Raw genomic sequence first — 72,089 nt, forward strand, 5'->3', positions numbered from 1 at the left:
ATTAGAAGATTCTGCTCGAATTCAGTCTCCTTGGGTCGATTGGCTGGGTCGATTGTCCCAGTTGACCCAGTCTGTCAGCAAAGCTTGAATCAGGGAATTGAGGGCCTATCTCTTATCGGAATCAAATGAGCTTTTAAACACACAAACTATAACTTACTTAGCATGGAGAAATGCCTTCAAATCATGTCTAACCAAGCTCTAAGGTCATCAACCAATCTTCTCTTCATCAAGATGCAGTCTCTTTTCCAAATCCAACAAAGTCTTCAAGTATGGGGCATCATCGTCAATCTACATGGGTTCGAAGTCGAACACCATGTCTTCTACTGATATGGCCCATAGTTGACTTTCACTTCTACTTCAAGTCTTCGGACCTACAAACAATAGAGTATCCGAGTTAAGGCTAGGGCCGGGTTTCACATCGGTCCTTCATTATTTTGGACATCCAAACGTCGACCACCATCAACTTCTTCTTCTTCTCACTCCTCGATCTCTCGGGGTGGCAGATCTTCACCTCGGGGAGGTAGATAAATGGGATTCCAATTTTTAACCTACGCATTCTAGTTTCTCATGAGTGATGATCTGGTATCCCCATGACTTCTTGAATTGTTTCCCACAGACAACGCCAAAATGATGCGTCTGAAAATTGTCCAACCACCGAAAGCCTACAAAACAAGTGTCGGTGTGGGCCAAGTTGCTAGTCGGGAAACCGCCTCCTATGGCTAATCAATGAATGCACGACTAAAGAGCTCTGATTAGTCGCAGAGCTTAATTGAAAACTAGAATGGAGGGAAACAATTCAGTTACCTCCTCTCTACATCGTTAACTTATATAAGGTTTACCTTCAATTATTGGCTATCGGATTAATCAATAAGCCTTATCTATGACCATACGACCATAGGGTTTAACCCCCATAATTTTTTATTATGTCACATTCCTTCCTGGGCATAATCGCTTATCCCGAATCTAGCGGGACCACATGACTTACCATAACAGTTAGATTCCTTTGTGCTTAAGAAATCTTTGGGTTAACATTTCATCCCGGTCCCGACTGAAATAGTCCAACCTATCATGGTCCAAACTTGTAACAACCCCCGTATTTCTAACCCGGAATCCGTATTGTAGGTCCGATAACCCGAAGGTCTAGCCGGGTTAAGTTGTGGAATATCCGGATAGAAGTCCATGATCCATATCCAGAACCCATGGATTTTGATTCTCTTGATGAAGAACCTGCCTTACTTGGAAGTTGGACCTCTGGTAGAAGGCAAGTGGTGTCTGGAGATGTTCGGAATCAAGGTAAGACCTCCCCCATGAAGGTAAGACCTCCCCCATGTCCAGAATTCCTGAAACTATAATCCCACATAACCAATGTAATATTTGTTGAGAATTGTTTGGCTGTGTGTAATTCCGCTGATATCCGCTTTCAAGTCTCAGACAATTCATGATATGGTCGTAGCTTTTTTTGATGCCTATGCTGCTATGGATTAAATAATAAGCAGAGTTGGTTGAGATTAAAACTTCTTGATGAAGTAGTTTGAGAGGACCATATCAGCTAGCTTTGTCGTATTGCAGCATGTGGTTCAATATAATGGAGCAGGCTATCATTTATGTTATCATGATTGTATAACACAAACTGCTGCTTTTGTGTCTTAAAGTTCTAGTTTCAAACTATAAACAATTTTCCTTAAGCTAGTGCTTGTTTCAGTATATTTTTAGCCTCCATTTGGATTTTGTCTATGCTTCTAATTTGATTGATTCTGTTATTCAGTGTATTGAAGTCTATTTGTATGGTCTATGCATCAGTGCTGTTAATTTCATGAATCATCCACTCGGTCATCTCGCATATAGATTTTGTGTTCAGGATGAGGCATTTAAAAACTAGTGAAATGTTGTAAGTCATCACATATAACCTTTCATTGCATTCAGATACCAAGTTCCTCAGAAAAATTGAGTCATCTGGAGTTCTTTATTGAAATTGAGCCATTTTTAGGTTCTATACGATTCTTTCACTGCTTTCTATCTTAGACAATAAGACCAATCCTTCTGCAATTTTCTTTCCCCAAATGGGTGCTAGCTTCAGGTTTTATGGGTCTGAATAGAAGTAGATGAATCCAAACATAGTCCTTAACATGGTAAAGTTTCAAAATAGAACACCTGTTTTACAAGGCTCAATTGGGAAGCTCCAAGTTCCTCAAAGTGAAGTAGAATTGGGGTGAACAGAGGAGTAGAAGGTAGAGAGAAAGAGAGAGTTCCCTTTTAGAAATCTGACTGTTTTTGGTGTTCTCCATTAGAAGCTCTATATATCTGAACAGTGAAGCACCAAGGCATTGTACAGCTGAGTTAACATTTGACTAACCAAACATCATCTATTCCATGGCAAAACCTTTGTCCTGCCAGATTACCATGGTTACACTACACTTTTTCCTCTTTTGTTTTCTATCTATTTCTTGGCAAAGAAATGCACCTAAAGCTCTCAACTGGTCTTGGTTAGGAGATGGTTCCTTGCTCTGCAATTGGACCTGGTTAATATGTGCTCATGATAGGGTTGATTATTCAGTTGATGCTTAACAAGCCAGAGAACACCAACAAAGTTAATTAAACAGTTTCAATGCAGTTTCTAGGTTTATGAAACGAAACTCACTTTCTCAACAAAAACAGAATTGGGGGAAAAAAACGTTTTCTTAATTTTTTTTCTTCTCAGAAGGCTATTTCGATTGGCATAAAAATGATAAAGGCTGGAAGAGAGCAGAGCAAGTTCTACATGGCAGTACCAATTTAAATTCAAAAGTAGTTCCTGAAATGGAAAAAGGAGGCCTCTTCACTAAGGACACGTTTGCTAACTGATATGGAGAGTTTATGATCAGACTGGGTTCATACCTGGTCCGACCCTCGACCCCGGTCGAGACGGAGAAAACCGAATCGCTCTCGAGCGAACAGGATGCGGAAGATGGCTTGCTGAATAAGAAAGCTTATTCGGCTGCAAGCGTGCCCTAATCTTACTTATGGATTAGGGTAATCACCCTAATGATGGCAAGACTCAACTGACGGCTGCGGATAATCATTATCGAAGGGATAACCATCGCATAACCTAAAGGTTATCTCAGGAGTCCTCTACTAGCCCAAACTAGTAGAAGTCTATCGCTCAACGGATCTAACTGATAGGATCCAACGAATACCCGAAGAAGGCTCAAGTGCATCCAACGAAGGAGATTCGAAGATACACTCTATATAAACCTTACTACCATACAAGGTGAGGGACGGATCAATCGATCGAAAAGAATACTATCTGAGACTCAGGTTCAGATACATACTAATAGACCTAAACTATCAGCGATCTGCTATCTAGATCACCTTTCCCAGTTCTTCATTCCTTAGCTCTGTGCTTCTAGCAGAGCCGTTTGTGATTAAGTTCATTAACTGACTTAGCCTTCGGAGGTGGACTCCCGACCCCAGCGGTCGGGCCACATCTGACACTTTCGTTTTGCAGGTCATCACGAGGAGATCTAAGGGCTGAGCAGACTTGGGACGCATCATTTGGCGACGTCTGTGGGAAACGACTTGAAAAGCCATGGTGACTAGATCAGCAGCCGCAGCAGCCGCTGCACAACGCAATTCCGGTGTTCAGATACCTGGAGTGAATAATCCGGATATTCCCCAAGAAAGCCAAAATCCTACCGAGGTGGATGGTGGCCAGGGAGGACGTAATCCTCCTCCTGATACAATCCAAGATCAATTGGATCAAGTAAAGATTCAACTCTTGGAGGTGAGCCAAGCACTCCGCATGCTCACCAGACGAGTGGTTTTACCACAAGAACCTGATCAACGCGATTCAGGGAGACGTGCATTGCCACGTGACCGGAGTGGGCCTGAAGACCGGAATGTTGATCGGAATTTCCGTGAAGGAGACCGAGGACTTTGGAGGATCGATGATCAACCGAGGCGAGACGATCGGTTCGACAGACCGCAAGAGAGTACAACTGATTCAAACACAAGGTTGGATACAGGGGTAAGAACTCACTCACCCACTGTCAGAAGAACCGTTCGTGATGATCGAGCAGTTCGTGACAAGAGGAATGCTCGGGAAGGACGGGCTGTTCGTGATGATCGAGTAGCATGGGATGATCGTGTTAATCGAGGTTGTGATCATATTGCTGAAGATCACCCGACCCAGTTGGTCAAGAATTGGCCAACATCAATGAGAAATTAGGGCAGTTGGCTAAGGGAAGAATAAGCGAGGATATTTACTCGGTCATTCGGAAGACTCCTTTTGCTGAGCCAATTGCGGGATATCGGTTTCCCCATAACTTCCGTTTGCCTACCTTCTCAACATTCGATGGCTCCGGAGATCCAACAGCTCACATCGGCTATTACCAACAGACCATGGCGGTTTCGAGGTAATTCGATGAAATTTTATGCGGGGTTTTTGGTTCATCTTTAACTGGGAGCAGCACAAAAGTGGTTTTCGAACCTCCCCTCGGAAGGATCTGTAAACTTTGACGAATTGGCACGCAAATTCATAGGGCGATTCCAGTGGGATACGAGTCAAGAAAACGGAAGAAACCTTGTTTATTGTCAAACAAGGAAAGAGCGAATCGATCAGGGAGTTTCTGAAAAGATTCAACAATGTGACGATGGAGATAGAGAACTTGGATGAACAAGTAGCCAGAATTGCTCTATTCACGGGACTCACTAATCGGAAACTCCTGGAGTTATTACTACGGATATGCCTGCGACTTATGCTTTGAGTTGGTACGAGAGATGCCGGAAGCGAGGCTGAAGTCATGGAGATTCTAGATGCGCGCCAAGGAGATAATAAAGTCTCCAATAAGGAACAAAAGGCTTCTGAGCAGAAGCAGAAGCCAAAGAAAAATGTTCGCGATCGGGTTGGAAATCCCAGCCTTGGCGCCAAAGGTCCCTCGGTAAAAGTGAGTACACTCCATTGAATGCTCTTCGGGCTGATATTTTGAATATCCTCAAAAGAAAAAATATTTTAAAGTGGCCGCCTAAAATTCTTTTGAAAACGGAGAGAGCAGCGAGATCGGGAAAAGTATTGCCGATTCCACAAGGACTATGGTCATTATACTAATGACTGTCGTCATCGAAGGCGAGATATTGAGAGATTGATATCTCGGGGACATCTGTCCAGTTTTGTTAGCAGCAGAAGGGAGGAGCCACGTGGGCCACGTGCGGCTGCTCCAAAGAGGGATCGTAAGGTTAGTTCAGAACGATCGAGGGAGGCCCCGAAGTCTAAAAAAGGCAAGTAGGTGATTGAAGCTGCTACTCGGTCACCGATCCTTACCATCTTCGGGGGACCAGAGCCCGAATCATTCCGGAGTCCGAAAACAAAATCCAAATTTGTTGGAGCCGGAGAGGCGCGAGAGCGGAAGAAGCTGAATGGTGAAGATTCTATCACCTTTAGCGAGGAAGAAGAAAGAGACGTTTGTTTACCTCATGATGATGCTATAGTCATCAAGGTAGAGATTGCACGGCGGGGAAGTGCATAGAGTTTTGATTGATACGTGGTCTGCAGCTGACCTAATTTCCTACGAAGTGTATCAAAAATTGAAGGTGGATCGGGACTTGATGAAACCTTCATCTACACACCTATATGGCTTTGCGGGGGTCATCTGCGAGAGCGGAAGGATCGGTTCAGTTGGATTTATCCATTGGAAGTTTTCCTAAGGAAACAACTGTCCGAATCAATTTTTTGGTGGTTCGAGAACTACCAGCCTATAATATGATTCTCGGGCGACCATCTTTATCCAAGATAGGTGCTATTGTTTCAACAAAACACTTGAAGATAAAATTCCCGACTGATATGGGAATTGGTCAAGTCTCCTCCGACCCGGAAGATCTCTCGCGCAGTGTTATGTTGCCTATTTAAAAGACAAGCGAGGGTCCGAGGAAGGTTACTTGCCCTCCCCATAGAAGTTCGAGATGATCGGGAAGAGACAGAGATGCAAAGGCCCGAACCAGTGGAGAAAGCGGAGCAAATCCAGTTGTGTACCGAAGATGAGAAAAAGATTACTTATATCGGGTCCGAACAGTGGAAGAGTTCAAAGATGAGTTGAAGTTTTTTCTTCAACGGAATAAGGATGTATTCGCATGGTCGCGGCGAGGACATGCACGGAATCGATCGGGCCATTGCGGAGCTCAAACTCTCGGATAGATGCGATGCGGGATATGAAACTTTAAGTTTCATGGATGCCTACTCGGGGTATAATCGGATCCTTATGAATAAGGAGGATGAGAAGTATACGGCTTTCATGACTGATCGTGAGAGCTATTATTACAAGGTCATGCCTTTTGGCCCGAAGAATGCGGGAGCAACATATCGGAGGGCCGTTAACAAGATTTTCAAAGAGCTGATAGGAAAGAATGTTGAAGCTTATGTTGACGACATGCTAGTGAAAAGCTTTACAAAAGCAAATCATATTGCGAGATTTGATCGAGGTTTTCTCGATCTGTGGAAACATCAAATGAAGTTAAACCCAGGAAAAATATGCCTTTGGAGTCTCCTCGGGCAAATTTTTGGGCTTCATGGTATCACAGAGGGGAATTGAGGCTAATCCTGCCAAAATACAAGCTCGATTGATATGGAGGCTCCCAAAACCGTTCGGGATGTACAATGTTTGACGGGGGAGAGTTGCTGCTTTAAATCGATTTATCTCCAAGTCCGGAGAAAAATGTTTGCCTTTCTTCAAGGCACTTAAAGACCTGAAGGGCGGTAAGGAAGCAAAGTGGACTGAAGAGTGCGAGAAAGCTTTCGAGGAATTAAAAGAAGCACTTGGACAACCACCGATCCTGTCCGGTGTCGGAGAAGGGGGAAATATTACAGCTATATCTAGCGACGTCCCTTTCGGCGGTCAGTGCAATACTTGTTCGGGAGAAAGATAAAAAACAGTGGCCGATTTACTATGTAAGCCACGTGTTGCTAGATGCGGAGACGAGATATTCGCAGATTGAGAAGCGGTGCTCGGCTCTCAAGATGGCCGCCCGGAAGCTAAGGCCATATTTTCAGGCTCATCCAATTGAGGTATTTACAACTTTTCCTCTTAGTAAAGTTCTTAACAAACCCGATTTGTCCGGAAGGATGGTATCCTAGTCGGTTGAGCTCAGCGAGTTCCAAGTGAGCTTTAAGCCCACAACTGCAATCAAGGCTCAGGCATTATCCGACTTTGTAGTAGAAACTACTGCACCAGTGGAGCCCACCATTGAGGATCCCATTATACCAACCACTTGGGAGGTATATGTGGATGGTTCGAGTAATAAAGATGGAGCAAGCGTTGGAATTCTATTAAAAAGTCCAGCAGGATTTATTATTCGATATGCTTTGAGATTCGCATTTGATGCAAGTAATAACGAAGCGGAATATGAGGCCACGATAGCGGGACTTCGGTTGTCAAAAGCGGTAGCTATTGCAGATGTTACTATTTATAGTGACTCTCGGCTTATAGTCAACCAAGTCCAGGGGGAGTATGGCATTAAAGAACCACGCTTGCAAAAATATCTGGAGATAGTGTAGGCATTTCAAAACCAATTTCGGAATTTGAAGATATCTCAGATTTCGAGGAATGAAAATTCAGTGGCAGATGAATCCCGACTAGCCAATGCCAAGGAAAAGAATCTAGACCCTTCGGTCTACATTGAAGAGATAACTTTTCCAAGTTATCATGAGAAAGAAATTTCTTATATTGAAGCGAACGTTCTTTGGATGGATCCAATAATCGAGTATCTAAGGGATGACAAATTACCCGAGGATCCAAAGTAGAGGCAAGGTTGATCAAGATTCGATCAGCTAGATTTGTCATTCAAAATGGGAGACTATACAAAAGATCTTATGCTGGACCCCTTATGAGATGTATAGGCCCCGAAGGAGCAAAATCAGCTTTGGCTGAAGTTCATGAAGGAATTTGTGGAGCTCACATGGGTGGCCGAGCCCTGGCCCACAAAATTCTAAGACTTGGGTTATATTGGCCTAAGATCCAAGAGGCTACTATGGACTACGTTCGTCGATGTGGTAACTGTCAAATTCATGCTACGATGTCGAATCGCCGGCGGAAACTATGACTTCAATTCTAAATCCCATTCCCTTTGCAATGTGGGGAATTGATATCTTGGGCAAATTCACCAAGGCATCAAAGCGGACGGGAATATCGATAGTAGCAATTGATTACTTCACAAAATGGGTAGAAGCCGATTGCACCGGCGACAATTACCGAGAAAAAAGTGGAGAAATTTGTGCTTGAATCAATCATATATCGCTTTGGAATTCCAAAGATTATTGTCACCGACCATGGTACTCGGTTCGATTGTCCACAATTTGAGCAATTCCGTGGAATATATATGATCGAGCATCGTATGTCCTCGGTGGCATACCCCCAAAGCAATGGCCAGGTAGAGGTTACTAACCGAACGCTACTGGAAGGAATAAAGAAAAGACTCGAAGCTGACAAAGCTTCTTTGGTCGAAGAACTACATAATGTACCGTGGGCTTATAGAACTACGGTTCAAACACCCACAGGAGAAACTCCATTCAGGTTGGCATATGGATCCGAAGCATTGGCACCAGTAGAGATAATGGCGGGGACGTTACGGGATCGTGAATTATAGGAAAAAGCAAATGAACAAGGACTGCTTGATAGTCTTGATTTGTTGGACGAAGTTCGGGCAAAGGCAGTAGCACGAACTCAACATTATCAAAGAAGGATAGTGTCTCATTATAATACTCGAGTGAAGAATCGTCGGTACTTAGCCGGAGATCTGGTGTTGAGAAACACCCTAGCTTCCGACCCGCGTCACCAAAGAAAGTTGGACCCTCCCCGGGAAGGACCTTATATGGTTGTGAAACCGGTCGGTTCAGGAGCTTACAGGCTGAAGAACATCAATTCCCAGAAAGAGTTGGATTGTTCGTGGAATGCTAGGCATCTCAAAAAGTTTTATCCTTGAGGATGATTTCAATTTTGTTCACGATGTAATCATTTTCAACTCAATCAATGCAATTTGGCTTTCAACAAACTATCTTTTGATTGGGGGGCATCATACACCACATTCTAGAACAAGATCCAACTATAAGGCATCGGATGAAAATTCGTATGGGTCCTTCAACACTTATGGAAATTTTTCGAACTTTCTTAAGTCGGGGCATCGGATGAAAATCCGAGTGAGTTCCTTTTGCAAGGCGTCGGTTTGAAACCCGAGTGAGTTCCTTCGAGACTTATTGAATTTTTGAATTATCCTTAAGTAAAGGCATCGGTTTAAAACCCGAGTGAGTTCCTTCTCAGACTTATTGTATTTCTCCGGAAATCCTTAAGTAAAGGCATCGGTTTAAAACCCGAGTGAGTTCCTTCTCAGTATTATTGTATTTCTCCGGAAATCCTTAAGTAAAGGCATCAGTTTAAAACCCGAGTGAGTTCCTTCTCAGACTTATTGTATTTCTCCGGAAATCCTTAAGTAAAGGCATCGGTTTAAAACTCGAGTGAGTTCCTTCTCAGACTTATTGTATTTCTCCGGAAATCCTTAAGTAAAGGCATCGGTTTAAAACCCGAGTGAGTTCCTTTTCAGACTTATTGTATTTCTCCGGAAATCCTTAAGTAAAGGCATTGTTTCAGACAATTAAGACCTAATACAACGGCGATTCAAGTGGCTAGCAAAGTTCAAGATAAAGTAATTTCTTATTTCTTCAAAAGATCCAAAGAGGCCAGTATCAAAACAATTACAAGAGCTGGATACAATCTTCGATCAAAGAAGAAAGTCATTATAGGTGACTGTTAACAAGTTATACAAGATCGACGCAACTTTGCTAGAACAAACATATGAGTCAACCATTGGTGGGGATTCAAGGAAAAGAAGAGAAGAAATGAGGATTACAAAAATATTTCGGTATGCATAAAATCCTCCACAATTTCATACTCTTTGTCCAGCTTGTCCAGGAGAAGAATGGTCCTCGACCAAACTCGCATTCAGTACAAGCTCGTCATAATTGACTTCTTCTAGCGGAGAATAAACGGGAGAATCTTCCGGATATTGCATAATATCCGGATCGGAAGGTGGAGGATCAATCTTATCCTTGGTCCAGTCGGGAGGAGGAATACCCAGGTCGGTAAATACTTCAGGATGGCAAACAACACTGTAGGGAGTCGTATCAAAATGAGGATCCTTCCTTAATATTGATTCATACTTCGTTCTCACCATCTAGGTACGCCTGCAAGTTATAAGCATTCAGCATATCAACAAAAGGCTTACTGTGTAAATACTTGAAGACGCGAGGCTCTGCGAACATCGGTTGGAAGGGATTCGGGCAAAGGAACGACAGCTTGCCTTTCGGGTAACGTTTCAGATCCTTTGGCTCCGACTTTCCAACTGTTCGCTCCGATCGCCGGATCTTCTCCCTGGCATCATCCAAATCCGATCGAAGACGACCAATCATCGAATTTTTTTCTCCTGCCACCTCCCAAGCTAGTTTCGAAGGCGAGCAATCTCAGCATCTTTAGCTTCAGAGATCTCCCGAAGCCTAGAAACTTCATTGCTCAACCTACTGAGCCTAGAAATTGCTTCCACTTGGTTGTGGAAGTTACCAGCAAGACTCCTGCAAACAACTTTCGAGTTAGCAAGGAGCAGAAAAGAAATTTTTCATAATCAGAGGATAATGAAGAAAGACTTACATTACCGGTGACTTCGTAAAGACTTCATCTGGAAGTTTGGAAAGAATTGCGCTCTCGGAAGTCATTTGAGCAAGCAGTACACCATTCCAACGCTCTGTCAAACTCGTTTGACACTAATTCAGGCGAAGGATGAGAAGGATGAGCTACACCAAGAGAAGGATGAGCTTCATCACTTGTCACCCGACGACGCTTCCTAGTGGCAAAATCCTCCAACTCAGAAGGAGAGGAGGAGGATGCCAAACAAGCACTAGAGTTAGAAATAGGAGCAGCACTGCGCCGGGACCACACCTTCATCGGGACGCCAACATAGTTGCCTCGGATGCCCGAAGAGTCTCCTTCGGGGGTGCACCTCAACAGGCTCACCAGCAGCACCATCGGCAACGGAGTGATCAAGATCTTCCTGGGAAAGACAAGCGATCACTTCGGGCAAAGGAGGCGCAGGGACGGCATCAATAGAAACTGCGGGAATCTCACTTGAAGATTCACCGCCGGCGATCGCCTTACGCTTGGAGGATTCACTAAGCTGAAACCACCGCACTGGCCCCAACCACCACCGACGGAACGCTTTTCTTGCAAGATTTTGCTCTGATAAAGTTTGGGTTGATCTTGGGAGCCACTATGCAAAAAAAAAAAAAAAAAAAAAAAAAAACCAGCCGTATCGGTACGAAATAAACAACGACAACGGCGGGAAACCCTAGTTTTCTAAAACTTCTGACAAACCAACAAACTAAACCCCAAGTATAACTACTGTGTAGTTTACTCAGGGGGGAAGTGGGGAAAGAGATGAGTAATCAAAAAACACACTTGTTCAGAAGTTGATAGAGCTTTTGTTGGAGTACGAGGAATACGGAAGTAGGCCGAAGGACGAAAGGTCGCTTTGGCTCTTTAGCAAATCTAACTTGCAGAAGTCAGGATAGATGGAGAGTACCCACGAAGGCTTTAAATAGCCTCAGGTATAAGACGACGGTTGAAGGCTAAGGACAACCGACGACCTAGATCGAAATGACGCTTAGAAATCCGCAAAAAGCAAGATCAACGGTCGAAGGGATGCCACATGGAAACATGTGGAAGCGAGCACCTGATGCAGAGATACCTTCAATCGTCGCACCGCCATTAAAATAACGGATGTATTTCCGATTCATTGGAAACGATGAATGGTATACAAAAGCGGAAAACGTTTGAACTTCGCAGAAGGGAAACGTGCGGACTTTGCAATAAATGAAGTAGTGGGGAAGATTAATGCATCTTCCCGAAACGCATCTTCACAATATTTCTACAAGATTATTATTCGGCGAGGAATGAAAAGTTAAGTGATAAGTTTTATCATTAATACTTTGATATTCAAGGCAAGATTCCGGCAGGAGACGGGGAAATATAGAGGCCAACATGAAAAAGGAAATGTCTATTCATTAAATTGAGGGTAAATCTTTACAAAAAGACAACTCCCTAAGCCTTTTCTTCATTGTTGCCCGAGGGACCCTGGTGGGGAGAACTTTTCTCCGGATCATGAGAAGAGCCTTCCTCAAGAGCGGCATCGGCTGAATCCTCTACAACAACAACTTGAGACTCGGCTTGTGATTTCTCCTCTAGAAGTGCCGGCTCGTCATCCAGGTATGCCTCATATTGAGGGTCAGCTGGAAAAGGATCATTATCTTCCTGGGCCCAGTCTGGGAGATCCATACCAACTTTCCCGAAGACCTCTTGGTGGCATACCTCACGAAAAGGAGCAGTGTCGAAGTCTGGGATCGATCCAAGGATTCGCTCCCAAACGTCGTTCTGCCCCATGCGATAAGCTTGAATGTTGTAGAGACCTAGCAACTCGGAGAAAGGTACGCTGTTCAGGTATTTTCGAATGCACTCCTTCCGAAGCTCTGGCTTTATATGCTCAGGCTTGCTAGGGATCGCCAACTTCAGATGTTCTTCGAGCTCCCTACTTTTGATTTCAAGGCTGTCACCAAACAACGTGGCAGGTGCCTTTTGCTTCCTGGCCTCGCGCTCGGCAGCAACGACACGAATTTTCGAAGCTTCGAGGGCTTCCTTGAGGGAGATCACTTCTTCCTCATGCTTTTTCTGCAGCTCCACGGTAGCTGCGGTCAGCTGGTCTATTTCGGAATTGGCCTTGGCCAATTTCTCTTCACAAGTTTGCAGTAAGGAGCTGGTGCGACCAACCCGGCTCAATGCTTCCATGTGTTGATAAAAGCTCAACACAGCATTCCTGGGAAGGCGGAAGATATCAGAAGAAGTCATAAGAAATTATGAAAACATAAGTAAGCAAGAAGACCGGTACCTTGTAGATTGACTAACAAGGGAGGTGTCATCCAGGGCTTCAAACTCCTGGCGATCGAAGGAGCAAGAGCGAGGGAGCTCCATTCTTGCGGCTTTCTCGGGATCCCGAGTAACCCTGTCGGTCATCTTCAGGGTCCACTGGGGGGTGAAGACCTCCTCACCATCCGTCAAAGCTTTGGATTTTTTATTGGAGGGAGCATCAATTGTGTCATGCCTCCTCTTGGTTCGGGCGGAGGAAGAGACATTAGACCTCTCCACCATTGGTTTCTTCCCTTTACCCGAAGCATCGGCTACGGGCCCGATATTCCCGATACCCCTATAAGAGGGGTCGGGAGAGGGAAGAGAAGCCTCTTGATCTACGGTCAAGACCACAGGCGATCGTTGCTCGGCTGTCACAACGGCCCTAGCGGCCTTCACCCGCGAGGCTTTCGGGGTTCATTCGGGAGGCACTTGCAACGAAGAAGGACAAGAGTTAGAATTCAAAACATATCACTTGAGTCAAATCAAAGGATGATGGTTAGAAGCTCACAATGAGCCAAGCCCCGATCGAAGGATGGAGTTATACTCCACTTCATATCCATGTATCTCTTGATACCACGGAATGGATTTGATCTTCCTGATGGCCGCCTCGTCTTCTCTGGATAAGGGAAGGCCCCGGTTACTCTCGGACGAAGAAGTAAACCTCCTCCAGGTGGTTGGGAAGTTAAGATCCGATGGAGGCGCTCGACGAGAAAAAGTATCGTTCGCGCCATCTTTTGTGGTTAGAAGGGCAAGTTCCTTTGACAAGGATGCTGCCCCTCCAATCAAGTTCAGCCTTATTGCGTTTGGAAAGAAAAACCCATCCGGGAGGATGGGAGATAGAAAGAACATGAAAATGTACAAAAAGAGAAAGAGAATGCGTAATGCCAAGCTCAAAACACAAACCCAAGAAGCCGACGATGAGACGCCAGCTATTGGGGAGGAGCATTCCGGGACAAATGTTCCAGTGATTCAAAACTGCGGAGAACAAAGGCTTAAAAAAGGGAAAGCGAACCCCGCTTTCCAGGTGCATCTATATACGAGAGAAAATTCACCCGAAAGGGATGAATCAACCCTCTCATCGGGGTGGGGAGCCCTAACCTGATATGAGGAAGGAAGATCAAAATCTTGGACAGCTGAAAGAAGGGTTTCCTCATTGTAAATGGAGGGAAGCAGAGCCGAGGTCCACCATTGGACCCGGAGGTTTGAGGCTGCCTAGAAGACTCGACAATCTTGGAAGATCCGGACTCGAGAAGGATAGGAGAAGTTTCGGTTTTTCTTTCAAAACCTTTTTGAGAAACTTCAGCGAACTCTGCCGCGGAAGGACGGTTAGGGTTTTGTTATCACTATCCGATTGTTCGGGGAGCGGGGAGAAGCAAAAGCATCATTGCTATTACCAACATGGGGTACTAAAGAAGCCCTATCGTCCGCCATTACTCGTTTCGATAAACTACAAAAAGAAAAAGACTAGTAAACTTACTGATTCGGTGAGACGGAAGCTTGAGAGCGGGAAGGCGCGAAAGCGAACAACAAAGGTTCAAATTCTAGACGGGAAGAATGAAACCTACGAAGACAATGAACCGCTTTTAAAACTCCCGCACGAGTGTTCGGGAATCTGAATTATCGAGATTGATTCAAAATCAACGATCAAGATTGAAAGACGTTTTGAAAGTTTGAACTCACGAATCCAAAATAGGCGTTCGGAAACCGTCGCTTGGATGACGTGAGCCACGACGAGATCAAGCGCAACGAGATATGTGGCCTTACACTCACAACGCTCGAGGAAAAGTGACCACCGCATTAAATGTGATATGACATTTAATGAAGCACGCAGAGATCATCACCTGACGACGAACCCGAGTTAAAAACCAAGCCCTCGGGATCGACCGAACGCTTGGTGCCGGGGGCTCGTGATATGGAGAGTTTATGATCGGACCGGGTTCATACCTGGTTCGACCCTCGACCCGGTCGAGACGGAGAAAACCGAATCGCTCTCGAGAGAACCGGATCCGGAAGATGGCTTGCTGAAGAAGAAAGCTTATTCGGCTGCAAGCGTGCCCTAATCTTACTTATGGATTAGGGTAATCACCCTAATGATGGCGAGACTCAAGCGACGGCTGCGGATAATCATTATCGAAGGGATAACCATCGCATAACCTAAAGGTTATCTCGGGAGTCCTCTACTAGCCCAAACTAGTAGAAGTCTATCGCTCAACGGATCTAACTGATAGGATCCAACGAATACCCGAAGAAGGCTCAAGTGCATCCAACGAAGGAGATTCGAAGGTACACTCTATATAAACCTCACAACCATACAAGGTGAGGGACGGATCAATCGATCGAAAAGAATACTATCTGAGACTTAGGTTCAGATACATACTGATAGACCTAAACATCGCCGATTTCCTATCTAAACCCCCCCCCCCCCCCCCTCCCCCCCCCCCCCCCTCCCTTCGCGCCCGCCCGTGTTTTTGTGCTCCACCCCACCTCCCCCCTCGCCGGCGCCCCCCCCCCCCCCCCCCCGCCCCCCCCCCCCCCTCTCTTTTCGTGTTTTTTCTGGGGGGGGAGGAGGGGGGGAGCCCCCCCCCCCCCCCCCTCCACCCCCGATTTGGGACGCATCACTAACTGACCAAGTGTTTATGCTTTGAGGAACACCATAAACAGGGTTCTTACATTCGGGATGCTAAGTTCCATGAATACTTTTTTTAAGAAGTATTTCACTTAAAATCAGTGCACCAAATTTTGTTTTCAAGAAAATTTGTTCTCGTGCCAGAAGAGTTTCTCCAAGCAGAAGTTTTAAAAAATTTCAATTTTTGTTGTAAAAATCACTAGAAACAAAATAATTTTATCAAATGGCTTTCCATCCAATTCTTTTGTTTCTAACATCAGAAATTGTTTTACGGTAAATTATCAAACGGACCCTAAATATTTGATAGAAGGTCAAAAGAATATTGTTTGATTGCATGAAGCCTGTGCCTAGATATCTAATGCATTAACGTCTCACCTCATCCTCAAGAAACATAAGTTTTCACCCATAAATATAATCTCTATAAAATAAAAAAAGAATTTCATCTATGAAACTCCGCGTTAGTGCAAGGACCACACAATTAGACAACAATATTTCTTGCACTTAAAATAGAAAGGGAAAACCAAATAAATGTTAATTTGTGAAAATTCCCTTCACATCCGCTTCTATTCCGCCCACTTGTTTTGGTCTACCTATCAAAAAACTGTGGTCCCATTAATTTTTTTAAGCTAGTAAAATCAATATAGATTTGCTTCCCACATGAGCTTAGGTGGGGACAGATTTTTGGACCAACCATAGAGCATGGGCTCTAAACTCGAGAGGGATAGAGATATATCCAAGTCTAGACTCTCTCTAGCCGGGCAAGACGTATTCTCATCCTCCCACAATTACATGGGGTCTGCCTATGGTACACGAACAGGTCCTATGTCAGGTCTTATGTGAATTTGGAAGGATGGGTGGACGTTAGCTTCATACGCCAAACCAAGTAAAGGTGGAGGTTTGTTTACATCTATATACATGTGGATTGATCTGGACTCGGCAAAATCATTTTCCCTATTTCTCTAAAAAAGTATAATAATTGAGCATCGTTATCGCCAACCAAAGCCTTGTATACCTTAAAATAGGTTGTATCAAATGCACAAAGCTCATGTTTACTAGGGTTTAGGTGAGGTTAGGTGCACAAGGATTATCATATTTTACTTGCTCGTGTTTTTCTTTATCACTTTTTAAAGGGATGCATAACCCTAGCTAAATAAATTATAATACTCTTCTTTTCATCCATCATATACCAACAAATCTCTCTCTCTCACACGTAGGCATCAAGAGATGTATTGCCATCGCAACATGAGACTAGCGTATAGTTGGTTTTATGTTTGTTATTTCTTGGTGTTTCATTTACAATATCCAAATTGGACAATCAACGTTAATTGATTAAAAAAAAAAAAAAATTCTGATGAAAGAAGAAAACAGTTACACATATATTTGTTCCTGAGTTTGTGCACTTAGGTCATATGGGACCTCTAGAGCTAAACTAGTGAACCAATTCAAGAGTGGGGGACTTAACACTCATGTGTTGCCTTTGTTGCTAATGCAACTTTAATCAAAATAGGTACTAAGTTAAGAGGGGCATGCATTGTTCTTCAGCTTAGGCAAGAAGTTTTGACAGTTATGGGTTGTCGAACCAAATTTCTTTGAGCTCCAATTCTCCCATCCTAGCTTTTTTAATCCGTGCGTGCATTATAAAAAGAAGTGCCTCCATCTCATCTTCCTTTTTAGTTCTATCATAGCTGACAACTTGGATATGTCTACCCCAGCATAGACCCACACTCCATCTTGTGCATCTCAACCGTTCATTAGGTGTCCCTGCACATAATAAGATGGGATGGTTAGTGTTTAAAAAGCTACACAGATCACATGGATTTGAGTGGGTGGGGATGCCATATTGCTCACTTCTTGTAGCCTATTTTTTCCACATTTGTTCTTTATTGCAGATTTAGTTCTGTTATCCATTTTTGAATGTCGCTTAACACCTCATAGGGGTTGGGGCCTTTCTTATTGTAAAGGCAATAGTTTTTTTCCTTCCAAATAAAATACGTAATTATAAAAATAGAGGGGACCAAGTTTTAGTTTGTTTATCCAATTACTGGTCATGAACCTAAAAGTTGCAAAGGTGTTGAATGGATTTTTGGTTCCATTGTTTTGTTCTTAGCCCCAAGGGTCCAGCCACATGGATTCTTTTGGTCCATTTATATGAGATGAAATTGTGCCACGCCGTCTTCGACCATTTCCGCAAAGAATACAATCCACAAGAGCTTCCATCCACTAGGAAATGATAGTTTTGAGCATGATCCCTGCATTGAAGAGACACCAAAAGAAAGCCTTAAATTTTTCGGTGGTTGGGTAGCTTCCAAAAGAATTTCCACCACTTCAAGAAATTGTTGTGGACAGTGGGGAAATTTTCTTTTAGAATTGCTTGCCCAGCTAGTTTGGCAAAGAACTCACCATTAGGTGATATTAGAGAATTCCAGGAATCAAATTCATTAGTTAAAATGGTGGGTGGAAGAATTGAGCAGGGATGAGATCGCGGTGGGTGCAGGTTTGAGAGTAACTCCCAGTTTAATTGTCATAATCCTTGTGTGACTTTTGCAACAGTAGCCTTCCTTGTCCAGAGGGAGAAGTCTTGGTATTCAATCACATAGTTCTGGTTGGATGGGACCCACGGGTCAAACCGAAAGAAAGTGTTCATTCCATCTCCTACTTTTCTTATGACCATTGTCTTGAGCCTTGGTAGGATACTCATGATGCTATTCCATATCCAAGTCAAACCGAAAGAAAGTGTTCATTCCATCTCCTACTTTTCTTATGACCATTGTCTTGAGCCTTGGTAGGATACTCATGATGCTATTCCATATCCAAGAACCCTTTGTTGCCAAAGCTTTGGGGTCAAAAGGAGTTGTTCCTTGTAATATTTGACCGTCAATACTTGTACCCATAGTGCATTGGGGTTGGTTAGGAGTCTCCACCCTTGTTTTAAAAGTAGTGTTGCATTGAAGTCCTCCATCCTCTTGAAACCTAGGCCCCCTAATTCCTTTGGTGTGCAACATTTGTCCCAGGATATGATAATCATTGACTTGCTTTTACTGGAGTTGCCCTTCAAGAATTTCTAGCACAGGGAGTTATTTTCTTGCAAATACCTTTATGGATTTTGAAGCCTTGCTATTGCATAAGTACTCCCCTCCCTGCAAATGATAGATTGGTGGCTTTCCAAGTTGCTAGCTCTCTTGTCATTCTATCTACAATGCTCATCATGCTTGTTGTCACATCCACCCAGCCGGTACCCTATCTGGCATACCCGAGTGTGTGATCCACAGTCCACAAGATCCAGTAGTTAGTGAAATCATCCTCCCACATTCACAACAATATAATCAAGAACAAGACTAAATCAATGTTAACAGTATTATTCAAATGAATCATAGTTAAGTAACGAGATAATCATCAGAGTGCGGAAAAGATACCAATAGATATATAAATCAAAAGTAGAGTGAGGCGGAATCTCACTCCTCGAGTACAGCGGAATGTAGTTCGAAAATCAAATGAGATTACAACCGATTCTAAAGACAAGAAAGAAAGATATAATCTAACTAAACTAGAGTCTTTTCTACTTTGTAAAGGATGTCCTCATAAACATAAACTTCATCGATTACGCTCAGACGCTCCCACTCCACAGTAGGGCTAATCCTGGTAACAAGAGAGACCACTCGAGGGATCCTCACAGTAATCTTTGTAATCGCCAATACTTTGCGTATGGTACGCTTCTTCATCTTGCGCTTCCTCATATTGCGCTTCATAGCCATCAAAACCTGTAGAATAGTCTAACAAAAGATATTGTACAAAAGGAGTGAGTTTCAAAAGAAACTCAGCAAGGCAAGTTAATCCATAATAGCATAAATAACATAGTATCACAACAAAGCATATAGTGATATGATATGAGACAACAATGCATGTATGAGTCTAACTCTATGTATGTTGGTCTCTATAGGCAGACATGCTTTAAGTCATAGCACCATACTTCTTTGGGTAGATCTCATCACACAACGCCGCTTGGTAGTGGGTCTTTCATCCATCTCGGACAATCCATGGTTAGGGGTTAAGTCACCTCTCTCTCACATCACCGTTTGGTCTAAGTATTGGCGCATGTCAAGGTAAAGCCTAGTCCAATGCAAGTCTTCTACTTAGTTACATCAACTCAGATCCAGATACGTCCATTCCTCCCCTCTCGGGATCCTTTCCGGTATCCTTCACACTAGAGTCAGCGTATCCGACTCTCTCAAATACGGACTCATCAACCCTGTAAGTCATCCACATATAGTAAACGGGAAGCTCTCATGTGCAACTCTACCCATAAATGGCCCCCACAATGTGATTCATGTCCCCTCATGGATATAACTCACCAGTCTTGAGCACCCATGAATCCCCATTGCTACCACGGGTCGTTCAGTCTCAATACCCTTCCGAATCGGGTTTGATATAACAGGGGTATAACCTAGCCAAACATTGCTAGACAAGTCTTAGGTATGAAAACCAATAATCTGGGAAGGTGTCAAAGGGCAACATTGGAAATAACCCATACTACTCCCAATGAGGTCCAAGGACAGAAATGTCAAAAGGACATTCCCCAATCCCAAATCATACCTAAACAATCACAATCATAATTCAGTCATATCATCCACGACAGATATCTCATCATATGAAAGAGTATAATAAGACAAGATTAAATAAATAAGAAAACATACATGAGTAAGTATTAATACATAATCAAGTACATAAAGTAAATAAGGAAATAAGATTCTAATGTACTTGCAGCATTCATATCATAATAGGAACTAACATAACGGTAGCAAATCTAAGTAGTTCCCAAATTAGAAACTAAATCTATGCAAACCTATGTTAATATGGTAACAACTTTCCTTACCTTAAATAGATTCGAATGTATTCCGGATGGACAAGAGGATGAATCCAAAGTTAGCAAATAAACCCTAGAATAGCATCACAAAATCATTAGGAAGTAGTCCTAAAAGAATAAGCATGAATCGAATCGAATTGGACGAAGAAAACAGATTCTGTTCTTGCGGGTTGATTGGCTGGGTTGAGTGCTCCAGTCGACCCAGGCAATCTGCCCAAGAGCAAATCCGAAGATAAAAAGAGAATCTTGATCCGAAACCTATGCTACACAAACCGGAATGCGACGAAACTTGGAGGGATTGTCTAACACAGTAGTCTAAGACTAAAAAGCATAATTTAGACACCAAACCATCATTAAAACATTACTTACTAATTTAGAATCATAGTTTCTATTTTGGTAAAAATCATAGTTTTCAATGGAAACATGCTATGAATGAAAGAGATGAACTAGAGATGATTAGATCTCATTCTAGTACAAGAACACAGTAGATCAGAGGTATGAATAATCATAGAGAAGCATCTATAATGCTAGAACAAATCAAAATAGGAATATAATCATAGTTTAAGAAGAAATCATAAGAATCATGTCAAGAATGAATGAGATGATCATAGCACAAGGGAATGAAAAGAGATTGTAAAGATATGACAACAAGGTTGCAGCATCTTCATCATAATCTCAATTCAGAGATGAGAGTGATCATAGAAAGAATAAATCATTAACATAAAAGATAGATTACTAACCTTTAATTGAAGAACAAGAGAGAGAGTTTGCAAGATTGCAAGATTAGGTCTTCTTCTTCACTCTTGGAGATGGTTTCCCTTCGTTCTCTAAGTGTTATGGAGGCTAGGGATACTAAAATCACGAAGTCATGGGGTATATATAGCAAGATACTCAAAACAGAAGATTCTATTCGAGTTCAGCATCTCTGGGTCGATTGGCTGGGTAGCATGGCCCAGTCGACCCAAGCACTCGACCCAGGCTCACAGCAAAGCCAAAGATAGGGATTTGAGGGTCTTCCACTACTCGGAATCAAACGAAACTTTAAACACATATTCTATAACATACCTAGCATGGAAAAATGGCTTTAAATTATATCCCACCAAGCTCTAAGGTCATCAACTAATCTTCTCTTCATTAAGGTGCAGTCTCTTCTCTATATCCAACACTGTCTCAAGTATGGGGCATCATCTTCAATCTCTATAGGTTCGGAGTCGAACACTATATCTTCTACCAATATGGCCCATAGTTGACTTTCACTTCTACTTCGGGTCTTCGGACCTACAATCAAAGAGTATCCGGGTTAAGGTTAGGGCCGGGTTTCACACTTGTTGTCTTAACTTTCCCTTGAAATAGGTTTATGATCAGGTATGCTGCATCTTTTTTCTTCTTTGATACCCCAAGAATTGAGATGATTTGGCTCCTGACTCCCCTCCGGACATTACGGTTAAAGTAGGCCCCACTTTTTTCAAAGTAGTTCCAACACTGCTTTAATGGCAAGGACATCTTCTTTTCATCTCAGTAGAAAAGGAATGTGTCATTTGCAAAAAATGAGTGAGAAATTTCCGGTGCCTTCTTCCCATCCTAATACCATGAAAAAAGTTTAGGGTCTTATATTCATTTAAGAGTCTAGATAGGACTACCATAATCAAGAGAAAAAAATTAAGGGCTCAAATGACATCCCTATCTCAGGCCTCATCATCCCGAGAACCACAAGTATGGAGAACCATTCAACTTAATTGAGGATGAAGCCATTGATAGGATCTCCATGATCTTGCATCAATAGTTATCAAACCGTAGAATTTGGAAAAGTTTGATAACAAGACCCCACTCCACCCTATCATATGCTTTGACATGTCCAACTTTAAAACCACATAGCATGTTTTCCTTTTGTCTTGCTTATGAAATGTATCATTTTGTGAGCTACCATAATTTTATCCTGGATTTGCCTATTTGCAACAAAGGCCCCTTCGTACGAGACATAAGAGATTTTAACCTATGAGGCAAAAGTTTAGCAATGATTTTATAGCTAACATTGCAAAGGCTTATAGGTATATCGTCTGAAATAAGTGTTGCATTGTCCTTCTTTTGGGATGAAGCATAACGATGTATGGTTGATCCCAAAGGGAAGTTGAGCATCTCTGAAGAAAGTAGAGACAAAGTTTAGGACATCCTTCTCAATCATATCCCAATGCTTTTGGTAAAAAAAAAAAAGGCATTAAAAGCCATCAAAATCCTAGAGCTTTGCACAAACCAAATGAGAACAGAATTTGCTTGATCTCAGCAGGTGTGGGTAGATCAGAGATCCCCATAAGAGGGGTGGGTTACCAAGAGAAGGGAGCCTACATTGTCACACTCCACCCAGCCGGATCCGGTCATTACCTGAATACCCGTGGGGATGATACACTGCAAGACCTAGGTTCAGTGACAAATCCATACAACACATGATATATCATAATTAAATGGACAAGAATAAATCAAGTTCAAGTTAATAAATTATCAAGAATGAAAAATAAAGGATTACAATATCCACTTCCAATCAAAACTAAACACCGTAGTTCTAAGAAAAGAAAGAATGTTTAAAGTTGCAGCGGAAAATCATTTAAGAAAACTCTAAGGAAAAGAAACTCTATAAGAGTAGTCTTGGCATGAACATGAAGCGTCATGTGCTTCCACTTCTTCTCCAACTACGCCCTCTTGGTAGCCATTCATCAAAGTATCCTCAACGTAGGAGGGGTCCTCATAACTTGTAGAGCAGTTTAAAGAACAAACAAAAATAAAGGAATGAGTTTATAGAACTCAGTGAGGTAACTAACATTCACATCATATATTCATCCAATTTCCATGTTATAATTCCTAAGACAATTATGTAATTAATAATATAAACAAACATATGCACAATGATGATATAAGGTTCCTAACTGTATAATGTAGTCTCTAAGTAGGCACACATTAAGTCATACACCAATCTTCTTTGGACGATCTCATCACTCTTTCCTCACAGCACTAAAGCACGTCTGTTGGGTTCTCCACGGTTGTTGGGTCAAGTCACATCAATCCATGGATGGGTATAAGTCACCACTCTCTCACATCACCTTTTGGCATTAGAACTAGCACGTGTCAAGGATTACTCTAAGCCCAATGCAAAGTCATACGGTCTTGTACTACATATCGTCCGGATACTTCCCCTGTGGCACCAACCAACTTGGTTCAGTATCTTTCCCTGCCTAGTAGTTTCCCCCTTGTTTGGCACCCTTTTGAACCACCAAATTCGGTTCTATATTCTAAAAACTCTGATTTTGAAGGCCACTGTCTCTGTTGGTCGACTCATTGGTCGACTGAGGCAGTAGACCAAGGCAATCGACCAATGAGTACAGCAACCTCATATTTGGTCTGTTTTGAATGTTTTGATATCTTTCCTTCTAGGTATCTTTCCTAATATGATATATATACTTGTTTAGGACCTTCTTACCAAGTTTGGGAAGATTCTCCTTGATCCTTGGAGATTCTCTTCAAGTTATATAAGGTAAGGATGGTTACTTCCTTAACTACATAAATTGTATATCTTAGTTTCTATATTTGAATCTTGTTAGTTTATTTCTTTAATTAGATTCTTACAATGTTATACTACTGTTGTACTGTCTTGATATTAGTAGCATTACTTGTTTATATTAAATTGACTCATGTATGATTTACTTACCAGTTCTATACAAGTTGGATGTTATTATTGATTTCTTTCCATATATGAAGTTACCATATATGTGATGTTATGGATTGACGCTTGTGTATGCTTAAGTATGGTTTGGAAAGGATAGGTGTCCTTTTGACGCTTCTGTCCTTGGACTACTACTGAAATATTATGGGATGTTTCCGGAGATGCCCTTTGGACACCTTCCTAAACTGTTGGGTGACATATTTAGGACTGTCTAGTAGTGTTTGGCTAGGATGTCCCGTTATGTCAGACCCTAATCGGAGGGGTATTGAGACCGAACGACCCATGGTAGCAATGGGGATTCATGGGCGCTCAAGACCGGTAACCAACCCGTGAGAGGACAAGAATCACATTGTGGGGGTCATTTATTGGTAGGGTTGCATATGGATAGACTTGGGCTCACAGGTGCTCAAGACTGGTAACCAACCCGTGAGGGGACGTGAGAGCTTCCCGTTTACCATATGTGGATGACCTATAGGGTTGATGAGTTCGTAGTCAGGGACTATGAGGAATCTAGTGTGAAGGATACCAGAAAGGATCGCCAGGGGCGAGGAATGGACGTATCTGGAACTGACTTGATATAACTAAGTAGAAGACTTGCATTTGGCTAGGCTTTGACCCTGACATGCGCCAGTACTTAGACCAATGGTGATGTGAGAGAGCGGTGACCTATACCCCCAGCCATGGAATGTCTCTAGGGATGCCGGACCCACTACCAAAATGCGTTGTGTGACGAGACCTTCCTAAAGAAGTACGGTGTTATGACTTAAAGCATGTCTACCAATAGAGACCAACATACATAGAGTTAGATTCATACATTCATTGTTTGTCTCATACCATATTGCATTTATGTTTGTTTTGAAATCCTGCCATTTATGTTATTATGGATTTAACTGCCTTACTGAGTTTCTTTCGAAACTCACTCCTTTTGTACCATATCTGTTGTTAGACTTCTCTACAGGTTCGGAATACTTTGACGGTACGTAAGAGGAAGCACAGGGTGAAGAAGATGAAGACTGAAGATGAAGAAGAGCTGACTGAAGATGTGGATTAGATTTCTCTTGTTTCTTCTAGACTTATCTTTTACTTTACTTGTATTAGCTTAGAGCTTTACTTAGATTTCGATTTACCTTCCACACATGTTTGTGGAGTATATTTCCGCTATACTCTACAGTTGCCTTTTTATTTGGTATCATGTTTTCCGCACTCTGATATTCTTAGTGATCCTTCTGAGATCTTTTCTTGAATTTTATTATTAACTTATTAGAATACAATGATTTGTTCTTGCTTTTGATTATGTTATTGTGCTAAATGGATATGATCGTTCCTAAACTTGATCTTTTGGGCTGTGGATCACTTCCCCGAGTAATCCAGATAGGGTACCGGCTAGGGGGATGTGACACCTAGTCCATCAGGGTTTCTATTGGATCTCTTTTGGGTTCCCAAAATGGTAGGTTCTTCATTGGTAGAATCCATATGCATGGGTTCAGGGTATGGATCATGGGCTTCAATCTGGATAGTCCACAGCTTATTCTGGTTGGACCTTCAGGTACTCGAACCTGTAATATCGATCCCGAGTTATAATTACAGGGGTTTTGCAGAAACAACTTTCTACCACAAAGTGGTGGCACGGGGTTGCAATATGATATGATTATGGTCGGAGCTAATGGCTACAAGATTGAATACAGAGGAGTTGGGGTAGAGGCTTACCCATGAGGGAGAGGCAAGGATGTGATCCAATTTTTCTTTAATGAGGTTTGGTGGTTTTTGCCTGTTAGACCATGTAAAATAGGGCTCAGGAGTTGAGAGTTTATGGAACTCGAAATCATGGATAATGGATTGGAGTGAGATAGCGAGGGTGAAGTGATTCTTTTAATTACATTTTTTTCCTGTGAAGTAATTCTTTTAATTAAAGGGATAGAATAGACAATATATGTTATTGGAAGGGGGGGGGTGCTTCTATCATTTTAAGGAAATAATTTGTTGATAGAAGGTGTACCTAATATTTTGATACTTACTATTTCCTCCCAGTGCTATATCTTAATTACCACTTTATTCCCTATACTTTTTGCAATTACTAATCCAACCTTCAACTTTGTCTGTAATAACTGACGTCCCCAATTGTTAAGCTTCGTAGTATAGTGATGTGTGATGGCATAGCATTTTTAATTTATTCAAAAATCCTAAGATAACCTTGAAATTTTATATTACATATTAACACTTTTTATTAAATTACATTAAAACCCTTAATAATTAGGGGAAAATTAACCTTAAACCTAAATTAAGTATTAAACTGTCTTTTCTTCTCAAAATTTCAAAAAATAAATAAAATAAAATAAATCGTCTTCTATTCTTACCATGCCAGGGGAAAAAAGAAAAGAAAAGAAAAACAACATTTTTCTTCTTCCTCTCAACTACTCTGGTTCCTTTCTTTCCCTAAAGAAACTTAAAATTTAGATTTAAAATGGAGTTTTTTATTGGTTGCTTCCTTAAGTGGGGCCGAAATTGAAGGCACCTCCTTTAAGTGCAAATGTTACTGGTGTTTCACATTTTAGTATTGGTTATGAGTAAAATTGTGTAAAGTAATTCAAAATGACCAAAATACCCTTATGTAGTATGACAAAACTACCCTCCTGTACCTAACCCTTAGGTGGGTGAAGGAGTTTCCCTTTCACCCATCTTCTTGCTATACCTTATCTTACCGGAACTGCATGCCACAGCTAGAAACCACCACACCCCCTCCCTTTTTGGCCACCACTGCCCCCACCACCGGTGGCTGAAAAAAAATCATGTCAATCAACTTTACCCCGACTCAACCAAAAGAAAGAAAATTATGAGGACCAACTTAAACATCTGTGCTGGGATACTGCTGAACTCTTGTGTAAGAGTGTTAAACCAAACAAACACCAAGCACCAATGTGAGGGGGGAAGAAAAAAAAAAAAAGCACCTCCAGCACCATAATAGACCTAATAATTTAAAAAAATATAATAATTTAAACACATTTTAAAAATTACTCGATTGGAAGAAATTTTTTTTTCCTTCAAAATTTCATATAGAAAAAGATGAATTATAAAATTTCACCAAAACAATTCTGCTGAGATTAAATCTTTACCAGTGACATTAATTTAGCCACAAATTTGATCATATTCCATGAATGCTAAGAGAGATGGATTCCAATCATCAAATGTCGTGAGAGAAAATTTTGATCTGGGGCTGATAATCCTTATAAAATGGAGTTCATATCCTTTTCACTCAGTCTGCTTCTTATCCATTCACCCACACATACATGAACGTGAAATGCACACTATCTTGTCTTGATATGGGCAGATCTTGTGACTGTAAGTCACACACTCAGGTGAGTGTCCATGAATAAGTAGATGGCCAGGCTGGGTTGAGAGGATATAGCCCTCATAAAATACACAGTATCTTGTCTTATTTTCGTGTCTCACTACGATACCACTTCTTTGAAGATAATATCTGTGTACTATCCGCTATAGCTAATTACCACTGTCCTAGAAAAACGACGGGAAGCAGCAATCTAACCTGTACGGTACGTCGGTACCACAGGCACAACCTTGCATGCGAAGCACGTTTAAAAGTTGTTTGTCAAAGAGTTCTGTCTCCCTCACCGTAAGCCGGCCACAACCGCACCACCACAAGTTTTTTTTTTTCAATTCAACTAATGGGGAAATCATTGAGACAGTGTCACTTCAGAAATATATACGACCAACCATGCTGTTAAGGCATTCTAAGCAATATTTTTCAGTCACTTTAACTCCAGCCCTTAAGCTCCACTTGAAACGAAAGAAAGAAGTGGAAGGAGTAAGGAAGAGAGAGACGGATCCAAACACACCAAAAATGTGGAAATATATATAGTAAAACACACCAGAGAGACTCTGAAATGAAAGAGACCTGAAAGGCAGAAAGGCTATGATCTACTGTAGTGTTCGTATGCGAACCCATGCATAAAACATGTTATGAACCAGTTTGTGGATTATGTTAACCACGAAACTTAGAAGAATATGCCAATTTACTCACTATATGTAAGGCTACCCTGCCCCCTCCTTTCATCCCTTAATCACCACCCAAACACCACCTTCAAGGTTTAGCATCTTCTTGACAGTCATGGAATACATCACCTCCAATATCTCCCCATGGAGTGTTATTCCAGACTGGGTGACCACCATGCTAAGTGGAACCCTAAGGAGCTTCACTCACCCAACTACTGCACTTTTCATCTTTGTTTCCTTTCTCCTCATTGCCCAACTTTGGGCTGAGGTTCATAAGAAGTCTAGACCAGCTCCACTCCCGCCAGGTCCGGTTCCATGGCCTATAGTTGGTAGCATTCCAGAACTGTTCCGTAAGGAGCCTGTATTCCGATGGATTCTTGGTTTCATGAAGGAGAAGAATATTGAAATTGCATGTTTTCGATTTGGTGAGGTACATGTAATTCCGGTTACTTGCCCTGAAATCGCTAGAGAGTTCTTGAAAAAACATGACTCTATGTTTGCTTCAAGACCCATTACAATGGCAACTGAGTATGCAAGCCGTGGGTTTTTGTCCACTGTTGTTACACCATGGGGTGATCAATGGAAGAAGATGAGAAAGGTGGTGGCTTCTCAAGTTATACATCCCATGAGAATCATATGGCTTCTAGAGATAAGAACTGAAGAAGCTGATAATCTTGTCCGTTACGTATACAACAAATGCATTAGTGGTTCTGTTGTGGACATAAGAGTTGCAGCCAGGCATTACTGTGGAAACGTCATTAGGAAGATGATGTTCAACAAGAGATACTTCGGGAAAGGAAGGAAGGATGGAGGACCTGGTGAAGAAGAAGAAGAACATGTTGATGCACTCTTCACGGTGCTTTCTCAATTTTACATATTTTGTGTATCCGACTACATGCCTTGTCTGCGGGGGTTCGATCTGAATGGACATGAAAAAATCGTACGGGATGGTATCAGGATTGTTGACAAGTACCATAACCCCATAATCGATGAAAGGATCCAAGAATGGAGAGATGGGAAAAAGAAGGAAGCTCAAGATCTTCTTGATATCTTCATTTCCATAAAAGATTCAAATGGGAACCCCTTGCTATCATCAGAAGAGACTAATGCTCAAATTGCCTTATGATTCTTTCTATGTACATCATTCATTCTTTATTTCTTTAATGATGCAGAAGTTGAATTTGCTATGTGTGAAATCATTTTTGCAGGAATTAATGTATGCATCGGTGGACAACCCATCAAATGCAATTGAATGGGCATTGGCAGAGATGATTAACAAGCCCGAGATGCTTCAGAAAGCTACTGAAGAAATTGACCGCGTTGTCGGAAAGGAAAGGTTAGTTGAAGAATCGGACATAAGGCAACTGAATTACATCAAGGCATGTGCTAGGGAAGCCTTTCGACTACACCCGGTTGGCCCTTTTAATGTTCCACATGTCTCCAATGCTGATACAGTGGTTGCTGGTTATTTCATGCCTAAGGGGAGTCATGTCCTAATAAGTAGAGTTGGGCTAGGTCGGAACCCTAGAGTTTGGGATGACCCACTTGAGTTCAAGCCCGAGCGACATTTGACGGATCCCTTTGTGGTGATTGATTTGGTTGAACCAGAGTTACGGTTCATCTCATTTAGCACCGGGAGGCGTGGGTGCTTAGGGGTCGACCTCGGCTCGGCTATGACTGTTATGCTGCTGGCGAGACTTCTCCAAGGGTTCGACTGGGGACCAACCCCAGGAGAGTCAAAAATTGAGCTCAATGAGTCAAAAACTGATCTTTACTTGGCCAAACCATTGCTCGCAAAGGCTAAACCTCGATTGCCCTTTTATTCTTACCCAATAGACAAAAAATAATTCTTCCAGCCAAAGTTGATCTGGAATGTTTAAGTACACACTAGCAGTAGGCAGGTGTGTCATCTGAAATCATTTGGCTTTTGGTAGAAACCAGTAAAACCATAATGCTAAAGAGTAATAATGAATAAACAATGTGTACTAGGTCTCTAGGTCTCTTCGTGTACGATCAACAGCAAAATCCCTTCAATTAGAGAGGCGGGCCTTATGATTGAAGACATTCAGCATGTAATTTCTTCTAAGGGGGATTTTGTAGTTAATTATGTCTCTAGGGTTTTTAATTATGTATCTTATTCCTTAGCTAGGATGATCTTGTTAGTGGCAAACAAGTCACTGTACCCTTGTTCCTCTTGTTGGCTTTTGATTTTTGTAATCAGGATGTTGCAGCCTCGGTTTGCCTACTTTTGGAATGAATATCTTCTTACCAAAAACCAAAACAAAAATAAAAATAAAATAAGGGAGAGAGCCGTCAAAAGGTAAAACCATGTATAGGCAAGTAACTTATAGTCAAGTCCAAGTTTCTTGTCTATAACAAGGTTTCCCTATGGCATCATTAGACATCTCATGGACAAATATAAACAGCAACATGCTGCCGGAATTGTAATTTGCGACCATTGATGCAAGGAAATCCTCTATGCACTAGATTTGCTTCTCCATGGCATTCCAAGTGATAGGCTTCAAGAACTCCTGCACTAGCCTCAATCTTTGTTTCTATAAACCAATAAACCATGCATGCCCTAGGGTGTTGTTACCAAGAAAACTAGCGACGCCAGATCACTCTATATTTGTGTGGAATGAGTGGTTATTGGTAATTTCTCATGATCTCGTGCCTAAGCGATTTAATAATATTTCCTTCCAAATAATAATGACAATGATAATGAAAATGTTCGAAAGTTTGAATTTAAACAATCCGTGTAGTTTAATGACTTTACGTTGTGGTTTTTTACATGTACCAATATTCAAGAATGTGGATTTAAACAATCCACGTGGTCTTGCTGGGAGGATAGCCAATGGAGGGTTAGGAGAATGGTTGAGAACCTCACTTCTTAGAGGAAAGGTTGTAGGTTCACCCTTACCGACGGCATATGTTATATCCCCATCCTCAATTTCCCTATATATAAGAAATGATGGGAGGATAGAAAACATAAGGCTTCAGGATATAGATTATTTAAATCTGAAAAAAAAAAGAAATTAGTGCTTTCTATATAATAAGAGATGTATCAATGTTTTTTGGGACTAGTAACTTTGTTGGGGACTATTACATATATCACTAGGGAGAGTCAAATCCGTGACCTCTTATTAGGAGTATAACCGGCAATATACCCCAAACCATAGCCACCACTTTTTCTCAGGCTTATACAGTTAGGGTTACATCTCAGAAGGCCAATGTGGTTCAAACTCTTCCTCATACACTCCTGAACGACTCCAAAGAAGATATTCATAAGGATTGAACCTACATGGCATTAGAGCACCATGACTCCAAAGAACACTTTTTCATAAGGACTCCTGATAGTCTAACGTTTCTTTGTCTTTCTTCACCACGGCCATTGAATCTAACATGGCATTAGAGCACCAAGCTTTTTTGTCTCCCCTACTTTGTTTCCTCCTTGAATGATCTCTTTCCATCAAGCTCACAGAGAACAACTATCTGTTATGGAAGTCTCAATTTGTTCCTCTCTTGAAGACGTATAAATTATTTGATGTTGTGGATGGGTCCTCTACATGCTCACCTACTCCTATCATTGTCACTAAAGACTCTGTCCCTATTTGCAAACCGAATCTTGAACATAGAAAGTGGATTCGTCAAGATCAACTCATGTTGGCTCATTGCCTCTTTATCTGAATCGGTTCATGCCCAAGTCGTTGGATGCACCACTGCCAATGGAGTTTGGCAACAACTTGAGAAGACCTATGCAACTCCCTTCACTGCAAAATTAATGCAACTCCGTCTTCAACTCTAGCAGATGAAATGAGGTAACAATAGCTTTCCTGATCACCTTCTTCGCATCAAGAACACCACTGATCAACTTGCCAGTGCTGGAAAACTTGTCTTTGATGATGATCTTTGCCTACATGTTTTGAATGGCTTTGGTCCTAATTACTCTACTTTTGTTACTTCCACCACTACTTGTTGTTTTCTTGTTACTTTTGCTGAATTATGAATCATGTTACTAATGTAAGAGCTTCTTCTTGGGGATTAGTTTGCTTCTGAATCTCCTCCCCTTATTGCAAACTTGAATTAGACAAATTACAATGGTGCATCTCGTTTTTTGCATCCTCCCTTTAGAGGTTGCCCCAATAATAGAGGATGTGGGAGGCCCACTAGCACTCACCCTTCTCTACTACCTACACTACCGACTCCTCATGACAGCTTCAAATAGAATCGTAGCCTCCTATTGTGTGTCAAATTTGTGATCGTCCAGACACAAAGCCAAAGATTGTTATTAGCGTTACAATCATGCCCTTCAAGGTACGACCAGTGCTTCCCTGTTTGTAAATTTCTTTGAAGTTTCTGGTGTTTCTCTTCTAGATGAAAACTAGTATACTGACTTTGGGGCTACCAATCACATCACTCATGCTCTTGGCAAGACTTGGCTCAACCATATACTGAATCTAATCAAGTTCAAGTTGATAACTGCATAGGCTTGCCAATCACTCATACTGATAATATTTATCTTTCCACACCCTCTTCTATAGTTCATCTTCATAAAGTGCGTCATGTGCCAAATATTACAAATAATTTATTATCGTTTCTCAATTCACACGTGATAATAATGCCTTTTTGAGTTTTATCGTGGACATGGTTCCTGTGAAAGATCTAGCAACAAGGAATTGCCTTCTTGAGGGACCCGTTAGATATGGACTCTATCAATTGCAGTTGGGTAATTTTTCTCCATAGGGTTTGATTGGTGAATGGACTTTAGTTTCCAAATGGCATTCCAGAATGGGACATCCAACGTTTAAATTAGTTTGCAGTATTGTTTCTAAATTTGGTTTACCTATTAATTCAGAAAAAGACAATTTTATTTGTGATGTATGTTAGAAAGGGAAAAGCCACAAGCTTCCCTTCTCCACTTCCCACTATGTATTTATCCTATGAATGTGAAATCTGAAGTTGTGGGAATTTTTCGATAAGTTTCTTATTGAAAATCTAGTTTCTCGTTGAATTAAAAGATTTTTGTGATTGGGTGGTGAATATCAGACTGTTTCTACCTTTCTAACCAATTCGTGGCATTGACCATCAGCTTCCCTAGCCCCACGTGCATGAGCAAAATGGGCTTATTGAACACCGTCATAGACATATTGTTGAGAGAGGACTCTCCCTTATGGCTTTCTTCTCCTATCCCGAACCCTACTAGAACTATGCTTTTGAGACCACAACGATTATTAACTGACTTCCTAGTCCTGTGTTGGGTAATGTTTCACCCCTTTACAAACTCTTTAAGGTGGACCTCGATTACAATGCATTACGGGTTTTTGGTTGTGCTTGTTATCCATGCCTTTGATTATATAATAAAAATAAGTTAGGATTTCAATCTAGCAAGCATGTGTTTCTTGGGTATAGTCCTTGTCACCGTGGTAACCACTATTTTGACCCTCAAGCTGGGAAGGTATTGCTTTCTCGCCATGATTTTTTTTAGGAACAACAATTCCCTTTCCAAACTCAATAACCTAGGGATATCCCCTCTCCATGTCAACCATCCCCTCTCCTTGGGCCTCCCCTTGTCATCCCTAACCCTAGGCTACCATCACCAAATTCGGCTCCATCCCCACCTTCCCCTCCTTTGGCTGAATCCTCATCTTTTGGCCTCATCAAGTCCTTGTCCCCACAACCATGAGTCTCCTTCGCCTATCTTACCTCCTACTCTAAAACTTGTAGTTGACCTATTCTACGATCCCCAACCTCTATCTCAACTGTTCCCTACCACTACTCAAAACTTGATTCCTCCTTGAGTACACATCCCATGATTACTCGCTCAAAAGCAAACCCACCTCCTAGAGTCCTTCTCTCATCCACCATCTCTCTTAATCAGACCGACTTGGAGCCAACCTCTTTCACCACTACAAATAAATTTCCTCAGTGGCACTAGGCTATGGGAGAAGAGTTTAATGCTCTTTCGAAAAAATGACTTGGACTCTAGTTCCCCCTCCTTCTAGGACAAATATTATTGGATGAAAGTGGATCTTCCGAATAAAGAGGAAAGCTAATGGTTCAATAGATAGATACAAAGCTTGATTGGTAGCCAAGGGTTTTAATCAATAGGAAGGATTGGATTACAATGAGACTTTTAGCCTGTTGTAAAGCCTACCACTACCAGGTTAGTTCTGTCTCTTGCAATATCTCGATCTTGGCCCATCCAACAGCTAGATATACATAATGCATTTCTACATGAATTTGCAATATCTCAATCTTGGGCTTAGAAATCATCTTTGCAAGCCATCTCAGGATGTCCCAATCTTTGATTTGTATCGATATTTCAAATCATTGAGCATTCAGGGATGTGTAGTCTACTCGATCGGGAGATCTGTGCCTCCAATTGATTTGCTCCTGTTTCCATGATCAGTACATGGCGCTCCAGAACCTTGCCCTTTCTTAGGATTACTTTTCTGCTTGCTTATCGCTTTCGCTTTTGCCCGTCGGGCTTCTATGATTTCTAACACCGCCCCCTATTTCTGACACTTTCTATAGGAGTTTGATATAGGTTGCTGATTTGTCTTGTAACAAGACCTCGAGCAACCAATGGTGTGTGATTCTTGTGTACAAAGCTGTCTTTATGACTCGTTCATCCAAATTCTCAATCTCCATGGATGCCTTATTGAAACACTACAAAAAATCCCGATTGGTGTATGAAAATTTTCTTCATTAGATCGTCGTGAAGTCGTGGAATGCGTTTGGACTCATCTCTTGAACCTCATTAAAGTACCCCTGCAACTGCTCCCCAATTAGGCAAGCACTTCGTCTTCCCCCGACAAGGGAGTTCTCCCATCCTTCTCAACCCCAAGTGCATATCACCAACTTTCTTTCTTTCATCTTGTTCTGTGTTTCTCATAGGTGGCTATCGAAAGTTCTGTCCCTCGATTGGGTTCCTTTCTCCTCCCGGCAAACGCCTTCTTCTGAAAATTGTCCAACCACCGAAAGCCCGGTAAAACAAGTGTCGGTGTGGGCCACTTGCTAGTCGGGAAACCGCCTCCTATGGCTAATCAATGAATGCACGACTAAAGAGCTCTGATTAGTCGCAGAGCTTAATTGAAAACTAGAATGGAGGGAAACAATTCAGTTACCTCCTCTCCGCATCGTTAACTTATATAAGGTTTACCTTCCATTATTGGCTATCGGATTAATCAATAAGCCTTATCTATGACCATACGACCATAGGGTTTAACCCCCATAATTTGAATTATGTCACATTCCTTCCTGGGCATAATCGCTTAACACGAATCTAGTGGGACCACATGACTTACCATAACAGTTAGATTCCTTTGTGCTTAAGAAATCTTTAGGTTAACTTTTCAACCCGGTCCCGACCGAAATAGTCCAACCTATCATGGTCCAAACTTGTAACAACCCCCGTATTTCTAACCCGGAATCCGTATTGCAGGTCCGATAACCCGAAGGTCTAGCCGGGTTAAGTTGTGGAATATCCGGATAGAAGTCCATGATCCATATCCAGAACCCATGGATTTGGATTCTCTTGATGAAGAACCTGCCTTCCAGAATTCCTAAAACTATAATCCCACATAACCAGTGTAATTTTTGTTGAGAATTGTTTGGCTGTGTGTAATTTGACCAACTGGCCACTCCCGCTGATATCCGCTTTCAAGTCTCAGACAATTCATGATATGGTTGTAGCTTTTTATGATGCCTATGCTGCTATGGATTGAATAATGAAGCAGAGTTGGTTGAGATTAAAAACTTCTTGATGAAGTAGTTTGAGAGGACCATATCAGCTAGCTTTGTAGTATTGCAGCATGTGGTTCAATATAATTGAGCAGGCTAGAATTTATGTTATCATGATTGTATAACACAAACTGCTGCTTTTGTGTCTTAATGTTCTAGTTTCAAACTATGAACAGTGAAGCACCAAGGCATTGTACAGCTGAGTTAACATTTGACTAACCAAACATCATCTATTCCATGGCAAAACCTTTGTCCTGCCAGCTTACCGTGGTTACACTACACTTTTTCCTCTTTTGTTTTCTATCTGTTTCTTGGCAAACAAATGCACCGAAAGCTCTCAACTGGTCTTGGTTAGGAGATGGTTCCTTGCTCTGCAACTGGACCTGGTTAGTATGTGCTCATGATAGGGTTGATTATTCAATTGATGCTTAACAAGCCAGAGAACACCAACAAAGTTAATTAAACAGTTTCAATGCAGTTTCTAGGTTTATGAAACGAAACTCACTTTCTCAACAAAAACAGAATTGGGGGGAAAAAAACGTTTTCTTAATTTTTTCTTCTTCTTAGAAGGCTATTTAGATTGGCATAAAAATGATAAAGGGTGGAAGAGAGCAGAGCAAGTTCTACATAGCAGTACCAATTTAAATTCAAAAGTAGTTCCTTAAATGGAAAATGGAGGCCTCTTCACTAAGGACTCATTTGCTAACTGACCAAGTGTTTATGCTTTGAGGAACACCATAAACAGGTTTCTTACATTCGGGATGCTAAGTTCCATGAATACTTTTTTTTTAAAGTATTTCACTTAAAATCAGTGCACCTAACTTTGTTTTCAAGAAAATTTGCTCTCGTGCCAGAAGAGTTTCTCCAAGCAGAAGTTTTAAAAAAATTCAATTTATGTTGTAAAAATCACTAGAAACAAAACAATTTTATCAAATGGCTTTCAATCCAATTCTTTTGTTTCTAACATCAGAAATTGTTTTACGGTAAATTATCAAACGGACCCTAAATATTTGATAGAAGGTCAAAAGAATATTGTTTGATTGCATGAAGCCTGTGCCTAGATATCTAATGCATTAACGTCTCACCTCATTCTCAAGAAACATAAGTTTTCATCCATAATATAATCTCTATAAAATAAAAAAAGAATTTCATCTATGAAACTCCGCGTTAGTGCAAGGACCACACAATTAGACAACAATATATCTTGCACTTAAAATAGAAAAGAAAAACCAAATAAATGTTAATTTGTGAAAATTCCCTTCACATCAGCTTCTATTTCGCCCACTTGTTTTGGTCTACCTATCAAAAAAATGCGGTCCCATTAATTTTTTTAAGCTAGTAAAAATCAATATAGATTTGCTTCCCACATGAGCTTAGGTGGGGGACAGATTTTTGGACCAACCATAGAGCATGGGTTCTAAACTCGAGAGGTATAGAGATATATCCAAAGTCTAGACTCTCTAGCCGGGCAAGACGTACTCTCATCCTCCCACAATTACATGAGGTGCAAATCATTTTCCCTATTTCTCTCAAGAAGTATAATAATTGAGCATCGTTATCGCCAACCAAAGACTTTTATACCTTAAAATAGGTTGTATCAAATGCACAAAGCTCGTGTTTACTAGGGTTTAGGTGAGGTTAGGTGCGCAAGGATTATCATATTTTACTTGCTCGTGTTTTTCTTTCACTTTTTAAAGCGATGCATAACCCTAGCTAAATAAATTATAATACTCTCATTATCATACATCATAGACCATCAAATCTCTTTATCTCACACGTAGCCATCAAGAGATGTATTGCCATCGCAACATTAGACTAGCGTATAGTTAGTTTTATGTTCGGATGTAATCGTGGCTAGTGGAAAGTCTATTATCTGAACTTCGTAGAGCGAGCTTGGCTATAAGTCTCAGTTCTGATAATTAGATGGAGCCCTGTAGGCTTTGTGTTTTGCGCCAAACGAAATTTACCATACAATACCAGTAATGACCACGAGAAAACCACCTTCGATATCTTTGCATTCATATAGTATAACTTTGCATCAGGCCAAGATAAGTAAGTCTTAACTACGAAGGTAGTACTAAGTAGGATATACAACTTTATTGATCACTCACTGTATCCAGTTTCAATATTCACTGTTCACTATTCACAAGTACTATTCATTTTACTATTCACTTGCTACTAGTAAGTTTACTTTTCGGAACTCTAGTTAATTTTCCTTACTGTCTTTATAAACTTTATATAATGAAGGAAGTAGTAGATAAATTTACTGTTTATATTCATCTTTTGTATAATTGTAATAATTTTTTCACAAATAAAAGAAGTATTTTGCAGTTTACTTGAATATTACAAAACAATTGTGAATATTATAGAACTTCCACAACCATATGTTGAACAAGGATTAACTCTTCCAATAGAAATCCGCGAACTTATCTTTGATAAATTAGCATCTTCTATTAAACCAACCAATACTGTAGTACAAAAAGAACAATTAAGAAATAAGTTTAAAAATCAAAGACAAAAATATGTGATATATTTGGCAGTAAAACATTTTGACAAAAAAGAAACAGAATTACCTTGGTATGATCTTATAAAAGGAATAAAATATAAAAGTCCCACATCAATGGGATATGATCCTTATACATATGAATTACTTATATCTGAAACTCTAGAAATAAAAAAACATGAACTTAAAATAGAAATTTTACACCAAAGGAATATTGGTGATGAACTTGTTTATATACGATAAAAAATTCAACAAAATTATAACAGAATCCATAACCTTATGAATAAAGATCAAGTAGTAATAAGTAAAAAGGATAGAAAACATATGAATAAAATTGAAAGAAATAATCATAAATTATTTGAACAAATTAAGAATTTAGTAAAAATTTATGGAAATGATTAAACAATATATGGAGCTTAAACAAAATGAATTAAATACCGCAATTTACATTGAAGATAGTGATAATTACGAAATAGAATAATTATGCAAAAACTAATAGAAAAACTCTAATATTTAATAACATTAATTGGAACATGAGTTCACAAGATAGGCTAAGACAGTTAAGAGGAATAAAAAACTTAAGAGATAAAATAAAAGAAACAGAAAATGAAGTTAATTATTTTAGAAGAAAAATGGCAAAAATAGATCATAATGAATCCTTTGATACTATCCCAGACAATTTACGTTGGAGAATAGATAATCAACCACCAATACTCGTAAGAAGATACCAAATAGATAGATTAAAGGCTATCTTAGACAAAAATAGATAGATTTACGTTGGAGAATAGATAATCAACCACTAATACTCGTAAGAAGATACCAAATAGATAGATTAAAGGCTATCTTAGAATATAAACAAAAAGAATTAGCACAATTCGCATCATGAGTCATCTTGAAGTATAAACATATTATTTGAATAATTATGCAAAAATTAGTAGAAACATATACAGTATATATAGCTGCTTTACAAAATAACAATACAAATAATGGAATGAAAATAGCTTTTTGTAACTTATTAGAATATTTTAAACATGCAGTAAATATTATTGAACTCCCTGAAGAAACTATTAGTCAAGGAATAACTTTACCCATTGAAATACGAGAACTTATATTTGATAAATTAGCATCATCCATAGAATCCACAAATTCAAAATTATTATCACAATTTACACAATTAAAAGAAGACACAAGATCAATAAGACAAAAATATTGTATACATAGGATTTCGAGTTATTTCGATCAACCTGACGAAGACCTCCCTTGGTATAAAAATATAGAAAATATGAAAATGAAATTAGCTATATCTTACGGATATGAACCATTTGATAGAAGTTTAATTTTAATCGAAACAATAAATATAAAAACTCAAGAAATGAAAATAGAAATCCAAAAACAAAAAGATATAAGTGATGAGGTAGTAATATTAAAACAACAAATCAAAAATAATTATGATAGTATACATCGATTGACTGCTCCAAGATATTTATGACCACACGGCCCTACCCTGAAAGAAAGAAAACTTCTAAAAGAATTTAGACAACAAAATTATGAATTATTTGAAAATATTGGAATATTATTAAAACAATTTGAACAAATAATTAGAGTAAATGAAGAAAATGACAACTTATTTGAAGATTATCATAATTCAGGAGAATATTACTAAATGGATCAAGAAAATAAAAATTATAAAAATGAACTAATAGTACTTAGACAAAATCAAGATTACATAAAAAGTGAATTAGAACAAATTATGTCTGTAACAAACCAATTAAAATTACAACAATTACCAACAAGTGAAGATATACATAAACTAATCTTTTTCTTTGAACAAGAGCAAAATAGACATATAAAGTATAAAGAAATATTTAATTTATTAAACGAAAGATGTGATAAAGTAAATATTAGATGTGATCAAATAATGTAAAAATTAGAATATTTAGAAAAGATAATTAAACAAATAGGATATTAGGCTATATGGAAGACAACCTTATATATCAACAAATTTTACAACAAGCCAAAGAATATCACCCGAAAACAGAAGGCTTATCAAAATATGATCCAGGACAACCTACTGATAAAATTCTCCTCATACAAAATAATGTAATTATACTATTACATTTAAAACTCCTAAATAACTTAGAACAATTACACAAAGATTTATTTTTATTACAAGATTTAATACCAAAGAAAACTACAGTAAATGATATATTATCTCAAATGGAAAATCTAAATATTAATAAGACAACAGGAATAGATAGACTCAAACAACCAAAACCCCTAGCAAAATTTTACGTACAAAAATCATGAGTAAAATGATAAGAAAATTTTCTAATAGACAGCTAGTAAGACAGTCCTCCAAAACTTCTGAAAGCCCACAAGAAAATAAAATAACAGAAATTGTAGATATAAATGAAAATATAGAAATATTTAGGAATAATGCTTTAAATTTATTAAACCCTAAAACCTTATATAATACAACAAACTTCCCAAGAGATACCGTATTTATAAGACATAAAAACGAAGAAATTGTAAGTTGTTTAGAAGGACAAACCATCAGATTACCGATGGTGGACAAAGAATTAAAAATATTATTAAAACCAAAGCATATTAAATTAATACACACTGGAATATTTGTAGTTGGAATAAAATCCCTTACTCGAAAACACTTAGGCACTAAAGCCCTGGTAACAATATATGATTCTAGATGGAAAAACACAAATTCAATAATACAATTAATGGAAATAGGTATGAACAATAATGTAGGATTAGTATTCTTCACCCCTGATATGTTAATTGATAAAGAAGCTTTTATAAATAATATACAGATAGGAATACAAACTAAAGGATATGAAGGCTTTACAGGAAACAATCTTATAATTTGTATTGGATTTTTAGGAGCCGGAATACAAAATTCAACCACTAATTATAAAATAAATATAAAAGATATAGTAGAAAGTATGGCTAGTAAAGGAGTAAAAACCATAACACCCCCTAAACTAGACTCTTTTGAATATGCAGGATTACCATGGAACATTTCTCAAATAGTGCAAAACGATACACAAATGACAATAACTCCATCTGATCACTCTATGTATCAAACAGCTAAAGGAGAGACATTAATAAAATTCACAAATTATACAACCTTAACCCAACCTAAGACGGACACTGATACAGAATCAATTAGTGACTAAACAAAACAAAATGGATATCAAAAATACCTTAAAAGAAATGCACCAATCAATAGATAAATTAATAAATAATATAGCAATAATTACCAAATTAGTAGAAGAACATGGTAAAAAGGATAAGTTAGAACAAGAAAATAAATTAAAGGCTCTAGAAAACCAGAAAGAACTTATTATAACACCCGATACAAATACTACCTATGAATCTGACATAGAATTCGAATCAGAAATATCAAATATTATTAATACCGAATATGTTATAGATCCAGAACGTGAGTATATACAAGAAATTATAGATAATATAAATACTGAATATATGGAACCACAAGAATCTAGAGCTAGTGCTTCAAATCAACCTCACAATACTCACATACGAGATACAACAATGAGTACTGAAGATGGATCATCTGGAATGAATCTACCTAGACCATCTGCACAACATAAAAATATATTTTGGTTACCGGGAAATACAAACAATTTTAATCATAATACACAATGGAAATCTAGAGGACAAAGATACCCTACAGATGAACCGATAATATTTCAGAATCATGAACAAGGAGCTATATTAAATATAACACATCATGATCCACAAAAATGGAATACTGTTATATCTATTTGGAAACAATGAGTTACTAACGATATTTATAAAAATTTTAATGTAGAAAATTTAACAACAGAAGAATTATTTGCTAGATTAGAAACATATTTAGGTGACTCTGTTAAAGTGATATGGGAAAATTTTAAACAAGAATATCAACCCACATACCAATATTTAATAAATCTAGGAAATAATCCATTCAATTTCTTAAATTATGTAGGACAATTTGTCATTGGAAAAGACCCAAATTTAGGAAACACCACGAACCAGGCTGATGCCCTAAAAACATTAGAACAAATGTCTTTAACAGATTATCGATATATTAAACAATTTTGTAATGATTACAGGTATTATGGAATAAAATCTGGATTATATTTTAATAAAGAAATAAGTGATAAACTATTCTTAAAATTACCTGGAATATTAGAACAACAAATACTCGAAGCTTGGAATAATTTTTTAAAAGACAAAGCTGAGCATATAACTAAAGCAGATATGCACGGTCTCGGTATAAAAGTACAATTTATAATGGAAACACTCAAAGCTAAATGTGCAGACCAATTAGCACAAAAACAATTAAAGGTAGATAATAGCTATTACGATATAATGTATGTCCCACAACAATACAATAGAAATATACCCTTCTATAGAAAACTAGCTAAACAAAATAGAAATTACCAGAATTCTAAATACAATATAAATTCCACTAAAAGCCAAAATAGCTATACTAGTAAACCTCAAAAAACAAATTCAAATTACTCTTTCCGAAAATCTACAGCTAGAAAACCATTTTTATCTCAAGATAAACATGTTAGACGATATGACCCTAGAAGGACATATAAAAAACAATTAAAGTGTTATACCTGCGGCAATACAGGACATTTTAGTAATAATTGCCCAAATTTACAAAATACATATACTCAGAATGCTTATTTAGTACAAAATACAAATCAAACGTTATTAGAAATTGACAAAGATGTTTCCGATACGGAAAGCATTTATAGTATAATTACTATCCATGATAGGGAAGATATAGAACAAGATGATCTTGAACAAAAACCAATAGAAGAATTATTCCACAACATCAATTTAAACCATATTTATTAAATGACAAGTTGTTCTCATAATTGGATAAACAACAAAGGCAACCTACAAATAGGATGTCTCTACTGTGGCTTTTGGCCATCTTTACAAAACCGGTATCAATGTAACAAATGTTATAAAGAAGCTCGTAACTCTTGCCTTCATCGGCAAAACCTCTCCATTTTTACGCACACCCGAATATTCAAATATAACTCTTCTCTCACCTACCTCAACCCAAAACACACCGATTATCTGAGACTCCCACAAGACCTTCTCGATCTTCGATTAACACAAATTGAATCAAATAATGCACAACTTCAAACTCGCGTTTCAGCCCTCGAATCTGATATAGTCTCTATTAAATCTGATATTCAAACCATGCACACAACCCTACATACCTTAACATCCCAGGTCGAATATATTACTGAATTATTACAATTAAAACAACATTCTCAATCACCGCCTATCGAGCTATATAACACTGAATATTCCACAAACTCTGACCCCGCTTCTTTTCCAACTTTCCAATGTTCACCTCAACCAACTTTACATACTCTTTTGGTCAAAGTCAAACTAACAATTCTTTCCACTAACAAAGAGATATTTCTTATCGCCCATGTTGACCACGGATGTACAAAAAACCTCCTTTCTTCCCATTTTATCTCTGAACATGATACTCAGCCCATATCTGACCCACAAACCACGATCAGTTATGGTATTGATAATATTCCCCACATATATACTCATCAACTCAAACCTTCCACAATTGCTTTTCGCAACCATTGTAAACAATATTCTCTTTCCTACCCCCTTAACACCGTTTATATCAAAACTGACATGCCCCCTTTTATCGATATGCTTTTAGGCTTAAATTTCCTTTTAAATCACAATGCGGGTCTTCTAATCACCAAAGAGGCCCTTCTTCTCTTTGATGGTTCTACCCTTACACCCACGGTTTCTACCAATGAATATCGCGCGTCACGCTGTCGCATCACCCAATCAGAGTCGGCAACTTCGCGTGGTGGAATCATTAAGCTGACTTCCAAAACTCAAAAATCAAAACCCATTAACATCTCTTCAAACACATGCGTCTGTACACGAAATCAATGTGGATTACTTCCACTTCAATTACAATATAATGAACATATTGCAGAAACTTCAGAAAAAGGAACAATGAATGACTTCTGCATAATAGAACCTGAACATTTTGAACATCTAATCACAGGAAAATCTCTATACTATAGTCTTGACTCAAACAATGAAATCCAACAGATAATTAGAAATTTAGAAAAACTAGAAATCATAGCAAATGATAATCCACTTAAACATTGGAATGTTACAAAACCAATTTGTAAATTAGAAATAATTAATCCTGAAATGCGAATAGATACAGGACAGGCGAAATATACACCTAAAGATAATGAAGAATTTCTATTACACATGAAAGAATTATTAGAATATAAATTAATACAAAAATCAAATTCTAGACATTCTAGTGCAGCCTTCATTGTAAATAATCATGCTGAACAAATTAGAGGAAAAACTAAAATGGTAATAAATTATAAAAGATTAAATGATAATACACATGAAGATTCTTACAAAATACTTGAACGAGATTATTTGCTAAGTTATATACAAGATTGTACAATATTTAGCAAATTTGATTGTAAATCAGGTTTCCACCAAATAAAAATGCATAAAGACTCGATAGAATGGACAACCTTTTCTACAACCTTAGGACATTTCGAATGGTTAGTAATGCCCTTTGGATTAAAAAACGCTCCATCTGTCTTTCAAAGACGAATGGATGATATATTTTTAAAACATAAGAAATTTGCTATAGTCTATATAGGTGATATTTTAGTCTATAGTAAAACACATCAAGAACATATTAGTCATTTGAAAATAATATTTGCAGAATTTATGAATAATGGTATAATTATTTCGAAAAAGAAAATGGAAATTGGTAAACAATACATTAAATTCTTATGAATGGAATTAGGCAATGGTACTATTAAGTTACAACCCCATATTGCCACAAAAATACAAGACTTTCCTGATAAATTAACATCGATAACACAAATTCGATCATTTTTAGGCTTAGCTAATCAAGCTAGACCTTTTATACAAAACTTAGGAAAATATTTAGGACCGTTACACCATAAAACTTCATCGAATGGAGAACACAGATGGAATAATCAAGATATTCTTCTTGTACAAAACATTAAAAATCTTTTCTTAAATATTCCCTCATTAAGATTACCTACAGATAAGGGTTATCGAATAATAGAAACTGATGGTTGTGAAGCTGGCTGGGGAGCCATTTTAAAAATTAAACCATCAGAACAACACCCTAAATCAACTGAAGAAATCAGTAGGTATAACTCAGGAAAGTTTAGTATAAAAACATTGACATCTGTTGAATACGAAACTGAAGCCTTATTAAAAGGACTTGATTGTATGGAAATATTCTTAACAAATCGACCATTTACAATTTGAACAGACTGTGAAGCCATAGTCAAGGCATATAATAATTTAAATGAAAGGAAAATACAACATAGGAGATGGGTTCTTTTAAGAAACCATTTTTATAATAGAGGGTATAAAATTACAATAGAACATATAAAAGGTGTAGATAACAAAACTGCTGATTTACTATCCAAGATACACCAAACTTTACAGGACCCTGGTTAACCTCCTCTGTTTTATGATTACACAGGAAGATGATATGATCCGAGATCTCATACAAAGGAGTAATACAACTCCAGAACAAAGCTATACAGCTTCTCCTCTGATAACCCCCTCACAATTATTGAATAATACATTCTCACCACAAACACGGCGTTTACCTGCCAGCATAATGGGAACAGTCGGTAATTCAAATACCAGTGCAGCTCGCACATTCCCTTCTTTCTCACCACACAAAATTCCCTCTCCCCCAGAAACTATAAACTTTGGAAAACATATTCTGTTCAAAAACTCTCACATGAAGTTTGAAAATAGCAATGGCTATATGATCAGTGATGAAGAGCAAATATGTTTGGACAACATATGGTACAATGCAAACAAGGGCATCACTCAACATAAAGCTATCTCAGGATTAGCCAATGCCATACATGCTGCTGCTTTCCTATACGGACAATTGCGAACAAAGAAAGGCAAGGCGAAGTTCTACGTCGTCTACCAAGGACACAATACTGGCATTTTTCTTGATTGGGAAGATGTTGCAGAAGCTACAAAGGGTTATCCCACTCCTTTCTTCAAGGGATATGAGACCCTAGAACAAGCACAGATTTTTGCCAAGTCGATGATTGGCCCAACATATTACGTAGATCCAAAACTACATAATGCTCCTCCTCAACAACCTTCTTTCTCCAACATGGCTCAGAGGAACACAACTTGTATACAATGCGAGCCAATCAAGAACAAAAACAGGGAACTCTTGGATCAAGTAGCCAATTGTTCTATGAGGATAAGCAAATAGAAAATGCTACAAAAGAAATACTAATTCAGCGATTAGAAGCTTCGAACAAAAGCCTCTTAGCTGATCTACAACTTTACAAAGCACAAGATACTCCATCAGCAAACGAAGCTCAACAAGTTGAACAAGTATCACCAGGCTCTAGCTCACAATCACCAATGGAGGCCTTCAAAACAGAAATACTTGGAGAAATAGAAGCTCTCTTCCAACAAAAATTTACACAATACGGCAGAAGCTATCGTGGGCCCATAAACCCACAGGACGAACAAGAGAGAACATTGACCCCACAAGAAGACACTGAATATGAAATAGTACGACGACTACACAACAAAGGAAAGTCTCCGTCAGCGTCACAAAATCTACTGGAAATGTAGATTGAACAAAGGGGTGATTCCCTAACCATCCGTCTCACACCCAAATGACGTTAAACTTAGGGATGGTTTTTGTGGACCTTAACAAAACCACAAGGATTTTGGCCCAATCCATAAAGGATCACATGGTTCATAGGACAACCATGTAAAACTACATAATTGTCCTTAACCTTTGATCCGGGTTACAACAGGATCCATGCTAGTACCAAGCATGAAAAACATTGGGTAAACTAGGCCAGGTTAGTATAAAACCGGCTAACCCTGAACACGGGTTACAAAACGTAGTGTTCATCACACTTTAGCATGCTAAGGATAAAAGTATGCCAGGCAAGAACCCTGTCTGTAAAATATGGGTTACCCACCTGAACCAAACCAATGTGGAAAACAGTAGTTTTATACTACATGGAATGCCACGGGGCGGTTCTTGAAGAAATACCAAATCTACGGTCCCCAGCAGAGTACAAAGCTGCATGCGTAGAGGGTGTTGCATGGAATCATTCCTTTAATTATTAAAGAGACACCTCAGTGGACAAGGTTGTAAATACCAAAAAGGGCTAAGGGTATTCTAGTACCCTGAAAAATGTACCTTAGTCCTTTTACTTCCATCTTTGTAGTAACTTGACAAGTGTAATAGTACATTACAACTTAGCTTAAAATGGTGACATGTGTACTTAGGAATAGGACTCTCCCTTTGCCTATAAATAGAAGTAACTAGTGTGGGATAAGGAGGAGGAAGAATAGCAAAAGATGAAGGTGAAGGTGTGAAGTCTCTCTCTCTCTTGTAACAAGCTCTCTCTTGTAACATGCTCTTGAGGAAATAAAGACAAGTTTTTCATAATGGTATGTTTGGATCCTTTCTTCTCTACTTAGTATTTAGTTAACACTTCGGGTATCCCGAAAGGGAACCCTAAGTGGTTAAGATGTAGCTTATCTTGTGCCTCTGTTTTTATTTTTTTCTATTAATTTCTTAGAGGAAGGATTTGAGGATGAAAGCCTACAGTCGTGCTTCTATCATCTCTCTTAGGCCCCTCTAAACTTTGACATCATGCATCATCATGCACTTTATATGTATATTTACTTCTTTCATTTCTTTCTTTAATTTCTTCGAGGAAGGATTTGGGATGAATAGCCTACAGTCGTGCTTCCTTCATCTCCTAGGCCCCTCGATAATTTTTCATACATCTCATTAGATCACATAACCAGAAATGGTCGGCTCTGCCGCTATATTTGGTGAAAGGTGGTATGCATTTCATCTGTAAATTCCTACTCTTGTAAATTTTTGATATTCATTTTTTTTTAATCTTTTAAACAAAGTTTTAATTACTGTTACAAGGATGAATCTGGCATAAATTCCTCCTGTAAGACCAGTTTAATTTTAGAAAACTATTAAGATCTGATGTGCTAGTCCAAAATTCCAACATAAGTCCCGCTTGCTGTGTGCGTCAGGGCAATTGGTTGTGGCTGGACATTAGTTCTGATAGACTTCTGAAAGCTAGGCATGGATGATGCACCGAAGGATTCGGAGTAACTGCCATTTAAAATTGTTGAAAAAGATTAAATTTTTATGCATTTTACTCTATGTCTTCACTTACCTAATAAGGATTGAGATCGTTAGGAATTGTGTATCTTATAAGTCTGTTCTAGACCTCTTCTTCTTCTACCAGTCTCTTGAACTTCTTCAAGCCAGACTCATGTTAAGGATCGATAGGAACGAAACCCGGTTTCATAATTTCTAATAGGTCCCGCCAAGGGGAAACCTTTGGACAAAGCATAAATACACCAGCTAGCATATGCTATGTGGAGTGTAACATCAGTAAGTGGTCCTTCCAGAAGAGTTTCGACTATTCAGCTTACAAAGTCTGTGACTTGGTTGTATTCTTGGTGACGGGACAGGAAGGTTGGTAATTTGGACAGCCGGATCACAAAAGCCCTGACCTTCAAAGTATCTTGAGGTTAAAAAAAAAAATAAAAAAATCACGTGATCAACGGTGAGGAGATTAAACGATTTGTTCGCTCCCGCCCGTGTGTGGCTCTCGCATACGCGCTATGTCACCCACGCACTCTTGATGGTATCAATATATATATATATATATATATATATTGCTTACAAGTTACAACTACAATTATTTTGCCCTTCTAGTGAAGTGATTTTTATTTTGATGAAAGAAGAAAGCAATTGATATATTTGTTCCTAAGTTTGTACACTTAGGTCACATGGGACCTCTAGAGCTAAACTAGTGAACCAATTCAAGAGTGGGGGGCTTAACACTGATGTGTTGCCTTTGTTGCTAATGCAACTTTAATCAAAATAGGTACTAAGTTAAGAGGGGCATGCATTGTTCTTCAGCTTAGGCAAGAAGTTTTGACAGTTATTGTCACACCCCACCCGTCGGTCTCGGTTACCCGCCCGACAACCCGTGGGTGCGATCCGTCACAAGATCCAAGGTTTTAGTCTATCAACAATATTTAAGACAAATAAAGATAATCAAGAGCAAAGAATATTCAATAACTGAATTAAATGAATTACAGGAGTCCAAAATACTCCAATATCAAAGGAAAGAAATAAAGAATAAGGATAAAACAAAAATGAGGGTAGTGGAATAATTCAAAGTGTTTATATCAGTTTCTTTCCAGTTTGCTTTTCTAAGTCAATGAACTTAGACTCAAGTTTAATAAGGTGAGGGGTCCTCCAATTCTTCTCCAGTCTCTATGCAAACTGCCTGGCCACCTTTCGCCTCTGACCATCAACCGGTGCGATAAGTGCACTCCATGCACCCGCAGGAACTCCCGCACATGCTATTTCCATCTTCCACAGGCGGTGCCACATCCTCTTCATATGGGATGGTTCCTTCATAGGAAACCAGCCCATCTTCAGATATAACTCCTTCTGTGCAGGCTATAGACATACAAAGAATAAAGGAATGAGTTCTAAAGAACTCAGTAAGAAACAATCATAAATCTCATCCATCATCCAATAATGCCATGATACAAAAGTAATATGAATGAATGCAAAATATGAATGATGCTATGATTTCTAACTATGCAAGTCTCTAATAGTTGACATGCTTTAAGATAAACACCAGCCCTCCTCTGGGTAAGTCTCATCACTCTGATCCGGCAAGGACTGGTTACCTCTGTAGGGATCTAGGGAAAAAGGGAAAGTCCACACCTGGCTCACAAACCATGGTTAGGGGTTAAGTCAACACTCTCTCACCACGACCATTGGTAATGAGTACTGGCGCATGTCGAGGTTTCTAATCCAATGCAAGGTCATAATGGTTACATGTCTACATGAAGTCTAGATACATCCCCTATGGCACCAACCAACTCGGTTCAGTATCCTTTGCAACCTAGGAGTAAGAATCCTCACGGACTGGATACCTCTGTTGGACTCCACTCCTTAACCCTATGGTCATCCACATATTATCGGGGTGGATGCTCTCATGATTCCTCACGACACCCGGTCCAGTCCTTGGACATCCATTAGCCCAACCCTAACATATGCAACCCTACCATTTATATGACTAACAATGGACCACCAAGTCACATCACTGTCATCACGGGTCACTCGGTTTCAATCCCCCTACAGAAAGGGTAGTAGCATGTGGGGTACCTAGCCATGCAATCTAGACTCATTCTAATAATGTCATCAATTAATCATGATAGTGCTAAAGGTATCAGCAGGCATGTGTCCCATTCCACAGCCTTCTGATATCACCAGCCAAGATATCCCAAAAGGAACACCCCAACTATCATAACCATATACCAATTACCATAATCATATAACATTCACAATTCACCAGGTAATTATGAAATCAAGGCAAACAGCAGTAGTATATCAGAATTAAATACAACTACAGCAGCATATAATAATAGAAATTAAGACTAACAACTATCAGATTAACATGTTCAAGTATATGTAGATAGATAAGATAGATTGTCCTTACTTGCATATAATTGGAATTTCCGTAAAATGGAATCCAGTAACTATTAGAAGACTTTTCTTTCAAACAGTAAACACCTAAACACAGGGTTATTAGAATATATAAGTCACATGAATCAATTTGAATCAGAACCAAACACCATTTGGTCTCTGTTTACCAGCCGGTCGCTTAGGTTGAGCGACCGCCACTAGTGACCGCCCCAAAAACAGTGAGTTTCAATCCGAAACTCAGGCTTCTGATTACTCAATTTCAATCCGGATTTCGAGTAATCTTGACCTAAGTCTCGAATCAAACACTCCCTAAGCCAAAAGGGTGAGGGAAAACTAACCATTACCATCAATAGATTACCCATAACCCTCCCCTTGACTGGATTAACCATCTCATAGAAACAGGGTTTCGTTTACGGTTATTCCATCTCAAGTAGATTAAAAAGAGAGTTAAAATATCCAAGGGGGTAATCACAAAGACGGGGGAAAAAGGGTAATACTAATTTAACGGACAAAGAGAGTAAAGAACGAAGGGTTAATTCAATACCTCATGCCAGAGAGTCTGAAAAGGAAAGAACTGATCTTCCAAGTCACTGTCAGTACTCCAGAGACTCTTTCGGATCTTCCCCACAGCCGTCTAACCTCCCAAATAAGCAACCATGAATAAAGTATTCGTTAATTAGACGGAGGTTGCCTTTTATAGAAGTCAGGGGGCAAAATAGGGCAAAATCCCTGAAAACAGACCGGGCGGTCGCTTGGGCCGGTTGCTTAGGTTGAGCGACCGCCACTAGTAACCGCCCCCATGTAATTTGCCATACAAGGGTGCTTTTACTAGGGGGTTGATACCCAAGGCCAACCTAGCCCTAAATAAGAGATGGGGGAGATCTTACCTTCATTCCGGACATCTCTGAACAACACCTGACTTCCAGAATTCCAAATTCCAGCCAAGGCAGGCTCTTTAGATAATGGATCCAGATCCATGGGTCCAGGGTATGGATAATGGGCTTCAATCTGGATACTCCACAAGTTCATCACCCGACGAGACCCTCGGGTTCTCGGACCTGGAATACGGATCTCGGGTTAGAAATATAGGGGGTGTTACATTCCCCCTCCTTAAAAGAAATTTCGTCTCCAAAATTACAACGTACCTGAAGGTCTAAAAAGGTGAGGATACTTGGACCGCATCTCATCTTCTTTCTCCCAAGATGCTTCCTCAAAAGAGTGATTCTTCCATCTGATCTTCACCAAAGGTATAGTCCGATTTCTTAACTGCTTGTCCTTCCGATCCAAAATCTCAGCCGATTCTTCATCATACCTCAAATCCGCACTCAAACCTTCCGGTTCATGCTGAAGCAACTGCTCTGCACTTGTCAAGCATTGCCTTAGCATAGATATATGGAATACATCATGCACACCAGCAAGAGACGGGGGCAGAGCCAACCGATAAGCTACTGGTCCAACCTTTTCAATAATATCAAAGGGACCAATATACCTAGGGCTGAGCTTTCCTTTAACATTGAAACGCATGACTCCTTTCATCGGCGAAACTTTCAAAAACGCACGCTCACCAACTTGAAACTCAAGGTCAGACCTTCTTTTATCCGAATAGGACTTTTGTCGAGACTGAGCAGTTTTGATCCTTTCTCTAATCATATCCACCATGGTGCCGGTGGTTTCGATTAGATCAGGGCCAAGAACACGCCTTTCCCCAACTTCATCCCAATACAGAGGAGTTCTACAAGTCTTTCCATACAGAGCTTTAAACGGGGCCATTTCAATAGTAGACTGATAATTGTTATTATAAGCAAACTCCACCAAGGTTAGGTGGTCATCCCAGTTACCACTCATATCTATGACACACACTCTAAGCATATCTTCCAAAATCTGTATGGTCCTTTCCGATTGGCCATCGGTCTGAGGATGATGAGCAGTACTCAAATTCAGTTGAGTACCCGGAGCTTTCTGCAGACTATTCCGAAACGCGACGTAAACCTCGGGTCTCTATCTCGACACAATGCTAACGGAACACCATGCAGTCTCACCACATTATCAACATAGAGTCGGGCCAACTTATCCATAGAATAGGTGATCTTCATTGAAATGAAGTGTGCCAATTTGGTTAATCGGTCCACTACCACCCACACCAAGTCATTCCCTTTTCCGGATCGGGGCACACCAGGTGACAAAATCCATAGCAATGTCTTCCCACTTCCAACTAGGTACCTGGAAGAGGTTGCAGAAGGCCAGACGAAGGCTGCCGGACAGCTTTCACACGTTTACAAGTCCCACACTTAGCAATGAAATCTTCCACATCATTCTTCATGCCAGACCACCAAAAATACCCTTTCATATCATGGTACATCTTCACACTTCCAGGATGAATAGTAAAGATGGACTGATGAGCATCAGTCAAGATTTCGCTTCTGAGGTCTTCCACAGCAGGAACACAAACTCTTCCTCTAAAAACAAGAGCAGCATCAAAGGCTGGGGAGAAATCTTCCACTTCTTTAGTCTTTGAAGTGATCAAGTCAAACTTCTTCTTCAATTTTGGATCAGTCGACTGTAGAGCAACAATTCGGTCCCTCAAACTTGGTTGAACTGACATAGCTGCCAAAGTAGCACCAGAACTTTCTGACAAAATCTCAAGTCCAAATCTTAAGACAGAGAACAATAATGGCTTACTGAGACACGTCAGAACCACACTTCCTCGATTACTCTTTCTACTTAAGGCATCAGCAACCACATTAGCTTTTCCTGAATGATACTGAATATCACAATCATAGTCCTTCACCAGTTCTAGCCATCTTCTCTGTCTCACATTCAACTCCTTCTGAGTAAAGAAATACTTGAGACTTTTGTGGTCAGTGAAAATCGATATCTTTTCACCATAAAGATAGTGACACCAAATCTTCAGAGCAAAAACCACAGCTGCCAATTCCAAGTCATGAGTAGGATAATTATGCTCGTAGTTCTTCAGTTGCCTAGAAGCATAAGCTACCACCTTCCCATACTGCATCAAAACGCAACCCAAACCAACTTTAGAGGCATCGGTATACACTGTCAAACCTCCAGAGTCATCTAGTATCGTCAACACAAGAGCGTTAGTTAACCTTTTCTTGAGTTCTTGGAAACTCTCTTCACAGGCTTCCTTCCACTCAAACTTGACTCCTTTTCTGGTAAGCTTTGTCATAGGTGCTGAGATTCTGGAGAAATTCTCAATGAAGCGCCTATAATAACCCGCCATACCAAGAAAACTTCGAATCTCAGTGACTGACTTAGGTCGGTCCCAATCAGCCACAACTTGAACCTTTGCAGGGTCAACTTTAATTCCGTCAGAAGAAACAATGTGACTTAAAAACATAACTTTAGGTAACCAAAAGTCACATTTGCTGAACTTGGCAAACAACTTCTTATCTCTCAAACGCTGCAAAGCAAAACTCAGATGCCCAACATGTTCTTCTTCGCTCTTTGAATAAATCAGAATTTCATCAATAAATACAATGATAAATTTATCTAAGACATCCTAAAATACTTGGTTCATCAGATCCATGAACGCTGCCGGAGCATTAGTAAGACCAAAAGGCATAACTCGGAATTCATAATGCCCATATCTAGTCCTAAATGCAGTCTTGCAGACATCACTCGACTTCACTCTTAACTGATGATACCCAGATCTCAGATCGATCTTCAAGAACACAGAGGCACCTTTCAACTGATCAAACAAGTCGTCGATTCTAGGGAGAGGATATTTATTTTTAATCGTCAACTTGTTCAATTCCCGATAGTCTATGCACATTCGCATACTACCGTCCTTCTTCTTCACAAACAACACCGGGGCTCCCCACGGCAAAACACTGGGTTGGATAAACCCTTTGCTTGACAAATCATTTAACTGAGTCTGAAGTTCCTTCAACTCAGTCGGAGCCATCCGATACGGATCTTTCGACACAGGAGCTGCTCCAGGAATTAGATCAATTGAAAACTCTAACTCCCTCTCTGGAGGCAAACCAGACAAATCATCAGGGAAAACATCAGGAAAGTCCCTGACAACTTCGATATCAGACATCCATTTCACACCTTCTGAGACATCCACATAAGAGGAAAGAAGTCCAACATTCTTAGTCCACTGCCTGACTTTCACAGTCGCAGCCACTATCTTTTTGCTCAACTTCTCTTGACTACTTTGATACTCAAACGAACTATCATCCTTAGGATGAAACAGTACCTTCCTTTCCGAACAAAGGATAACTGCACCATACTTAGATAACCAATCCATTCCAAATATCACATCAAAATTAGACATGTCCAACTTGATCAAACGGGCTTCAAGGGTTCTACCAGCAATAACAACGGGACAAGATTCAACCACTTCATCTAATCTAACAATAGATCCGGTAGGAGTACTAATTACTAGTCCTCTTTCCAACTTCGCAAGTGTAACAGGAATACGACTCACAAATGAAGATGCTATAAATGAATGCGATGCACCAGTATCAAATAATACGAAAGCAGAGGTAGATGATATTGAAATAATACCTGTCACAACATCGTGATCTGTCTCAAATTCTGAACCAACAACACTGAACACTTTACCAGAGGGAACACTCGAAACAGGCTTCAAAGCTGACACCTGAGAATTCGGCTTCTGAGTGCAGTTACGAGAATAATGACCCTGCTTCCCACAATTAAAGCAGATCAAATCCCTACCACTCATAGGAGCTGCTGGAGAAGGATATGCAGGTCTCTGGTTATTAACCACTGGACGAGTGTTAGCATAGATCGGTCCAGTACCCTAACTACTTGCAACAGGACGCACCGGTGCACCACTAGAACCATAGCTCGAAGCAGAGCTGAAATTGGAACTAGCTCCTCTAGGCTGAAACGAAGGGGCAGTATAAGGAGCAGGCCTAGAGAATCTCCGGTTACGGTCACCCAAATGATTCCTGTTCGAAATAGAACGCTAGAGAAGATAACTCTCTCTCATTATCTTCTACCTTCTTCGCATTCTGTACCATCTCAGCATAATCCACAATAGGATGAATTGCCAGGTAAGTCTTCAGTGACGGCCTCAAACCTTTGAAGAACTTCTTTGCCTTCTCACGGTCACCTTTGAAAGCATCAGGGGCAAAGTAGAACAATTCTTCAAACTTCTTCTAGTACTCCAGAACAGTACTAGGTCCTTGCGTGAGTGCCATGAACTCAGCTTCCTTAGCATCTCTCACAGACTCAGGAAAGTAATTCTTGCAAAACGCATCCTTGAAAATTTCCCAAGTAAGAACCGGGTGCGAAGCTTCCAAAATAGGTCCGGTAGCATTCCACCACGCATCGCCTTCATGCTGCAGCTCTCGCTCCGCACAAAGAATCTTTCGAGCTTCATTGCAACGGAGGTTGCGAAAGCTTTCTCCATCTCTCGGATCCACTTGTTAGGGAACAATGTATCCGACGAAATACCAGTAAAAGCAGGGATCTGAAGCTTCAAGAAATGCTCCATCAACCTTGCATGCGGACCAGGGGCAAAACCGTCCACAAAAGTACCAGCTGCAGAAGTACCAGCTCCATTAGGATTAAGAGCTGCTTGGGCATTCTGCTGAGTAGTCGCAAAACCTTGCATCATAGTAGTAAACTGATTTTGCTGCTAATGCATCATATTTCCCAGAATGTTCATCACATCCTGAATAGAGACTACTTGAGGTGCTAGTGGAGGATTTCCACCAGTGGAAGGAATTTCAACTCGGGGAGGCTCAGTTCCAGTGTTTACTGTAGGTATCTCAACACGGTTCTGATCCTCACCACCTTCTTCTCCATCTTGACCATTAAGAGCACGATTCCTTAATTGAACCATTCTGCGAAAGAATTCCAGAGATTAGCAACACTCAATGATCAAGTCCGGAAAAGATTTCACAAGTCAAAAATAACTCCACAACATGCCCAACATTCACAAACAGAAGTAGCAACAAGCACAAATTCCAAAAATCAACAAAACAGAGCCAAAATCCAAAATTCTGTGCAACAGCAACTGGACCGGTCGCTTGAGCCGGTCGCTAAAATCAATCGACCGCCAGTAGCGACCGCCCCAAAATATGCGCGACAACAATGCTTTAAATTCTATTTTTGGGTCTCATTTCATTTCTACTTTGTTCCAAACTCATTTTGGGCTCTGGAGATTTCGTGCAAAGGGTTAGGAAGGTATTTTGGAGACTCCGTTGGCTTCGGATCTACTTCCCACGCGACGCATACACACTACATAGGTAATCTTCTCATAAAACCCTTCATTTCTATGGTTTGCATGATAGAACTACAATGTGTAACTATTTTTAGGTTTTCTTTTGTGCAAAAATGTTTCTTTTACTTCACATAACATGTCTAGGCATAGATCTATTGTTCACTATGCATTTTTACACAAATAGGTAATTATTAGACATCTCATGGCTTCTCATTTTGCATCTTTTTCGCCTAAAAACAGATTTTCTCACTAGATGGCTGCCCGCGGAGGTAGGAGAGTACCCATTCGCGGCCGAGGTCGTGGTCGAGGTAGAGGTGACGCACATGACCCAGTCCATCCACTACTTTAGATCACTGGAGGCACAGGAGCTATACTTCGGCCACTTCAATCAGTGTCCGATCGAGCATGGTCGACCAGTAGTGACTTCAGAGGTAGCACAGTTCCAGATCGAGAGTAGATTTGCAGCTATGGGCTAGAGAGGTACCTTGTTTTTGAACGAGGATGCGTATCCCAAGCTAGTCAGGTTATTCTACAACAACCTGACCTTCCACAGAGAGATGGATGGAGAGCACGACACTAGGCTAGTGATAGAGAGCCTGGTGAAGACTACAGACATACGCTTCACCAAAGAGGAGTTGGCTCACATCCTAGATGTGCCATACATCCACGACGACAGGAGATAGTTAGAGCCAGGGGCTGAGTCAGACGATGTCATTCACTGGGAGGAGAGAGCTCTCGTCTTCTCGAGCATTTGCCCATAGGAGTGCAGCGGGGTAGAGTCAGTGACCGAGCTGTATCCCTCATGTAGGATCATCTCCAGGATCATAGCACGGAACTTGCTGCCTAAGGCAGGTCATCAGAGTGAGATTTCACTCATGCAGGCTATGATGACCTTCTCAGTGTACACCCGCTACTAGATAGACTTGGCTTACATAATCCAAAATGCCATGATCTATCAAGTGACACATCCTAGGGGAGCAAACCTTGGATATGGGCGACTTCTGACACGGATCTTTGAGCACTTTGGGGTCGACTTCGAGGGAGAGGAGGCTGTCCCAGTTGGGCATGGCTGTATGATAGGTCACAGATTGGTCGCTCAGATGCACTTACTGGGCGGACCAAACTCATGAGAGATGCCAGCCGAGCCGGAGGACATGGATGTAGAGGCTGATGATGAGGATCATGTAGACTCGCCACCACCTTCCCAGTTTGAGACAGGAGGCACATCCGGGACTCAGGATACTTCGGAGGTCGCACCACCTTGGGCTAGAGGTCTGTTCACTCGGATGGACCAGTTCGAGCAGGGGCAGGTAGAGATGAGGGGCCAAATAGCAGAGTGCCTTGACATACTCCGCCAGATGAGACTAGCTCCACCACCACCACCACAGCAGTAGATAGATTTAGGTTTTGATTCACTTTGATTCAGTACTGACTTTAGGGTTTAGATATGTTTATTGTAGGTTTTATTCAGCACATGTTCATTTCCTAACATTTTGTAAAGCGTAGAGTACGCTCCAAGTTATGTAAAGCTTTATCTTATTAATGAAATACAGTTATGTTTATTGCACTTGTATTATTGTCTCTTATGCACTTTCTTGATAATTACAAAGTGAGAATGTATTTCACTTGACATAGAGTAAGTTATTCAAAAAAAGATTCACTTACTTTCTTAGTTTGTTTCTAACGAAAGATGTTCTATTATTCACTCTAATTCTTTTGAGTCACTTCTGGATCTATGACTCAGATTGCTCATCTAACACTTGTATTAATTATTATTGACTTCGTAAAACAAAGGCTCTGATACCACTCTGTCACACCCCACCCGTCGGTCTCGATTACCCGTCCGACAACCCGTGGGTGCGATCCGTCACAAGATCCAAGATTTTAGTCTATCAACAATATTTAAGACAAATAAAGATAATCAAGAGCAAAGAATATTCAATAACTGAATTAAATGAATTACAGGAGTCCAAAATACTCCAATATCAAAGGAAAGAAATAAAGAATAAGGATAAAACAAAAATGAGGGCAGCGGAATAATTCAAAAGTGTTTATATCAGTTTCTTTCCAGTTTTCATTTCTAAGTCAATGAACTTAGACTCGAGTTTAATAAGGTGAGGGGTCCTCCAATTCTTCTCCAGTCTCTGTGCAAACTGCCTGACCACCTTTCGCCTCTGACCATCAACCGGTGCGATAAGCGCACTCCATGCACCCGCAGGAACTCCCGCACATGCTATTTCCATCTTCCACTGGCGGTGCCACATCCTCTTCATACGGGATGGTTCCTTTATAGGAAACTAGCCCATCTTCAGATATAACTCCTTCTTCTGTGCAGGCTATAAACATACAAAGAATAAAGGAATGAGTTCTAAAGAACTCAGTAAGAAACTCATAAATCTCATCCATCATCCAATAACGTCATGATACAAAAGTAATATGAATGAATGCAAAATATGAATGATGCTATGATTTCTAACTATGCAAGTCTCTAACAGTTGAAATGCTATAAGATAAACACCAGCCCTCCTCTGGGTAAGTCTCATCACTCTGATCCTGCAAGGACTGTTACCTCTGTAGGGATCTAGGGAAAAAGGGAAAGTCCACACCTGGCTCACAAACCATGGTTAGGGGTTAAGTCAACACTCTCTCACCACGGCCATTGGTAATGAGTACTGGCGCATGTCGGGGTTTCTAATCCAATGCAAGGTCATAATGGTTACATGTCTACATGAAGTCCATATACATCCCCTATGTCACCAACCAACTCGGTTCAGTATCCTTCGCAACCTAGGAGTAAGAATCCTCACGGACTGGATACCTCTGTTGGACTCCACTCCTCAACCCTATGGTCATCCGCATATTATTGGGGTGGATGCTCTCATGATTCCTCACGACACCCGATCCGGTCCTTGGACATCCATGAGCCCAACCCTAACATATGCAACCCTACCATTTATATGACTGACAGTGGACCACCAAGTCACATCACTGTCATCACAGGTCACTCGGTTTCAATCCCCCTACTGAAAGGGTAGTAGCATGTGGGGTACCTAGCCATGCAATCTAGACTCATCCTAATAATGTCATCAATTAATCATGATAGTGCTGAAGGTATCAGCAGGCATGTGTCCCATTCCACAGCCTTCTGATATCACCAGCAAAGATATCCCAAAAGGAACACCCCAACTATCATAACCATATACCAATTACCATAATCATATAACATTCACAATTCACCAGGTAATTATGAAATCAAGGCAAACAACAGTAGTATATTAGAATTAAATACAACTACAACAGCATATAATAATAGAAATTAAGACTAACAACTATCAGATTAACATGTTCAAGTATATGTAGATAGATAAGATAGATTGTCCTTACTTGCATATAATTGGAATGTCCGTAAAATGGAATCCAGTAACTATTAGAAGACTTTTCTTTCAAACAGTAAACACCTAAACACAGGGTTATTAGAACATATAAGTCACATGAATCAATTTGAATCAGAACCAAACACCATTTGGTCTCTGTTTACCGGCCGGTCGCTTAGGTTGAGCGACCGCCACTAGTGACCGCCCCAAAAACAGTGAGTTTCAATCCGAAACTTAGGCTTCTGATTACTCAATTTCAATCCAGATTTCGAGTAATCTTGACCTAAGTCTCGAATCAAACACTCCCTAAGCAAAAAGGGTGAGGGAAAACTAACCATTACCATTAATAGATTACCCATAACCCTCCCCTTGACTGGATTAGCCATCTCACGGAAACAGGGTTTCGTTTACGGTTATTCCATCTCAAGTAGATTAAAAAGAGAGTTAAAATATCCAAGGGGTAATCACAAAGACGAGGGAAAAAGGGTAACTAATTTGACGGATAAAGAGAGTAAAGAACGAAGGGTTAATTCAATACCTCACGCCAGAGAGTCAAAAAAGGAAAGAACTGATCTTCCAAGTCACTGTCAGTACTCCAGAGACTCTTTCGGATCTTCCCCGCAGCCGTCTAACTTCCCAAATAAGCAACCATGAATAAAGTATTCGTTAATTAGACGGAGGTTGCCTTTTATAGAAGTCAGGGGGCAAAATAGGGCAAAATCCCCGAAAACAGACTGGGCGATCGCTTGGGCCGGTCGCTTAGGTTGAGCGATTGCCACTAGTAAATTCCCCCATGTAATTTGCCATACAAGGGTGCTTTTACTAGGGGGTTGATACCCAAGGCCAACCTAGCCCTAAATAAGAGATGGGGGAGATCATACCTTCATTCCGGACATCTCTGAACAACACTTGACTTCCAAAATTCCAAATTCCAGCCAAGGCAGGCTCTTTAGATAATGGATCCAGATCCATGGGTCCAGGGTATGGATCATGGGCTTCAATCTGAATACTCCACAAGTTCATCACCCGACTAGACCCTCGGGTTCTCAGACCTGGAATACGGATCTCGGGTTAGAAATATGGGGGGGGTGTTACAGTTATGGGTTGTCGAACCAAATTTCTTTGAGCTCCAATCCTCCCATCCTAGCTTTCTTAATCCTTGGTGCATTCCAAAAAGATGTGCCTCCATCTCATTTTCCTTTTTAGTTCTACCATAGCTGACAACTTGGATACGTCTATCCCAGCATAGACCCACACTCCATCTTGTGCATCTCAACCTTTCATTAGATATCCCTGCACATAGTAAGATGGGATGGTTCATGTTTAAAAAGCTACACAGATTACATGGATTTGACTGTGTGGGGATGCCATATTGCTCACTTCTTGTAGCCTATTTTTTCCACATTTGTTCTTTATTGCAGATTTTTAGTTTAGTTATCCATTTTTTAATGTTGCTTATCACTTCATAGGGGTTGGGCCCTTTCTTATTGTAAAGACAATAGTTTTTTTCTTTCCAAATAAAATACCATGTAATTATAAAAATAGAGGGGACCAAGTTTTAGTTTGTTTACCAACTATTGGCCATCAGCCTAAAAGTTGCAAAGGTGTTGAATGGATTTTTGGTTCCATTATTTTGTTCTTAGCCCCAAGGGTACAGCCACGTGGATTCTTTTGGTCCATTTACATGAGATGAAATTGTGCCACACTATCTTCGTCCATTTCCGCAAAGAATACAATCCACAAGAGCTTTCGTCCACTAGGAAATGATAGTTTTGAGCACAATCCCTGCATTCAAGAGATGTCAAAAGAAAGCTTTAAATTTTCGGTGGATGGGTAGCTTCCAGAAGAATTTCCACCACTTCGAGAAATTGTTGTGGACAGTGGGGAATTTTTCTTTTAGAATTGCACGCTCAACTAGTTTGGCAACAAACTCACCATTAGGTAATATTAGAGAATACCAGGAATCAGATTCATTAGTTAAAATGGTGGGTGAAAGAATTGAGCAGGGATGAGATTGCGGTGGGTGTAGGTTTGAGAGTAATTCCTAGTTTAATTGCCATAATCTTGTATGACTTTTGCAACAGTCGCCTTCCTTGTCCAGAGGGAGAAGTCTTGGTATTCAATCACATAGTTCTTGTTGGATTGGACCCACGGGTCAAACCAAAAGAAAGTGTTCATTCCATCTCCTACTTTTCTTATGACCATTGTCTTGAGCCTTGGTAGGATACTCGTGATGCTATTCCATATCCAAGAACCCTTTGTTACCAAAGCTTTGGGGTCAAAAGGAGTCGTTCCTCGTAATATTTGACCTTCAATAGTTGTACCCATAGTGCATTTGGATTGGTTAGGAGTCTCCACCCTTGTTTTAAAAGTAGTGTTGTATTGAAGTCATCCATCCTCTGGAAACCTAGGCCCCCTAAATTCCTTTGGTGTTCAACATTTCTCCCAGGATATGATATTCATTTACTTGCTTTTACTGGGGTTGTCCGTCCAAAATCTCTGGCACAGGGAGTTTATTTTCTTGCAAATACCTTTACAGATTTTTAAGCCTTGCCATTGCATAAGTACTCACCTCCTTGCAAATGTGAGATTGGTGGCTTTCAAAGTTGCTAGCTCTCTTGTCATTCTATCTACAATGCTCATCATGCTCTTTGTCTTAACTTTTCCCTGAAATAGGTTTATGCCCAAGTATGCCACATCTTTTTTCTTCTTTGATACCCCAAGAAGATGATTTGGCTCCTGACTCCCTCTGGACATTACAGTTAAAGTAGGCCCCACTTTTTTCAAAGTAGTTCCAACACTACTTTAATGGCAATGACATCTTCTTTTCATCTTAGTAGAAAAGGAATGTGTCATCTGCAAAAAATGAGTGAGAAATTTCCGGCGCCTTCTTCCCATCCTAATACCATGAAAAAAGTTTAGGGTCTTATATTCATTTAAGAGTCTAGATAGGACTTCCCTAATCAAGAGAAAAAAATAAAGGCTCAGAGGACATCCCTATCTCAGGCCTCGTGATACCAAGAACCACAAGTATGGAGAACCATTCAACTTAGTTGAGGATGAAGCCATTGATAGGATCTCCATGATCTTGCACCAATAGTTATAAAACCCTAGAATTTGGAAAAAATTTATAACAAGACCCCACTCCACCCTATCATATGTTTTTGACATGTCCAACTTAAAACCACATAGCATGTTTTCCTCTTGTCTTGCTTATAAAATATATCATTTTGTGAGTTACCGTAATTTTATCCATGATTTGCCTATTTGCAACAAAAGCCCCTTCATATGAAGAGATAATGCTAGACAGAAGAGATTTTAACCTATGAGTCAAAAGTTTAGCAATGATTTTATGGCTAAAATTGCAAAGGCTTATAGATTTATTGTCAGAAATAAGTGTTGCATTGTCCTTCTTTGGGATGAAGCATAATAGTGTATGGTTGATCCCGAAGGGAAGTTGAGCATCTCTGAAGAAAGTAGAGACAAAGTTTAGGACATCCTTCTCAATCATATCCCAATGCTTTTGTTAAAAGAAGGCATTAAAGCCATAAAATCCTGGAGCTTTGCACAAACCAAATGAGAACACAATTTGCTTGATCTTAGCAGGTGTGGGTAGATCAGAGATCCCCATAAGAGGGGTGGGTTACCAAGAAGAGGGAACATACATTGTTACACCCCACCCAGCCGGATTTGGTCATTACCCGAATACCCATGGGGGTGATACACTGCAAGACCTAGGTTCAGTGACAAATCCATACAACACATGATATAACATAATTAAATGGATAAGAATAAATCAAGTTCAAGTTAATAAATTATCAAGAATGAAAAAGAAAGGATTACAATATCCAAAACCTCCAATCAAAACTAAACACCGGATTTCTAAGAAAAGAAAGAATGTTTACAGGTGCGGCGGAAAATCATTTAAGGAAATTCTAAGGAAAAGAGACTTCATAAGAGCAATCTTGACATGAACATGAAGCGTCATGTGCTTCCACTTCTTCTCCGACTATGCCTTCCTGGTAGCCATTCATCAAAAGATCCTTAACGTACGAGGGGTCCTCATAACCTGTTGAGTAGTCTAAAGAACAAACAAAAATAAAGGAATGAGTTCATAGAACTTAGTGAGGTAACTTTCACATCATATATTCATCCAATTTCCATGTTATAATTCCTAAGACAATTCTGTAATTAATAGTATAAACAAACATATTCATAGTGATGATATAAGGTTCCTAACTCTATAATGTAGTCTCTAAGTAGACACGCATTAAGTGATACACCAGTCTTCTTTGGGTGGTCTCATCACTCTTCCCTCACGACACTAAAGTACATTTGTTGGGTTCTCCATGGTTGTTGGGTCAAGTCACATCAATCCGTGGATGGGGTATAAGTCACCCTCTCTCACATCATTGTTTGGCATGAGAACTGGTGTGTGTCAAGGATTACTCTAAGCCCAATGCAAAGTCATACGGTCTCGTACTACATATCGTACGGATACTTCCCCTATGACACCAACCAACTCGGTTCAGTATCTTTTCCTGCCTAGAGTCAACGTATCCTATGGCACCAACCAACTTAGACTACGTTGACCCCTAACCCTATGGTCATTCACATATAATGGAAAAGATGCTCTCAATGTCCTCTCACGGGTTGGTTACCGGTCTTGAGAGCCCATGAGCCCTTATTTATTATATGCAACCCTACCATCTCATGATGGTAATGGAACTGCTTGATGCTCATAGGACCCAGCCACTGACATCATAGGTTAACCGATTTCAATACCCTTACTGGAAGGGTAGTAGTACTCATGAGGTCACCTAGCCAAACATTTCTAGACATGCCTTAAGTATGTCAACCAATAATCAGGGAAAGCGCCAAGGGCACCATAGAAATGCGTCCCATATCGCCTCCTCTGGTGTCCTATGATAGAAATGCCAAAAGGGCATTCCCCATTCCCCAATCACAACCTAAGCAATCACATAAGGTCACTAAGGCAATGGGCGAAGCCACAACCCTAATAGAAAATACAAGCTACAGAGAACAATAAAATTCCTCCTCTCCCTTCACATACATTTCGATTCATTCCTCATAACAATAGTAATAGATTTAAAAGCAAATAGCAACATCAGAAACAATAGTGTTACCTTCCTATCTTGCAAAGTCACACACAAGCATAGTATGCTAATAGAAATTACAACAATTTATATTTAACAAAAGAAATTAAAATACAAACAATTAATTAAATATGACATATTCCTCACCTTTTACTTTGATCCTTTCTCCCACAGTCAAAAAATTCACTCTCACAAGTTTGGTGACTAAAGATACATAAACCTATTCATGCAAAAGAATTAATAATCACAAATTAGAGCCAATCTGTGTTTCAAAGGATATCCCAAAATCTTCCCACGAAAACAGAATTCTGACCACTAGGTTAAAAAGGGTAGTTCTCAACCTCATTCGTGAATGGTCTCTATTTCGTCACCAATTTGAAGTCGAATCAAAATGAAACTTTGGGAAAGTCTAATTTGTAGCAAAAAGATCCTATGGATACCTTCAATTTGATTCAATTTAATATAGATAAAAAAGCCCCTAATTTGGCTAAATCACCCATGGGCGACTCAAATAATCATAATGCGAAATCTTTCGCAAGGGAACGTACCATTATCACTGATACTCAAGGGAAACATTAATACAAGAAACAAGAGCATCCAAGATACCTAACACTCTTCCTTTTCAAGATCTCACAAAAGAAGAGAAGAGAAATTCATACAAACTATGTTTAAAGAGAAGGGTTTAAGAATTATAACCTTTCCTATCGTTCTCGCAACGACCCGAGTCGCAGAGCACCTTTGATTGGATGGGATCTCCACTTCTCCTTGGTTTCTCCTCTTCTCCAAGCCTCTGCCTCATTCTAGCATCAAAAAAATGTATTTAGAGGTGATCTACAACTTAAAATAGGGTTTAAAAACCCGAAATCCGATTCTACCCCGTAACTGAAAACTAGGCCGGGGGTTGGGTCACCCACCGGCCCAACCAACCGGTCCATGGTTGGACTCCCATTGGAACTCTGATTTTGGTGATTTTCGGCTTGATGGAAAGGTCTTTTGACGTTCTTCATTTGGATACCATAATCTCATCTATCGGACTCTCCATCGCCAGTCTACGGACGTTCCAAAATCACCCTTTTTACACTATCATGATTGATCTTCTCTCTTCTCTTAAACTCTAAGAGAGTTGTCGGGTCATCACAAGGTCCATCCACCGACATTGGGTCCATTTCCAAACCTTCAGGCTTGGCTTGAATGGCTCATAGTTGTTGCCAACTTGAACCCGGGTTTGCGGTCTTAAAATCACGGGTTAAAGGGGTAGAAATCCGGGGGATTTCACATTGATGCGTCAGAATTCTCCTTCTTGCCACACGAATTCTTATTGATCGGGCTTCTTTTAAATCTTCGGGGAGTTTATCATCCCGAATATACTCAATGATGGGGTCCATCCAACACTTTTTGCTTTCTATATATGTAACGAGGTCGACCTTTGCGCTCGGGAAATTTAACTCCTCAACGTAGATCGATGGTTCTAAGGTTTTTTTTCTTAGCGTTTGCCAACCTCGAGAGTCATCTGCTACAGAGTTCTTATTTCAGGGTATTTAACATACCCTTATATCTTTGAATTCCTTCTTAGAGTTCGGATCAGCTCTTGGTACTTTTGTAATCGAGGCTCTTTTATTACGTATTCTCCTTCTACTTGGTTGACGATAAGTTGGGAATCACTGTATATTATTGCTTCAGCTACTACCAAAGCTTTAGCGATCCGGAGCCCCACGATGAAAGCTTCATATTCTGCTTCGTTGTTACTTGCCTCGAACCCGAACCTTAAAGCATATCGGATCAGAAAACCTCCCTGACTTTTTAGCAAAACGCCCGCTGATGAGCACATTTATGTGTGAAATCTTAGGGCATAAATCATGCATTTTTAACACTTTGAGTGGAGCTACCTTGGGTTTTATGTTGTTTTTGCAGATTTTATGAATTTCTAGGACTTTAGCGAATATCTGGAGTTTTGGGTATTAAACATGCGGTTTTACACATCAAGAGGTCCGTTCAAATTCTCAAGTGCGAAAGTGGGCCTGATTTGGAGCATGATGGGCTAGAGATGTAATTATGGGCCAACTCCAGAATATCTTGTAAAATTAGATTAGGATTTTTATTTTATTTTTGTTTATTGTAATTGAGAATTGTATGGGGCCCACAAGTAGTCAAAGACTAGGATTTTCTATTTTTTTAGAATATTTTATTTTGTTAGATTTTATTTATTTCTCTAATTAGTTTTTTCTCTTTCTTCCCACTTTCTATTTTATTTACTTTCTTATTTCCTTAATAACCAACCCACCTATATTTTTGTTAACAATATATATATATATATATATATATATATTTCTTGTTTTATTTTATTTTCTTTCTCTTTCCTTCTTCCACTTTTCTTTCTTTCTTCCACCTTGTCTCCACGTGAACTTCAAAAGCAAGTTTTTATTTTATTTCTCCACTTATTCTCTCTCTCTCTCTCTCTCTCTCTCTCTCTCTCTCTCTCTCTCTCTCTCTCTCTCTTTTTCTTTCTCTCTTTCTTTATAACGAATTTTTTTTGCTCCTTCTTTATTTGTTTTTTTTTTCTTTCTATTTTACTCTTATTATTATTATTATCATTATTTTTCCTTGTTTGTAAATTATTCTCATTCTTCTATAAATATTACCTCCCTCTTAGGTCTACTACACACTTGATTTTCTCTTTAGTCTTGCACTTTCTATTCTCTTTAGTTTGCTCTAGTTTTCTCTAGTTCTTTGATTAATTTGTGGGCTCTAGTTCTAGTTTTTAGATTGAATGTTTAGGAAGATTGAAGTTGTGTAATTTTTCTTTTATGCAAGTGTAATTCCTTTAGTTTATCAATGCAAGTTCAAGTTCAAGTTTCAAGAGTATTCGCTTTCTCTCTGGGTCTAGCAATTGCAGATCTAGTTTATTCTAGATCTGGTTGTTAGGGTTGGTTGAGATTCGAGTTGTTTATTCAAGTTTTGTTTAGAAGATGCAAGTAAGTAAGATTCTTCAATAGTCTTCTCTCCCCCCTCCATTCCCGCTTCTATCTACCCCTCCATATTCTTAATTTAGGATTTAAATTTCAGCATTTACTTACTGTTCTCCCTTCCCCTGGATCCTTGATCAGAGATGCCTACAGTCGTGCCTCTCTTTGGTTAAGGCTTCCTTTTCCTTTTATTGCTTTGTTATTTACTTTCTGTTATTTACTTTCTGCCTATTCATTCATTATCTCGGACCACATAACCGGAGCAAGCCTACAGTCGTGCCTCTGTTTCTGGTGACGGGTGGTGTTGCATCTGCATTTTTTTTCCTGTCTTTTATTAATGCATTAGTTATGTTTGCTTTATTTTTTTCGTTTCAATTCGATTGCATTAGATGTATGGATTAGGATCGTTGGTTTAGTTTTAGTAATTAGTTAACAAAAATTGAATCATTCCACTCTCGCATTACTATTAAGAAGTTGAATTCTAGGTGGCATATCTCCCTGAGATCGACCCGTTAGCTACACGATACTGTGCGCTTGCGGTTATTTTATTTTGCAAACACCCGCTCCTGAACCAAAGTTATTGCTAGAACCGTTAACATATATGTGCCACATACTTGGTAGGGTAGGTTCTCCTTCTTCCTCGATCGGGGTTACGGACTCCACTATACAATCGGCCACGGCCTGTGCTTTTATAGCAGTTCTGGGCTTAAAATCTACTTGGAATTCCCCTAGCTCTACCGACCATGCAACCATTCTTCCTGATAAATCGGGTTTAAGAAGAACCTTTTTTAAAGGGGAATTGGTCAGCACCTCGATCGGATGAGCCTGGAAATACGGTCTTAACTTTCGGGCTGCTATCATAAGTGCCAGCGCCTGTTTCTCGATCGTTGAATATCTTGTCTCTGGATCTAGGAGTACATGGCTGACATAGTAAATGGGCCATTGTTTCCTTTCTTTCTCCCGAATGAGGACAACACTCACGACCGACTGTGATGTTGCCAAATATACTTGCAAAGTTTCGCTCTTCTCAGGCCGAGAAAGTAGTGGCGGTTGCTCGAGCCTTCTTTTCAATTCCTCAAAAGCCTTCTAACATTCATCCGTCCATTGTGCTTCTTTACTTCCCCTTAAATCCTTCAGGGCTTTGAAGAAAGGTAAGCATTTTTCTCTCGACTGTGAGATGAATTTGGTCAGAGCTGCTGTCCGTCCGGTCAGACACTGTATATCCCGAACAGTCTTTAGGGGATCCATGTTGGTCAAAGGTTGTATCTTGATAGGGTTTGCCTCAATTCCCCTTTGGGAAACCATAAACCCCAGGGATTTTCCCGAAGATACCCCAAAGGCACATTTCTCCAGATTCAGCTTCATATGGTATTTCCTTAAAAAGGAAAATACTTCCCTAAGATCTGCGATGTGTCCTGTCCTCTGGAGACTTTTTACTAGCATATCATCTATGTATGCCTCCATGTTTTTTCCGATCAGATCACTAAAGATCTTGTTTACAGCTCTCTGATATGTAGCTCCTGCATTCTTCAAACTGAACGGGATAACTTTGTAAAAATAACTCTCCCAATCGGTCATGAAGGCTGTGAATCTCTCATCTTCCTTATTCATCAGGAATTGATTGTACCTAGAATAAGCGTCCATGAAACTTAACGTTTCATAACCAGCAGTCGCATTGATCAGAAGATCTATACGTGGTAAAGGATAACAGTCCTTCGGGCATGCTTTGTTGAGGTCTGTGTAATCAGTACACGTCCTCCACTTCCCGTTCAACTTCTTTACCATCACAACATTGGCCAACCATGTTGGACACTCGATGGTTCAATAAAACCATACTTTTTCAGTTTCTCGACCTCTCCTCTGATAGCCTCGTGTTTTTCAATCGAGAAGTTTCATCTTCTCTGGATTATGGGCTTGACATCTGAATTAATCCATAGCTTGTGTTCGGCCACGGCTCGATCAATTCCTGCCATATCGTTTGCTGACCAAGCAAACACATCTATGCTTTTCTGAAGGAAAGTTTTCAATTCTTCCTTTAAGGGTTCTGATTGTTCGGATCCAATATAAGTGGATTTTGTCTCATCTCCTGTCTGCAAGTAGATTTCGATCTAATTTTTCCACGGGTTCGGGCCTCTACGTGGTGTCTTCGTCCCGATCATCCCTTACCTCGATTGGTAAGGCTATGGCTTTTGCTGGTCCTACCTTTTCTTTGAGATAGGCCAGATAACATTGTCAGGATAGCTTTTGATCTGAAATTACTTGCCCGATTCCAGTGTCAATGGGAAACTTTATCTTCATATGTTTTGGCGAGACTATGGTGCCTAGCTTCGTCAACGAAGGCCTATCGAGGATCATGTTGTAAGTAGGAAGGTCCCGAACCACCAGAAAATTTACCCGAATGGTGGATTCTTTTGGGAAATTTCCTACCGAAAGATCCAATTGAACTGATCCTTCAGCTATGGCAGATGAACCAGTAAATCCGTAGAGGTGTGTTGAAGATGGCTTCATCAGACCTTCCTCGACATTTAGCTTCTGAAAAGCTTCATAAGAAAGAAGATTAGCCAAAGATCCCGTGTCGACTAGGACCCTGTGTACCTCCCTTCGCCTGATCTCTACTTTGATAACAATTGCATCGTCATGAGGCATGCACACGCCTCGCTCGTCTTCTTCACCAAAAGTGATTGGAATTTCTTCCACTTTCTTTCTTTTTTGGGATTTTCCCAATCCCACGAATTGTGATTTTGCTTTTAGCTTCCTCAGGGACTTGGGTCTGAGTCCTCCAAATATAGTGAGAATTGGGGATCTGCTAGGTTTCGCCAATTCCTTTCCTTTTTTAGACTTTGGAGCTTCGACCCGACGCTCCCTGCTTGCCGAACGATCCCTTTTTTCATTGGTCGTTCTCTTCTCATCCTCCCAAACTTTCACAAAATTTGAGAGATGCCCTTGATTGATCAATCTTTCGATATCTGCCTTGAGGTGCCTACAGTCATTAGTGTAGTGCCCATAGTCTTTGTGAAAATGGCAGTATTTCTCCATAGTCTTTTCTCCTATGTTTGTTACTATCTTGGACGGCCATCTCAAAATATCCTGATTCTTGATCTGCATTAATATCTCTGATCAAGGAGCATTCAATGGCGTGTAGTCGGACTTTCTGGCCCGATCTCGATCCTAAACAGGCTGCTTTTGCTTCTGGCTTCTCTTGGGGACGTTTGGTTCCTTGGTTGCTATTTTAGGTTCCCCTTGTCGTGCATCAAGTATCTCCGCCACTTCTGCCTGTTTTTGACACCGTTGCACTAATTCAGCATAGGGTGGATGGCATATCCTGAAGTAAATATTCCA

At 39.9% G+C, this 72,089-nt stretch overlaps 1 protein-coding gene and 1 pseudogene across 1 annotated transcript; one reads left to right on the forward strand and one right to left on the reverse strand.

Annotated features, from left to right (window-relative positions):
- Window positions 1-28,257: 28,257 nt before the first annotated feature.
- LOC149007577 (tryptophan N-monooxygenase CYP79A68 pseudogene) lies at window positions 28,258-30,022 on the forward strand (annotated as a pseudogene).
- A 40,960-nt stretch (window positions 30,023-70,982) lies between these two features.
- Window positions 70,983-71,786, reverse strand: LOC149007578 (uncharacterized). The gene has a single exon (XM_089167105.1). The coding sequence runs from the start codon at window positions 71,784-71,786 to the stop codon at window positions 70,983-70,985; it is 804 nt and encodes a 267-aa protein (XP_089023231.1).
- Window positions 71,787-72,089: the final 303 nt, after the last annotated feature.

The sequence above is a fragment of the Hakea prostrata genome, chromosome 8, assembly GCF_041222555.1.
Source record: "Hakea prostrata isolate BN-2017 chromosome 8, UWA_Hpros_2, whole genome shotgun sequence".
NCBI lineage: Eukaryota > Viridiplantae > Streptophyta > Magnoliopsida > Proteales > Proteaceae > Hakea > Hakea prostrata.

Bases quoted from the DNA above. Each gene is read 5' to 3' on its own strand.
- LOC149007578 (XM_089167105.1), bottom strand. From the start codon at position 71,786: ATGGAGAAATACTGCCATTTTCACAAAGACTATGGGCACTACACTAAT.